Source organism: Thermobia domestica, chromosome 10 (assembly GCF_964235325.1).
Source record: "Thermobia domestica chromosome 10, izTheDome1.hap1.1, whole genome shotgun sequence".
Taxonomy (NCBI): Eukaryota; Metazoa; Arthropoda; class Insecta; order Zygentoma; family Lepismatidae; genus Thermobia; species Thermobia domestica.
The window spans coordinates 195,005,147-195,077,235 of NC_137463.1; the positions used below are offsets into that span (position 1 = coordinate 195,005,147).

Consider the following 72,089-nt stretch of genomic DNA (forward strand, 5'->3'; position numbering starts at 1 on the left):
ACCCGGAAGCTGTACGAACGGCATCTGGCAAAACAAAGGCGGATGCACGTCGTAATGCTTGATGAAGCATGGATTTATCTTTCCGACTGCGGCAAACCGAGAGCCATCATGTACCGAGAGAAAGGCGCCAAAAACTTCAGAAGGTGGGTCCGTGTGTGTAAAGAATCCTTCCCCAAAGGGTTCATGGTCGTTACTGGCTACTGTTACCGAGGTAACTGAAGATTCGTAGGGTGGCAAAGAACTGCAAAATAAATTCGCAGTATTTTCAGGGGCAGATCATGCGGCCGATCTACGAGCATGAGATTCCAACAATGTACGGAAATGACGCCAATCTGGTGCGCATTCACATGGAAAAGGCCTAATCACATACCTCACGATCATAACTCGCATTCTACAGAGAATGGAGGAGGCAAGTGATATACAGGTGATACCTTTCAATGAGGTACCTGTTAAATCTCCAGGTGCAATTCCTATGGAATATTGTGGATTTGGATTGCTGAAGCGGGATTTGGGAAAACGACGTGTGACAACTGTGGAAGGACTTTGGAAAGCTGTGCAAAGGGAATGGGATAAGATTCCCCTCCCTGTTCTTCAGAGAAGCCTATTACAGTGGAAATTACGCTGTCGGGCTATTGTTAGGAACCAAGGGAAATACATCGAGCACTTACGGACCTGGCGCCATGGATTCTTCTAAATTTTTAGGTAAGTCGAAATTGGCCAAATGTAGACTGAACAACCTCTGTAGACATTGATGGCCTGCTAAAACTACATTAGCATATTGGGGTACTGATTATAAAGGTAGCTTCAGTTCCACACATTCTTTGAAATCTACATCTTCTAAGTTATTGGACGTGTATTTATAAAATGTGCTAATCAGCTTAACAGCTGTTTTCCTGAATTTACATTAGACGTATCGTTTGACTTCTTGTTACGCGTCCTTTACCATTACCTACTTTTCATATTCTTTTCATAATGTATTCATACGGAGATACTGGTCATACCTTGAATCTCTTATTATGTGATACTGTTCCAAAGTGGATTTTATGTTTGGCATCATATGCTACCTATCACTATACCCTGCCATTTTACATCTTCCCACTTCTGTAGTAACATCAAACACAAGTGGTAAACTTTCTACGATAAAAGTAATGTATTTTGGTGTGTTGGAATCATTATCTTCGCATGACGAAACAAGACCTCCATTAAAAAAAAAAAATCTAGACTTAAAATATAAATCATGTCAAATTTTCGGCTTCAAAAGTAAGAATTTTTTCCATATGATAACGACGATTTGACCGTACACCGTATAGACATGAAATTTCTGTATGAATTCCTACAGTGATTGTATAGTTTCCATGCCTGTTCCTCCCCTCCTCAGTCCCTCGTCATAGACTTCCGAATCTAACTAGTGTACAACAACTCAAGCAAAGTAGGCGAACAGAACACGGCCATTTGGCAGCTAATTCGTCAATATTAAAAATAATTATATTTAGAGAAAACAGTATAAAATAAAAAAAAAGTGAAAACATACACAATGACATTATACTGAACAAAAAATCAGTACCTTTCACATTTGCCATCTCTTGCCTTGCAGTTATTTCTGAGGTAGGATGACCACGACAGAGTTTTGAAAAAGAACATCATTCTAACATTTCATAAAATATTGATATTACTCGAAAATATGTTAATGCCATTGCCAGATAACATAACGTACACAAGTAAAGTTTTCTTTCTGCACGCTTACGTGTACACTTGTAACCAGTGACGGCGATTGGACGTTAAAAGTGGGGGAGAAGACATGATCTGAATATTTGTATATCAATGTTAATATACAAATTTTCCTGGTTGAAACTACATACATTAATAGGCCATTTCAGAAAACTGGAGGGGGGACAACTGCCCCCTAATCACCGCCCATGTTTGTAACATTTGGGTATTTTATATTTCCTTGTGACATTTAACATTATAATAATATTAAAAATTATTTACATATTTATGTTATCTTCAAGTTGAATCAGAGGACATTTTCTCTCGTAAAATTTCATCTAGACCATTTTCAAAACGTGTCTGGATAAAAGAGGATGTAGATAGCTTCATTCTTAAGAGTTTAAATTCCGGACATATTTTGTGAGCAGCAGTAAATTGCAAGAAGGTGTAGCCCCGTAATTAAGTTAGTCCCTTAAAAAATACAACCGAATTCCAGGGGTGCAGACCCACTCAGTATACAAGTCAAACAGAGCATCAGCAACAACATTCAATGCATCAAATTTAGTATCTGTCTTCGGTATTGTTTACGTCCATTTTAAACAGGAATTGTTTAAAGGGTGGGTCACCAAAAAGATAAGAAAGAGAAAGAGTTACGAAATTTAGGTTAAGTGCTTTTACAAGAAGGAGGCAGTTCTTCAAATAAAAGTATTTACATGGGGCAGGTGCAGTGTGTTACAGAACTGTCATAAATACGAAAGGGAAATGAAAAATAATAACAAAACAGAAATTAAAGATAATTTCTTTTATGTAAAAGTAAGTTATAACAAATAGTCGGAGATTTCAAGGGCACTGTTAAATTGAGTATCCCGGAGTCCATTTGTCTCTTTTATCCTTGTATTTTTTCGAAGCTCTTAGTCGCTTTATATTTGTTCAAGATATGCTTTAATTGAGTATTTGCAGACTCACCAAGGAACTTTTCCAATGATTAATTTTAACGTGGAAATACTCTGTTGGACAATATGTATATATATATAAATATTTAAAAACTGTTGATTATTTTCTAAAGGATTTGTTATCATTGGAATATCAACAAGTATTTCAGTCTCTTTCTCACTGTCTCGCTTATTAGGATCAAGGCTTCAAGATTGTAATGCTAGTCCGTCCGTTCGTCCGTAACTCCACACGAATATTTGAACGAAACACAACTTTGGCATTTTCATTTTATCAATAAATACCTACAAAAATTCTTGGAAGACTTCCTTAATGGAGTTAATTCATTAAAACCGTTCACAGGTAACGCTGCCTTTAATGATGTCTATCCATATTCCATTTTCTGTTATTGAAAGAAGTATAGAAATATATAATTGTAGAATGCTTGGAGTCACACATATGTCTATTAAATGGCAGCAAAGGTTCTGCAGCTGTTGACATCTACCGGGAGAAGTTCGAAATTTGTGTGATCGTCTTTACTGTCTGTAGCAGAGTTTATTGTATTTTGTTTCTATTTCTCATTATCTTCTTTGGTGTTTCCTTCTAAATTACGGGTTTATAAACATACATGTTCCTTGTCCAGTTAATTGTAGAACAGAATTTTCAATCCGCTGTTTATCAGGAGCTTAACGCCCACGGTGATATTGTCTGCTTTACCATACTATTAAATACTAAATTAAACACCTAGATTAAATCCACTACGTAAATATTGTTGCTATGGCTGTACAAAGATATCTAGATACTAGTGTATATTGTTCAAAATTGTTATTGAAAACATTCAATGTGCATTAATAAAACCCAAATCTGACTGACTATTTTATTAACACGGGTAATAATTTGATTCAATGTGACATCGTTTTCCTTAGACACGTTAATGTGTTTGATACATGTCTGAAGAAAAGCATTATTACATTGCCGAAACGGTTACACATTAATACACTTTGCTTTGCTCAATTTTCTGTTTTATTAATACATGTACATGTAAAAGAGTGTAGAAAAGAGGGACAAACATAGACTATATACTTAATAATTCCAAATGCATATTCATTCACGTAACTAATTATTACAGATTGTATTTCTTTATTCATAGTACATGCAACGTAGCTAGAATATCCAATAAATACTATACATGAGATCGACATATTTGTATTCACAAAATTCTAACTGGTGTTTTATTACAATATCCAAACTGTTTCAATATTTGCACAGAATCTTATTCGAAACTTGCTACTTAGACTATGTAGAAGCTGGGATCAATATTTAAATTTGATGCCGACACACGGATGTTGTGGAAGCACCAACTACCATGAAAAAACATAATGCAAGAAGCATACTTAACAAAATGAAATGAAATGAAATGAAGTCTGAGTTTTACGTCCCACGGTTATGTCGGTTAGGCTAAAGGAGACGGTAATGATGAGAGATGAATGAAATGGTGGAATGAAGAAAGTGGGAGGAAACGGGAGGACCCCGAGAAAACCCACGAGCACGATGTTTGTCCACCACAAAGTCCACACGGCGCGAGCTGGGATCAAACCAGAGACCCCAAGCACCGGAGGTGAACGCTCCACCACTGAGCCACCGCCCCTTCCCCCCGCATACTTAACAAAAATACGAAGCAATGTTACATATACACCACATAAAGGTATTTAGTTTTTATGGCGTGGCATAGAGTAATATTGATACTGAATATCGAAACCAGAAGTTTTAGTATAATTATACCAGTTCCAATGTTAGTAGAGAGATAAAAGTAGAGATAGAATATATTCTTGGAATGCTAAATTGATTGCAGAAGAACACTTCTCGATATCTTTAACCGTTTTTACTCTATAGCGATCAACATTAAAACCGGAAGTGGTTAATGTTTGTCAGTCACTTCTGGTGTGAATAGAGCATTAAGAGAGAAGATGATGAGAACGCTAAATCGAATTTGAAAAACATTTTCTCGCTATCTCTGATTGTGCTTGCTTTATGTAGATCAATATTAAAACCGGAATTTGTAGACGATTTCTATTATTTCCGATTTTAGTAGAGAGCTAAGGACCTAGATGAAATGTATTCCTTGGTCACTTAATCGATTGCAGTAGAACCAGTCTGGCTATTTCTATAGTGAAAACATTAAAAATGGAAATGTTTGATTTCTACTACTTTTGGTGGATGGATCAGCTTCATTAGAGAACCTAATTTCTAATTATGGATCCTCTATTCCTCAAAGTTGATAACGAACCCTCAGGTAATTGTTGAGATGCACAGGCACAAACAAGGATAAACAAGGTAAATTTCTACATGATTATTACAAATTTAATATCTACATATTATATTCAAACACAAAATATCGCACCTATTATCCAGTTTGTAAACTCAGGACGCTATAGTAACACAACGTTCAAAATTTTGAAGATCTCTATATAGATAATAAAGCTAGTGAAACGGGCAGAGGAAACACATTTATAAAGTATCTTAATGTCGAGCGCTACGATCATAATAGAATGTATTTTGGATAAGTAGGAACAAAGTTACAAAGAATTGAAAATTTGATTTTTTTAAAGAAAATTTTTATGTCGGAAAAGTACTTGGAAAAAAATCGTACCTAATCAAGTAGATGGTTTTCAATAGACGTAAAGATTATAATGCCGTTTACAGCAATTTGATACTTCAAATCGTACTAGTCATATAACGAAAATACGACTAGATATTGAAATATCGCTTAAAATGGCGTATTTTGGGGAAATTTTAAAAATGACTAGCTGAACCTGCGCTCTCTACAAAGCGCATCATTCACATATGAACAGAATCTCCTTGTCATTCCTCATATCTGTACATGCTCCTTTATAGACACAATTGAAAGACGTCTTGATTTAAAAAAAAAAAAAAAAAAAAAAAAATCGGCAAGGAGTACCATAAGGGGGAGATATTTTCAATTATTTTTTCAAAATCTTGAACTGTTTGCAAGATTTGAGCCTACTTCCGCTTGGAGTTTCTAATTCATATATGATCAGTGTTTTCTCTCGTCTTGCATGCACTATGTAATAAGGAAACACATTACACACACACAATTAATTATAATGTCAGTGATATATGGTGTTCATTGGGCAAAACACTCTAAACAACAAAGACTCATCTTAGACTGGAGAAATGGTTATCCTTCGTTTTCATTATCATTTTGACATGAAATAAACTCCTGAGAGATATACAACCCCTATATACAACTATGTGATGTTGGAATGTATAACTCGTAAGATATGATGCTTTAAAAAACTCAACATTTCCAGTGTACCTCTAAAAATATAATAAAGTAATAACGGCTTTTAAATATTCAATTAGAACAGAACAATCTTTACCAAATTTGGAATCGACCAGTGAAAACGGCAAGTTTTTAGCACTTGTGGTTTTCGAGATCTCATTGTCGAGAGGGTTGGAGACAAATATATAAACCTTTCTTTGGAGACAAACATATACACCAAGCATTTTAATATATAGATTGTTGCTTTCATTTGTTTCTTTGGTATTACAGGAACAATCTTTAGAAGATAGTTACAAAAAAAATTTCCTAAATACGTGATTTTAAACAGTGTTGCTAACCTTATCAACGATAATCGTATCTCCGTAACGGTTTGAGATATCTAGGTCTAATTGCTGTAAACAGCATTATGATCTTCACGTATTTTGAAAGCCAACTACGTGCTTGGATGTGGTGTTCCTCTATTCACTTTTTCGAAATATTGCCTTTTGGAAAAAATCAAATCTATCTGTTGTAACTTTGTTCCTATTTATTCAAAATACCATATGTTATCATCATAGTGTGCAGCCACCATTTTTTAGCTCAAATAGCTCAGACAGTACGAGAATAAATTGAAACATTGAGGATGTCTGAACTAACAAGTCGCGCCCAGGATTTTGAAATAAATTCGATAGAGCTTAAGATAATGGGATCAGACCTGGGTTGCTTTTCAATGAAACTGAACACATGTAAAATTGAAACAGATTGTTGTGTTCAGGGAAAGAAAATGGTAAGAATGGTAATGAGAAAGGTCAATTTACTTGCACTTGTAGACTTCGTAGATCCTTCCTTCATTGTTCCATCGATGAGTTGTCTTTCCATTTGTGAATCTCCTCTCTCACTCTCTCTCTACGTAAGCAGATGGTGAAAAGGATGAGAATCGTGATCCAGTGCGGTTTGAGTAGCGGTACTGAATGTGTCTGCTGCAATGAATTTATCTGAAGGCTAAGTTTAAAATATTTTTCCAAACGATGAAACATACTCGTGAAGTGTTTAGCGACGTAAAAGATAGACAATGCTCCTTATAGACTAGAGCAAGTACGGATTTCTAGAACTCGAATCCGTGGCACCGCCCAAATAAATGTTTCTCATTCCAATCTCAAACTTCGGCTCTCCCTTCCAAGACTCGTCTGAAAGTTTTGTTTTATGTCCCTCAGGTCATTTCCTTGTAGTTAGATGATCTCTTGAGTTGACAAATAAAACTGCAGACATCATAGATTGAGCAAGAATAAATAAGCTGTAGACAAAGGAAACAAATTGCAGTTTTATTAAGAAATACACAGGTAGAAACAAATCGACAGAAAACAGATATACTTGCTTGTCCATAAAGTAAATGAACATAGATTTCGCGAAAGCGTTCGAAAGTGTAAATCATAATAGATCGCTCAGCAAGCTTAAGCAATTCAGCTTCAGCAGCAAACTTATCGATCTATTTAAATCTTACTTGGAAAACAGAAAACAATTCGTCGTGTACAAAGGTTGTAAGTCTCCAGAGTATGTACAACTATCAGGGGTGTCACAGGGGTCAAACTTAGGACCATTGTTGTTTCTACTATTTATCAATGATCTACCGCGAAGTATACGAAACTCTCACACTCTGATATTTGCATATGATGTTAAAATATACATGGCAATCAAGGGCGCCCATCAAGGGGGGCAGGGTGGGGCGCTTGCTCAATAGAAGAAATTGTACTGGGACAATCGAAAACCCAATAGTGTTTTTAGAATAGTTACAGCAAAATTTGAAACTATATTTGAAATGTCGCTTATTTTGCCCCCCCTTGGAAACCACAACATGGGCGCCCTTGATGGCAATAGAAACAGTAAAAGACTGTAAAATGCTTCAAAATGACTTGAAGAAACTAATGGTTTGGTGCAAGAGAACATCATGAACGTGAACATTAACAGATGCAATGTAATGTCCTTTGCCAATCGCAAAACCCCTCCGAAATTTTCATATAAGATGAATGACATTACTTAACATTTAACAATAATACAAACCACATGATTGACCAGGCGTACAGAATTCTTGGATTCATTATCAAGATTAGTAAAGAATTTACCACTATTGCCATGATTCAAAAGCTATATGAGCACTGCGTTCGTACCAAACTTGAATACGCAGCCCCTATATGGAACTTTCACACAAAAACAAACATAAATAATATAGAAAAAGTTTAGAATACATAGTTAAGATACTTGGCATATAGAAAGACACAAAATATATCCGAAGACCTACAATAGTTAATCATTAAATTTAAACTTCAATTCATTAAGTCTAGAACAGCGACGAATAATGCAAAGATATATTGCTCCCATATAAATTATTTAATAATAAAACCGACTGTTCCGATTTACTTCAAGAATTTAAAATATGCACTCCTACAAATTTAACTCGTTTTGAAAATTTCTTTGACTGCGACAGACTACACACGAAGAAAACAAGATGTCACCAGTATGGAGATTGAGTACAACATACAATTGGTTAACAAAATAGAGAATAGTTGTATATATTAATATTAACAGCATAAGTTATTTGAAGACAGTTCCTTATAATGTAATAATACATAATTGTAGATGAAAGAATATTAATGATGTTGCAACCGTATTATACTTATAAGTGTATTATAATATGAATATATGAACATGTGGTAATTGTTTAATACATGTAACGGACACTGCATTGGGTTATTTAGCCTGTTGTGGCTAGAAGTAACTAAATAAATAAAACATAGATTTGACGGTGATAATTTAGAGTTCATGATTTCAAGCGAATAAAGATTGTAATTTCCACTAACACCCAAATCAATATGAAATGTCCCAAATTTTGTAATAAAAATAATATATAATTTATCGTCAATACATGACATCTTCACAACCCTTCATAATAGTATTTGACCTACGATACTGTAAACATTTATTGTCCCCAGAATCTCACTTGCGTTATTACTATTATACAAGTCTCCAAACCTTGATTGTTTTTCGATGTTTGTGATAGTGTTGCGTCCTTAGTTTGCAACACTGAACAATAAATGTAATATTGCATGTTTTTGTTCAATATGTACTGTGGATTTAAAATATGTATTGCATTTTTACTGCTCTTTTTTAAAATACAACTTAATGTTGGGTTGTCAATACTGTAAGACCGATGATATTGGAAACTAGTTCAAACCATGTCCTCTGGTGGTATTTGTATAATACAAACATTAAGAGTTTTTTAATAAGGTTAATAGCTACAAGGGCGTTCACCCTATATATAAAGATCGAATTCTGATTTCAAATATATATATATATATATATATATATATATATATATATATATATATATATATATATATATATATATATATGGCAAGATTTAGGGGGTGCAAAGGTGCACGTGTACCCCTTTCATTGTAAATATACACTACCTAGAGTGAGAAACTAGTAATGAGTTTTGGAAAATCAATAGTTTAAGTCAATTTTCTGAAGGTTGAAGGAAAAGGATTCATCGAGTGCAGGCACTTGGGATGCGCCCGAGACGAGTCGAGACAGGATTTTCCTGACAAAATTCGAGTCGAAACACGGCTCTTCCAATAGAGAAATATACATTTTTCGAGTCGATACATCACTTTTACAGAACATTTTCGAGACGAGACAGCCACAAATCTTGTCTCGTGCCCATTCCTAACAGACACAGCATTTCCAGGGCATTTCCTTATTCACACTACAGATGCCTAAAGACATTGTAAAAAGTCAAGTTTAATTCAAGTGTACTGGAAGTTGTTGGTACACCGCCGTTTGAATATCGCAAATCCGGCCCCCTGTATATATATATACCTGATGTCCATAAAGTCCTTTGCCACCCCTAAAACTCGGAAACGGTGAAATATATGCCAAAACGAGAAAACACGTATTTCATCATTTCAAAAGTAACACGTATTGAGGGATACAAAGTTGCCCAAGTGTCCGTCGGAGGGTCCCAGAAGGGATCCAACTCAAAATTTTCTAATGGCAAGGGAGGGTCAAGTAGTATATCGTTTGAAAGCGATTGTTAAAAGAAGGAAGATGGAACAGAAATATTAGTACTTGTAATAGTAATATTAGTAATAGCGTCAGAAGTAGTAGTAGGCACACTTCTACTTGAAATAGTATTGTCTCAGTTATTAATGCAGACATGATACCCAGTTATTTAAACCTTTCAGTAGATGTGACTGTTTGCATATCTCTCAGCTCACCCAATCCTTGTTCTTTTATACACGGTTTGCATAGTCATTCCGAACTTGTATCATCTTTCTTCTTTCACCAATAACTTTCAAAGGATATGGTACTTGACTCTTTTCCTATTCGCAAATTTTAAGTTGAACCCCACTTAGGAACCTGCAGGGATTCTGGGACAAATATTTGCACATCGAAAAGCTCTACTTATTTTACAAATAAGGAAACACTCCTTTTGGCGTTTCGACATCTTATGTTTTACCGTTTCGGATCATTGAAATTGACATGGACTTTTCGATGAAAGCCGTGTTAACATTTCAATCCCCCGCCATTTCACGCAGGGTTGGTATTGAAACATAAGACCTGTTCCATCTTCCTTCTTATAACAATAGCTTTCAAACGATATACTACTTGACCTCCCTTGCCATTTGAAAATTTTAAGTTGGACCTCGTCTGGGACCCCCCGAGGGACCCTGGGGCAACTTTGTTGCCCTCAATACGTGTTAGTTTCGAAATGATGGCATACGTGTTTTTCAGTTTTTATATCAGTTGAGCCATTTCAGATTTCTAGGGGGTGGCCAAAGACTTTTCAATGCAAACTGCATTAACATTTTGACTTGCCGCCATTTTGTACAAGCTTACTATAGAGCACCAAAACTTATTCCATCGTCTTTCTTTTGAAAATAGCTTTCAAACGATACTCTACTTGACCCCCTTGCCATTTGAAAATTTTGAGTTGGACCCCGTCTGGGACTCCTGAGGGACCCTGGAGCAACTTTGTTTCCCTCAATATGTGGTACTTTTGGAAATGATGAATTACGTGTTTTCTCGTTTTGACATACTGTATAGGCCTATTTCACTGTTTCCGAGTTTTAGGGGTGGCAAAGTACTTTATGGACACCCTATATATAGAATATAATTCGAAGTAATATAGTACAAGAATATTTAACGTTGCAGAGATTGCAAGCGGGAGGAGATTAGCCAAAAGCAGCCGTATCAAAGAGTAACACAACCCTTATAATCATGCTGATGAAAGTAAACACGAAATAGGGGATGAAGTAAGGAATAGCATATGTCAAGCTCATCTCAAGTTTCGGAAATAGTCAAGATGTATTGACAGTCAACCAAATGTTACTAATGATGCAGTTCACGCAAGAAATGAAATTGAAAAGTTTTTTGACCTCGAAAAATAATGAAATCAAAACAAACGAAAATCATAAACTTTTTGAAAATAACAATAATTAAGATTGTTACTTGTTAGGTGGATATTGTGTGACAATTCAATGTATTTAGTAAGGTGCAGCTTAATCTCTATCCAAGTAAGTGTTCGTTTGTTTTCACGCAAATATGATGCTTTAAAGCAGCGTTTCCCAACCGGTGTGCCGCGGCACACTGGTGTGCCGTGAATGGGCCGCTGGTGTGCCGCGAGTAAATCGAAACAAAATTATTAATTCTATAGCAATTAAGTTGCAAGACATAGGGAAAAATGTATATTAGTATTTCACATTACTATGAACCTCTAATATAATTCTACAATTTTAAGTTTCATACCGCGTTACTTTTCTGTACATTTTTAATATTGAAAAAAAGTATTTGTTATCATTGTTATGACTATTATTCCTTCTTTATTGTTGCAGGCTATTTCGTAACTTGAAATTTTATAATATTCGATCCTTTTGGGAAAAAATACATACGAATTACCTACATTTGTGTTTTAAAAATAAAAGAAATTTGTTTGTTTGTTCGTTATTTAGTGATTTTCCTTCATAGTGAAAGTTTGGATACAGTTTTCGAAAAAGAAAGCGTATTTTTAAAAACCTAATTCCAATATTTCATTGCATTTTTTTTTCTATTTTTAAATTAGAATGAAAAATAAGCATAATGATTTACCACGGTGGAAAATCAGTGATCGAGCTTTCTACTCTGTGAGATCAGTAATCACAGAAAAAGACCACGGTATTTTTTATTTACATATAATAAAATCTATTAGTGTGCCGCGAGAATTCAAGTTACACCTGTAGTGTGCCGCAAGTTAAAAAAGGTTGGGAAACGCTGCTTTAAAGATAAGCCTAATACATATAGGTAAGCCTATTATTATTATTATTATTATTATTATTATTATTATTATTATTATTATTATTATTATTATTATTATTATTATTATTATTATTATTATTATTATGCCTATTATCATTCATGTAGATACAGTAGTTCAGTAGTTTTGCTATTTTGATTTTAAGTATTTATAAAATGCACATTTTTTTTTTTTTAGATATTTTGAGTTTTGGATGATTCAAACTTTTTTCATATTATTTTGATTTCGAATTAAAAATATTCCGATATATATATCTGGGTGAGACATTTAAAACTGTTTTTGGAAATATCTAGAAAATTACAAATCGGATTTTAAGAAAGTTGTAACAAAAGTTGTTCGTCTCGAAGGAGGACATCCAATGACACAAAACTCGATCACTGCCCCACCCCGGGGGAGGGAGTCAACTTTGAAATCTTAAATAGGAACCCCTATTTCTTATTGCAGGTTCGGATTCTCTGGGATAAAATACGTAACCTTTGTATTGAACATTGTGTTCGTTACGTGATAGATGGCGCCGTATTCGACAAAAATCATCATTTATATACAAGTCACCCTCATTTAATGATATAAAATATATGATAAGTGTGTGGGTTAAATAGGAGGCTCGTGCTTGGCTTGGTAACCCAGTCTCTGTATTCGTTTTTGAATAAATTGGTCCTTTTACAGTACAATAAATTACGAAATAATTAAGTTAGAAATACAGAAAAAAAAGTGAAAGTCTTAACAAGCTAATAATTAACACCGTTTAAACACAAATAAATCATTGTTTTTATTTATGTCAGCACGTGTTTTGTGTTTACTTAGCGTAATACAGAACCAATATGCATATTTAACTAACGCAAATTTATTTTCCAGAGAATTCCAACACAACTGTTAAAATATGATTTAACTATGTTAACTACGGTATCTGTATTTCACATATGACTCATAGAAACATAATTACGTAGAAGTGTATCTTTTTTCTTTCTTTCTATTTGACCGACTGTTATCTTGAAAAGAAATATGAAGTCACTCCGTTCATGGATTTTCCAAAGTATTACCACACCCTTACAAAACATTAACCATATTCACACCTCTATTAGTATCTTGTCTAACTAAGAACCTTGCGCCCGTCTCACAAGGCAATTTTCTAAGGAAGAAGAAAGAAATACATTGGAAATGTTGTCTGTGTTCTCTCTCTTTCCTTTTCTTCTTCTTTCCTTTCAAAACCCAAGATCCTGGCCTTTGAAATATGAAAATGAGATATGTTTACATAGGATCATTGTTTAAAACCTTCCCCACTCTGTTTTGTATATATACATACTATATAAGATGTGAATACTATGAGAGTTACTTAATAGTTTTGCTTGTGATTCAGTGCTTTATAGTTTGGTGTTTCCTTTCAGTTCTGAAAGATACAAAAATGGTTCCATTTTCTAAGGTAAGAGTAATAATTTAATAATTAGTTCATGTTTTTATTTTTATCAGTGTATTTTAGCAAGCATTACACTTCTGTGGTATTCAAAGTATTTTATTAATTTAATGGTACTCCATTTGTAAGTGTTGTATTTGCAAGATGAAATCCTGCTAGAAGTTCGAACCCCAATAAGAGTTTGGTCCCATGTTTTTTCTTTCAAATCATATTTAGAAAATTGGAAGCAATCAGTCGAAATTATAAGAAATACAGGCGATGCTCAAATAAAATACAAATCTTATCGAGAAATAAAATATGGAGTGCCACAAGGCTTGGTTTTAGGTCCACTCCTGTTCCTACTATTTATAAACGATCTACCTAGCAAATAGATATGGAAATTGTATTCTATGCTGACGATAGTTCAGTTATTATCAAAGGAAAACATACAAAAGATCTTGTTAACAATGTACAGGACATAACAAAAAAAAAAAAAAACTTTACTTTTTGTTTGATGTTAATCAGTTGGTTTTAAACAATACGAAAGCACAATATATATATATATATATATACTTTTCCACTCAACACATGCTAAAATATCAATAAGACCACAACAAATCTAAAGGATACGTCCATACAGTTAGTCAACGAAACAAATTTTTTAGGCATTTTAGATAGAGTAGTCATATCGAAGCAACTATACATAAACTAAATTCAATGCTATATGCTCTAAGAGTACTAAAAGACATATTCACTTTAAAAGACTTAATGCAAATCTACTGTGGGTCCATATACCGGTACCCTATCATAAAGTATGACATCCTATTTTGGGGTAACGGAACTGAAAGCAAATCCATATTTATTAAAGAAAAACAAGACATCTGTATCATTACAAATTTACACTACACAACACCCTGCAAATCGTATTTTAAAAAAGTTAATAATATTAACAGTTCCGTCTATTTACATATATGAAACATCAGTTTTAAGTCTAACGCAAAATTAAGATGGGATGAAAGATCATTATTACAATACTAGAGATAAAAACAAAAAGTTTTACTTTATTAGATTATCACTGGTACAATAGGACACCAGATATGTGACAAATAAAATATTCAATGCTTTGCCCAATCACATAAAAATGGAGAAAAACTTAAATAAATTTAAACAAAACTTAAAAATGTATCTAATAGATAAAGAATTTTATAGCTTAGAAGAATATCTAGAAATATATGTGATCATATTATGTTTGTTTTATAATCTTACATAAATACTATGTATTTGTGAACTGAACCCTCCAAATACTATGTATTGTTAGATGGAGTAAATAAATGAAATGAATCGTAGTAGTGAGCCTCATCTATTACAATCTCAGTATTACCTGAGAACAAAGTGACTTCTAAGAAACACTAATGGAACATTGGCGACTTAGGGTAAAACAATGAGTCATTGGAAATTTAAAATTTTCCGGAAGATTTAGTTACCTTTCCTCCTTATGTTGTGCAAAGCTCACTCAAATTTACATTACACCTAAGATTTTGTCAAAAAGAAGAAAGAGAAAAATGGTCATCATGATTTTAGTGTGTTGCTAGCTCATGGATAGTCAATTTGTTGCTATTTTTAAACAATACATCTCCTTACTGCATGTTATTTTATATTCATTCTTTATGGAAAGCAATTAAATATTATTCTGGATATTACTGGATGTTATTTTATATTCATTCTTTATGGAAAGCAATTAATTATTATTCTCTACCACAAAAAGGTACAGGTAAAGTTAAGGATGGCCCTCATTCGGGATATAATGAGGAGATCAATGTTGGATGTGGATGTAAGGTATCTAATTTTCTTTTACTTCCGTACTTAATAGAATAGCCAGCACCACGCTTTATTATCATCTAACTTTGCAGATGTTCTTAGGTACATATTTTTACAGACATTGGAGAACCCCGGAACAGGTTAGAAATGAGAAATAATTAAATCTTCTTATCGTACCGTAAGTCACGTATAATTAATTTGAAAAGTGAGTATCCTAAAACTGATCCCTGTGGGACTCTCTAGCTTATTTAAGCAATAAATAAATTTACCTCTATTAACGCCAATAATTTAAATAAGGGGTCCTAAATATCTTTTGAAACAGAAAGTTCAAGCCTCGAAATCCATAGCAAGCTAATTTATTCATTGAAATATCGTGATCTTCAGAATTATATGCTATTCATACAGCACAAAATTTGAGTTCATAAAATATTTCATAAACATTTACAATCACAATATCTATGACACACTTTGTGTATTTAATTGCTCTAAGATCAAATTACGACTGATTCAATGTATTACATTTGTTTACATATCTTCATCTTGTTGATGGAAACCATCCATTAGGAAGACCTTGGCGCAGATGAAAGGACAATATTAAGATGGATCTCGCAGAAATAGGAGTACAAAGTAGAAACTGAATCCAGTTGGCTAAGGATAGAAGTCAGTCAAGAGTTTTTGTAAACGCGGCATTGAATTTCCAGGTTCCATAGACAATAGAGTTAATTAGTTAATTAGTTGTCTTCATTGTGCGAATTAGACGATTTTTATTGCGGGGGGGGGGAATTATGCCAACAGGACGTAGATTCTGAAGGTGCAATAATTCAAAATGAAACAATAATGCCTTACTCTCCTATATATATATATATATATATATATATATATATATATATATATATATATATATATATATATATATATATATATTAGGGATGGCCAATTCCGGAATTTTTACTTTCCGGAATCCGGAAAGTAAAATCGGAAAATTCCGGAATTCGGAAAAATTCCGGATTTCGGAAAAAATCCGGAATTCGGAAAAATTCCGGAATTCGGAAAAATTCCGGATTTCGGAAAAAATCCGGAATTCAGAAAAATTCCGGATTTCGGAAAAATTCCGCAATTCAGAAAAATCCGGAATTCGGAAAAATTCCGGATTTCGGAAAAATTCCGGAATTCAGAAAAATCCGGAATTCGGAAAAATCCGGAATTCAGAAAAATTCCGGATTTCGGAAAAAATCCGGAATTCGGAAAAATTCCGGAATTCGGAAAAATTATTTTTTCTTTTTGTAATCCTAAGAATTTTGTTCAAATGCAAACGAACAAATTTCCTTTTTGTAATCCTAAGAATGTATGATGCAAGTTAAGCTGAAACTTACATCCTAAAGTATACACTACTCAATCTTCCCATGGTTAATGAGATGTAGTCCAAAACTACGATGTACTCCTAATATTTAATTTTTGTTTTACTGTGATATTGTCCAGAGGTAAGACATATATCACACTGAGATAAACAACTTGACATATTGAAGATGTTATCATACGTAGTTTTCCAGAAAATCGTGAGAAACGATTTTTTATGAAGTTAAAATATGCGTCGCTTGTTGCCAGTGTGATGCAATTGATAACTTTTATGCTGGAATAGTATTATTATTATTATTATTATTATTATTATTATTATTATTATTATTATTATTATTATTATTAATCGTTTATGTACTGTAAAAGAAAAATATGAACCGTTAAGTAGTAGATTTTATCTGTTGTTTTTTGATATCTTCTAACAGTAATAACAAATTGCTTGTAAATACGCAATGATTATCAAGGACAATGGCATATTAATGTAAGGACTACTCTGCAGACTAGCAATAAACAATAAACAATAACAGATAAACAATAGTCCCCCCCAAAAAAAGTAACTAACTTGGGCACGTCAGAATGTTCGCGAGAATATAGGGACGCATTGAGACTAGCAAAAAACGTGGTGTTATTATTACTCAAAGGGCCGTAGGATGGAGGCATTAACGTTAATGTTAATGGCACCAATGAGCACTTACTTGCTCTAACGGTTAACCTCATTTTTGAGATGATTCTTAGAAGTGGGCGTGTTGGCATGCAGTTGGAGTACTAACGATTTGCGTCACTATCGAACACTAACGTAGCACTAGCGACGTTTAAAGTCGAAATTGGAATCTGACATAAGTGGCTTGTCAACTTCACGGACATTATATTTTCCTTGAATGCGAGAATTTTGCGCCCGGGAAATTTGCGCCCTACCACAAAAATAGGAAAAAATGCGCTCGCAATATATTTGCACTGGGATGTTTGCGCCCTACCCCAAAAAGAGGGGAAAATGCGCCGGCTATATATTTGCACTGGGATGTTAGCGCCCTACAATTCAACTTATTATTGCATTGTGTAAAGTAACTTCACTCGCACTTGAACTAGGCTTGCCTCTCATCGTCTCAGTGAGTTACTCCATCCGTTATAATATTCCGAACAAATGAAAAAAATACAATTTTAGTTCACTAAAGGGCAATCCATACAAATACAATTTTTCATTATACTACAAAATTTACAATAAACGTATAAATGACTGATATATAATTAAAACTGAAAAAAGGGGCCGTTGCCATAGAAACCACCGTTTCCATAACAACGAATCCCGTCACGGCTCATCAATCTAAAACTGATTGAGGGAAGAAAGAATCTGCAACAAATGTGATGCACGGAATAAGTCGTGAGTGGGAACCCTTCACCCCTGGTGGGGATATTCATGAAGCTATCAGCTTATGTCTAATTATATTGGACTATAATATCCATTTCTTAATTTCGAACATACTAGGTTCGATCGAAATGAGAAAACTTTTTATCGGACTTCTAAAGGAAATAAAATAAAATAAATAAATACATGACCGTGTTTATTACATATAGAATTCCCAGTCACGACCCCCTTTTCAGTTTTATTAAAAAATAGAAGAAGAAGATGAAGAAAGGAAAAGGAAGATAGAAGAGGAAAGAGGTAAAGTAAGAAGGTGATAAAGAGGAAACTGTTACTGGATATTTTGAGAAATATGGTAAAGGGAAAGTGAATAATTATCAAATTGGGATCATTTCCAATAGCTATTGGGTGAATATTTGGTATTAAGGTAATCAAAGGTAGACACATGTTAACCCATACATCCCCGACCTAGATCCATTTAACCCCAACTACCGAATTATCCCAATCTAGCTCTGAGATAGATGAGAAAGTTCAATTTTACCGTTTATTCAATATTTCCAGAAGTTCTAGACTAATATCCAATATTTGAAAAATGAACGACGAAGTTGATGGTATGTTAGAATCGACCACAGAGAAAAAAAAAATCAGAGTATCACATATTTGTCGAAGATTTTGACTTTCGCAGTTCTCACATGATAATCATTCGTTCAGGCTACTTCGGTCCTTTTTACTTCCTTCATAGAGCCAACTTAAATTAAGTTAGTATTAACATTCAATGACTTTAATTGCCAACTACCATTAATTATAATAAGTCACACATATATGTCAAAATAATTGGTGCACTTAATACTAAACCTACATTTCACTCACACACACATTCATACAGGACAATGTATACTTCAGGTTGTATTTAGTTGAATTAAACTAACCTAACTACATTTCTATAGACATTTATTACATTTCAATAAAAGAAAACTTAGTTTGACATAACAGGAAGAATTTAATACAAGAAAAGAATGTTTCATAAGCATGCACAGAAATCCGCTACTTTCAACAAGATCAAATAACACATTTCTCTTTCTAGATATATTAAAAGTTGGATTACATGAAAAAAAAAATTCGACAAAAGACGAAAGACAAAAATAAAGAAAAAAAATTCAAAGGTCAATATATTTAAGATTCAGTGCAATGAATACATATCATTGCGGGCAAAAGAAAGAAAAAAAATATATAATTGGTTAATCATTCTTTAAAAAAAAAACACTTTAGTAGCATTTTATTGAGTCTCTGTCCCAAGAGGAGACATTTCGACAATTTTATGAGTCTTTGTTCTCACGTCGATAATAACTCCTTTTTTTTTTAACTCTCTTTACGCACTGTGATTTGTGTCCATGAGAGTATTTAATCGTTTTTGTTTTAACTATAGACAAATAGTTGCTTCATATCACATATATATTTATATTTCTCATTTCGTCACTTGACGCACTTGATATAAAATTTCAAAGTTTATCAAGATTAAAGAAAAATTATCGAATCCAGTCATAGACATTGGGAACATATTTCCATATTCCTGTATTCACACTACTAAATTATTAACCTAATTTCAGTTCGTTGAATTTAAGATCACTATTTTTTTTTCTAATATAGATCGTGTAGTCAAAAGATTTCTAGTCACTGAATAGTTAGGTTTCCGATCGTAGGGGAAAGATTCGTTTCATAGTTTACTGATAGAAGATTCGTTGGTGGGGCGCACTGTTTCGTAGCTTACTGATTTCACTATGATCTCGCAAATAAATTTGGATAAGGATTAGGGTTATTTTTACTTTTCTTACGACCTGCTACTTGTTTTATTTACATGCAGTATTTAACATGATATTCAACTTTAATAGTTACAAACATCAATAACAACTCAACAAAATGTCATTTATTACAATTTACGCGGTAATGCTGTATATCACAAATAGTTGGTCGATATCGGGTGTCAAAAGTCTATGGCAACCTAACAAAACCAGGGTAAATACCGAGCCCTTTACATACATACTCGCATATATATATATATATATATATATATATATATATATATATATATATATTCATATTACTCAATATAATAAATTTCACTTTAATATCCATCGTAGTATTTCGTCGACATTTAATATCTACATAACCTTTTTATATTCGACAAGTATTCATATTTTATTGGCTCAAAAACAAAACAAAAACCCTGACTATCAAAATTCACTTTTTTCCCTCATAAGGTTGCAACATTGTATTTTATATGTAAACCCGATAATCAATAATCATTCTCAATTTACTAAAGATCCGCGTATAAAGAAATAGTTGGTGTTATTTAGTAAGTTGACATAAGAGGTGGAAATACAACAAATAGAGCAGGCACGTAACTTTTAAAACTATGTAAGTACATATATAGAGGTATATACAGAAAAAAAAAAACAATGTTATTCGAAACTAGTGGGCCCAAACTACTAATACATACACACTATATGATCAATCAATAGAAAGAAAAACCAGAAATCAGTAATCAATGGATATAATTTGTACGATCAATGAATAACAAATGTTTCCAGAAATCTGAAAGCATAGTGTACCTTCTCGTCAATTTCTCTCGTGGTGGATTAAATATCGCGAAAATGGTCCTGAGATGTGCTGCAATACCTCCACGAATTGCATCCCTCGATGTCTTAGTTAGTACATACGATCGAAATAAGTGATATGAATATTGTACGTTTTCATGAGTTTCAGAAACCGGGGGGGGGGAGGTTGAAAAATTAAAAAAAAAATCTCGAAGTAATGAAGACAGAGAGAGAGATAGAGACGAAGGAAGACGAAGAATAGGGGCGCCAAAGACTTAAGTGGGAAATAACTAACGCTACAAAGATAAAAGTCGAATTTCGCTCTCAACAAAATCCATAGCCAAAATATTCTTAACATGCCAAAAGGGTGGTCTACTCAAATACGTAGACTCAAGGAGCGCCCTGCTGCCAAGGATGCAAGTTCTGTGTCCATCAGATCCCAATCCCACAAGAGTTTGGTTGTAAGATTGAAATCCGATCCCCGTATCCGGCCCAAACCAGCAGGGTCCCGAAAATCCTCCGGAAGGTTAGAGACGGCGTTAATTTAGAATTTCAAAAGAAAAAAAATCATCCGACCTCTTGGAAACTAGAAGATTCCAGAATAGTAATGAAATTAGAGTAATAGCTAAGATATCCCTAATTAGAGTTTGCCAAAATAAAAAAAAAAATTAAATAAACTGAATTTTGGATCGGTGATTTCAATAACCAAACATCACCGATGGCTACCCCGCGCAGACATGCCACAGTCTGGGACGTCGTTAATTTCCCTCATCTAATTAAACTAAGAAAAGACATGAAAATACTTAAGGGGACTAGGGGTCGACGTCCGGGTACGCTAATGACATGAATATTAATTTAGTAGCAGTTGATTTAATCGGATAGTCCGAACTGAGTTATATGAACACTGCACAATAAATAAATAAGGTAAGCAACGAAAAAAAAAATCTCGGAGAGGCAATGAATGTTAAAGGTACAAATGACCGAAACCTGTACTTTTCGATGATCACAGGATATAGCAGTTGGTTTTCTTAATTATCATTTCTGTCACCCTTTAGAAGTAATTCCCACATGATGCTACCCTATCTATTGAAAGGCTTAAGATCCGGGGCTGTTATTATGAGGTACTTAAATGCGAAGTAACACACAATTCCCAAACTACAATTTACTATCCAAGTAGCAAACTCGGTTGGATGAATGTACTGGTGTAGAAGTCAAAACGCGAGAGATTTTTTTTTTTAGTAAACATATTCATATTTTCACTACATAACATACACTAGGCCTATCCATTTAAATATAGGTGTCATCATCTCATTCATATTTTATATCATATTATTAATATATCATTACATTCATTCATTATCTACTAATTTTCGCGCGAAGTAATATTTTACAGACACCCTATTTCATACATTTTACACGCAGGCCATACACATATTTACATTACACAGTAATAAATATATATAATTATCACAATCTATCACGCTCAAACTACTACACGATAACATTCATCGAACCACGTACTCTTTGTTTCGAAGCACCCAAATTGTATTTACTTCGCAGGTTTAAAAAAAAATCATACGTGTATTCACTGAAAGTTAAATTGTCAACGATTAATCTATTTCCAATTTGCTGATAAAACTAAAGCAACAATGGAATTTTTCTACAGCCACGGGAAAAGAGAATTTAATACTACATTTTGAAACAAACAGTAACAGCATATGGGCTTTACTTCTATTAAGAAAATAGGTATTCTTTATTTCAGTAGATATTTCAATTACTACTGGACCTAGCAAGCTGAAATTTTCAGTACAGTAAGATCTCATGCTATCTTATATGAAGGTATACTCATCTGAACCGAAAACCATGTCCACGGGATGTAATTTGAGAATAAATGGCCAAAATCAAACAACTTAAATCACTAAGTCATGCGATGTCGTAATGTCAACAAACAACTGATTACCGAAAACGAGCACTATGGCGCTGTAGTGGAGGCATAATTTACCGTGTACTGAAATATATACTTGTACTCATTAATCAGAAATTTAATATTTACTCTGGTTTATTTATGTTAGAAAAATGGAAATTAACGCATATTTATACACTGTCCTAACCGAAAATTCACACACACACAAAACTACTAACTACATACACCACTGTTAGTACTATACATAAAAACAACTAACCAAACCAAACATGCACCATTTAATTACATGCATGTTGAAGAAAGTAACCTAACATATTAGATTTAAAATACATTACTCCCTCGTCGGTATATACAGTCGGCTCTATTAAACTTAAAGGGGGGCAAAATGAGAAAGGTAACCCTAGGTCCAATTGACCTGACCAATTGTTTACATAATTATTGCCAAAGATTGATGCCCTGGGGGCACCTTAACGAGGTTTATTAAGGGACCCTTCCCCTGAAAGGGGAAAAGGCCCTAAAACAAATAATAACTAACCCATCCCCCCGCTAGAATTGGTTCAATTTGGAAAAGGGGATAGGAGCCCTTTTACGCTAGCTTAAGCTGCCATTCTGAGAGTTAACATTGCAAAACCTACTACATACAGACACTTAATAAAAAAAAAATCACATTTAAAATATACACTATAGAATATACGAAAACAGGTCGTATTTCCCCTAATCCCTAACTGAATTTGGAAGAAAAAGAAATAAAGTCACTATTTCACTGTCTATTCTAGCTGGGCAGCAAACATGGCTTCCTAGTAAACAGAACTGGATGTTTCACTAACTTATTGTTTCTTTACGAAAAATGTAGATTTTTTTCCTTTTTTTGGGGCTCCTACACAGCCTTCAATGTTCAACTATGAAATTAAATCAGATTTTTACCTGAATTCTATTAAAATCCTAGTCCTTTTACCGCAGATATGTAGGCGAAATTATAAGCTGCGCCTCGTAAGGTGTCTTCGATTATTCTGATAACATTGCGCCGAAAAAGCCAGAGGTAGGAGAATTCCTCCAATCAGAACGAAAACTTTAGCCGCGGAAATTACAAAGCAAATAGAAATTTGGCAAATCCAGATATAACCGGATCTGAAAGTGACTATGGACTAGTGAGAGGGGGTGAGGGAAAGATTAGGTATCTGACTAAATTCTACATTGGTCTGAAATTAAGAAAATTTATATCCAATGACGGAACTATGTTTCGGTATGACGTCAGAATGGTAAACCTTGTAACTATCCGAAAATGGGATTTACACTTAATCAAAATATAAATAAAATATATTATTCAGTGGGAATATGGTTACTAATGAAACCTTTGGATTCATTATATTTAATTCGAAGTAAAGAGAGTAAATAAATTGTGTAACTAAACCGAAATTGAATTAAAAAAAAAAATTACTAGGTACAGGGTGCGTAAAAAAAATTGTCATTACTTTCAACTGTAATGGTACATTACATAATTATTTATTAATATAATCAAAGAGTATAATTTAATCTACAAAAGGCTGTTTGGCTCTACCCAGATATCTCTGTTCACAATCCTTGCGAGTTGTTTGGCTTTTCAGGACACAAAATATAGAAAAGAAAATGTAAAGTGAATGTAAAATCAGTTCAGTAATATTATCAAGAAAACTATGTACAGTGTGTTTACTTGCTGGAATTACACTTCAAACACACAATTGCGTTCAGTCGTTCTTTCAGGAAAAATGTTCCGGGGGGCACATTTAGTATTCCGGAGGGGGGTCACTGCTGGTACTATTCTATTTATTATTATATTATAGACGTATTATTTTGGTCTCCTCCGAGGGGGCCCTCTGAGAGCTCTGAGGAGGCCAGTGTTCCCCCAAAATCATCTCTGGAAGAAGCAGTGATTGCGTTGATCCGTTGTGTTCTTTTGGCTTATATTGAAGTTTATTCTCCCCTTATATAGCCACAATGAAAATAAATCACAAATGGCATGGTTGTGGGGGGAGGATTGTTTATGCTGTAATGTCAGCCCCTCTGAGCAAATGCGTAAGCTCCAATAGGTTCTTTTATTTCGCAGGGCTCAAACTTTCCGGTGGAGGTACATCGCAGGCGCAATTTTCCCTGTTTTTGAGGTAGGGCGCAAATTTCCCAGACGCAAAATTCTCGACACCGTTCGAATGACCTCGGAAGACGATATCTTTTTCAATACTTTTTTTTATATTCTTTTACTCGAGATTTCTTCATAGCTTCTTATTAAAATACTTACTAATATATCCTCATTTTATTGTTCTAACCAATCAATATGGGTATGTTGTCAGTAAAATATTTAGATTGATCGAGCCTCTGGTGTGTAACCACAGTATTTCATATCATGCCCCCATTAGAAATCTTGGCTAAACGAACCAATATATGTTGCCAATAAAATAGTTTAGAATGATTGAGCCCCTGGTAAATAATCACAGTATTTCGTGACATATCCCCCCCCCCTTCCTATTACCATATTCTAGCTACGTGCCTGACTCAGCTAATTCTCTACATTCTTTACCAAGCACACATTTTCTAAAGCGGAAAATGCTCTCTAAATACCTAAGCTCATTATTTTCAGCAGATGCACAAACTGGGTAACATTCTATCTACATGAATGTTATATATGTCGATTACTGGAAACCGCTTCTCGCTATCTATTACCATATTTACTATATAATGATTAACGTTAAAACCGGAAATGGTTGATTTGTACTGTTTCCGGTTTGAATATTACAGTCATCAGGGAACTCGATTCTTAACTATTGACTCTGTACATCATGGCCAAAATTGATTGGTAATCCATCAGATAGTTCTTGAGACTGTTTGTTTCACTGACGGACAGAATGAATATATGGCTATAGAGTTTTGATAAGCTAAATTCGTTAATGAGTGATGATGGAACAAATATAAGAAAGGGAACCAAGAGTACCACCGGGAAAATTTTCGAACACAAAATTAGCCATCGAAAACCCACATGTCCTGGGTTAGAATACCATAGATGAAAACTCTACCACTGAGTCATCAATCACCCGCTTATTAGTTTTGTTAATTATTATATTAATATAAATTAATGAATGCCTGCTTATGTTAATTATTGAACAATTACATTGTATACTTCGTAAAGTCAAAAATTATAAATTTGTATTTACTGTACATATAGTGAGCGCAGAAAGTGTTCGTACACCTATGCTATTGAAACGAGAATGCCTGCGAAAAAGAAACAGAAAATTTAAGAAGTGTAATAACACACACAATATGAATAATGAAAACTAAGCTTTATGAATATATCAATAAAGAACCACAAAGACAAGTTTAATGGTCAGAAAGTAAATAAATTCCGTAGAAAATGTAGAGTAGACGCAAAAAGTGATCGTACACCTGACGCACAACTGGGGATCACTAGTATTCACCTGAGTATACACCTCTGTATAGCATGACGAGTAACAGAATGAGTTTAGTTGTGAATAGGAGTGAAGAAAACTGCACGGTGGGCTGTCGAAATGGGAAGCAACCGAACAGAAACAAATGAGGAGACAAGAAAAGTAATTGTTAAAGTGCATAAGAAAAGTAAGTCTTTGAGAAAGATAGCAAACCTCAGGGGCAGATCCAGAGGGGGGCGATCGGGGCCATCGCTCCCCCCCACAAGAGGAAACTTTCTTATTTTATATATAAATAAACCCATCCATAACAAGTTTGGAGCTCTTAAAAGTAGCAGTATTACTGCCGACCGCCCCTTCCCCAGAAGTCCGTCCTGGATCCGCCCCTGTATAGAGTAGCCACAATCGAGTATTTTCCGCCGTATATTTGGAGTCGTTGTCTTGCTGAACAATAAATTGTTTTCAAGAACCATCTTCTGCGCACTAGTATGGAGATATTCCTTTAATATGTTAATATACACTTTATGGATCATCACTTCATCGATAAGGTGGAGGCGGCCCACTCCTGAGGCACTCATACAACCCCAGACGAGCACGGACCCTCCTCCGTGTCTTACTTTAGAGACGAGATTTTGAGGATTCATCTCTGTATTCACCTTGCGCCATACCATACGCCTCCCATTGGACTCGATAAAATTAAATTTACTTTCGTCCGAAAATATGACCCTATTCCATAAAGAAGCCTGATCCCTTATCTTTATACTCTTTTTCAAACTTTAGTCTTTTTATACGATTTGTCTTGTTCACCCAGAACATTTTCCTGGCTATCCGACCATGATACCCTGCAAATATTCCGCATTGTACTGGCTGATACTTTAACACCGCGTGTTTCCAGATCCGTTGCCAATTGCACACCACTACTTTTTGGAACCTTTCTTCTTTCCCTAATAATGTAACGTTTAACTTGTTCACTCAACAATCTTGGTCTTCCAGTTCTTTTTTTTTTATTATTATTTTTTTTATTATTTTTTTTTATGGTTTCGCACAGTGATAGAAACATTATACATCGCAATTATTGTTTGTACTGTTGAACGAGGCCTGTCTGCAAGGTTTGCCAGGGGCGGATCCAGGACGGACTTCTGGGGGGGGGGCGGTCGGCGGTAATACTGCTACTTTTAAGAGCTCCAAACTTGTTATGGATGGGTTTATTTATATATAAAATAAGAAAGTTTCCTCTTGTGGGGGGGGCGATCGCCCCGATCGCCCCCCTCTGGATCCGCCCCTGACTCTATAATACCTTAAAACAGCTTCGCACACCTCCCCAATCCCCAGACATGAACCCCATAGAACATCTATGATTTGTTCTGGAGATAAGAATCAGAAGGCACAGCTTGTCTACTAAAGAAGGCCTAAGAAAAGCTATTCAAGAAGAATGGGACATAATCAGTCCCGAAGCTACAGAACTACGAACTACTACAGGTGAAATCAATGCCACGAAGACTACAGACAATCATTAACGCACAGGGTAATCCCACAAAATATTAAATAACGTAATATACTTTATAAGCATTAATTCAAGAATAAGTGTACAGTGACTTTTTGCGTTTACAAAAAAGGAATTCTCTCTTTTCTTCTGAACAAAACAGTGATTGTGTTTGTTTGGCCTTTCTCTTATATATAGAAATAAAATGTATGAATGTGTAGTCTTAATTCTGGTTATATATGTATATTCCACCTCCCGTTCTCATGCTAGCTGTTTTCAATATAAAGTATGCACGGTGTACGAACACTTTCTGCGCTCACTGTAGGTACGTTGACAATAAGCGAATGTTGTTAGAATATTTGTTGAGATTTATTTTCCTTCACTGCCTTTCGCCTGGTTAAAACGTAGTTTGCAGTGCTTTGGAGCAGCTGCAGGTGGGAACGCGATAATGTTTGAGACATACCGGCGAATTTTTTGTGTGTGAAAATAAGACCTTTCTCAAAAAGTAGTAAATAACTGCAGTAGCAATTGTCTACGTAAATGATAAAGACATATCCAACTACAAGAAATTAATACAGTATATATAGCCTATTCATTATTGTGTTTCTCTTTTAACAGCTACTAGCTAAGGATGGCCAATTCCAGAATTTTTACCTTCCGGAATCCGGAAAGTAAAATCGGAAAAATTCCGGATCCCGGAAAAATTCCGATTTTTTCTAAATTCCGGATTTTTTCCGAATGTCGGAATTTTTCCGAAATCCGGAATTTTTCCGAATTCCGGATTTTTTCTGAATTCCGGAATTTTTCCGAAATCCGGAATTTTTCTGAATTCCGGAATTTTTCCGAATTCCGGAATTTTTCCGAAATCCGGAATTTTTCTGAATTCCGGAATTTTTCCGAAATCCGGAATTTTTCTGAATTCCGGAATTTTTCCGAATTCCGGAATTTTTCTGAATTCCGGAATTTTTCCGAATTCCGGAAAGTAAATTTTCCGATTCCGGAAAACAAAATTTCCGGAATCCGGATTCCGGAAAATTTTGGCCATCCCTAATATATATATATATATATATATATATATATATATATATATATATATATATATATATATATATATATATATATATGTATGTATATGTATATATGATATCTGTAGTAAATGAGAGCTTTATTAGCTCAATAAATCTACCAACAATAACTATGTGAATATTGTATGACATACACACACCACACCTAACGTTTCTTAACGTGTTTAAATGTTGTAATCAGTTGTCTCCATAGCTCTCTCAGGTTTATTTACTTAATAATTCGGCCCAAGCAATAGTCATGATAACAGTCATAATCTATGTTAATTTTTCCGCTCATACTGAAATCTTGTACTTTGCGTTATTACACACAGCCTTGCAGAGGAAAACCTACTTCAGTATTATGAACACCACTAAAATTTTAAGTTAAACCGGACTTATATTAAAAGAAAAATCTACGTATTGAACGTATCATACGAGAAATAGATTGTTGCTGGTCCCGATTTTTGGCATCAGGATAAAATAGAAGACCAAATATTTAAAAACTGTCAATTGATATTTCGAGCTTGCGCTTCTACCCGCTAATGCTGCGCTTTCCACGCTTTTTTTTTCTTTTTTTTAAGTATCGATTCCGTGACGGAGCTCAGGAAGTCAACACTTAACAATTAATTTACTGTTAGGTTACAGCTGAGTTGATTCATTATGTGCTACGTTATCAAATGAACTATAAACATTACACTGAAGTTTTCCAGATAGCATTATTGGCATGGATAGCTAACTGTACAGCGAAAAGAAAGATGGAAAAATGAAAGGTTAACTAAAAAGTCTACTCCAGCTGAAGCGCTTATACAGACACTAACAATGACACGGAGAACCAGTCGTATTACCAAATGCTGAAACAAATCTTTAATTATATGCTTCTTCACTTTCACTAACGTGTCTGCTCACTACGGACGCATCTCCAGCGTGTACATTAACATATAGCCACGAGATAATACGTAACTCAGATTTTGAATATAGTTTCAAAAGTTCATTTCGTAAACTGTAAAAGGCAGTGATGTCCAGGCAATAATAGTCCACTTATGTTCTATTAAGTCCACTTGTTCTATTTATTGGATATTATGCAAATTTCTAGTTAATCATAGCCGTTCATAAATAGTGCAATTCTTTACCTGACGGGGGCTCAGTGGTTCACCTCCGGTGCTTGGGGTCCCTGGTTCGATCCCAGCTCGCGCCGTGTGGACTTTATGGTGGACAAACACAGTGTTTGTGGGTTTTCTCGGGGTTCTCCCGTTTCCTTCCACTTTCTTCATTCCATCCTTTCATTCATGTCTCAAGATCACCATCTCCTTTAGCCTAACCGGCATAACCATGGGATGTAAAACTTAAAGATTTCGTTTCTTTACCAGGCGATGAACTCTTTTCTTAGAAATAGCTATTCACTAAATTTTTTAAACAAAGTAAAACATGGCACAGACATATAATTTCGAATTGAATGAACAAGATGACTGTGATATACGGGCACATTCCATATCAGTGTCCGAAAGATTTGTGTATTGGAACGCAATACAAATATTGCAGATAGCCATTAGAATTACTATGCCAATTACCACAAATTAAATGCAATTTTTGAGTTGCGTAAAAGCAAACCACTACGAAATGAGAACAATGCGCTAACAAATAATACCCTGGAAAATTAAATATCGATATAACAAAAATTAAAACAAGTTGATAATCGATATAAAAAATGTTGAGGATGAATATGACTGTCTGACCTTTGTCTTTGTTTCTTCCTGAGCAACTGCTAAGAGCATTTATAAATCCATATGTGACTTCGTTATGCATTCAAATTCACGAACGATGACGAACTGAACGGTACGAAAAGGATACGGTTGCAAGTAACAACTGTAATCATAATAACATTATTCAACTAAATAAGGGTGAAAATAATAAGAAAATTAGAAATGACAAAAACTGAATAGTTTGAATCGCTCATTTCGAAATACAGCTAAGGGATTAATTTTACAAAAAATGACAAATAGTGAAATTTCGCGTTATGTACTAAGCATGTTTTTTTCTGGGGGGGGGGGGGAAGCGAGCATCCCCGGTAGGGATATTTCAGTTGATTTCTTTGGGGGGGAACAAAGTGTGATTGGGAGGAAGAATCCCCCTCATCTCCCCGGTAATTGGCACTGTGGTTATCTTTTTTTCTTAACTCTGTTATTAACATTTCGATCCCAGCCCCCGCCAAGTGAACTTTGTGGTGGACAAACACCGTGTGCGTGGGTTTTCTCGGGGTTCTCCCGTTTCCTCCCACTTTCTTCATTCCACCATTTCATTCATTACTCATCATCACCGTCTCCTTTAGCCGAACCGGCATAATCGTGGGACGTAAAACTCACAGATTTCATTTTTTCTTTTAGTAACATTAGAAAATATAGATGACGATAGTGGAGATTCACATCAATACCATTTGAATACAAAACAATACTTCAATCAGAAATCTGAAGGGAAACGATATTTTTATCCTTTCATTAGAATTTATAGCATTTGACTACTACAATGTATTTTAATTTTATGGCTCCATGTATACATATTAACATTTGTTAATACCTGTATTTGTTTTTGTTACTTGAATCTAAACTGATAAACCATGATAAAAGCTATCTTGAAAATATGTTACATTTTGTTTTAGTATAAAACACAATGACAACATTTTCGCTTCTGTCGGTTCTGAAAATGAGAAGAATCAGTAAGACTATTAAAAATATAAAATTAATAGATAGAAAATTATTGAAGAAATATAAATAACAAAAGATGCTTATTTATATAAGTTTATAAATAACACATAGTAAGTATTATATATACAGACAATGTTTTTAATAGATTATAGCTATTTATACTTTCTCAAGAATCTAGGATACTTAATCCTATAATATTGAGTATATATTTCTCTAAGAATGAATAATTTCTATTTGCTATGAATTACTACCAATCAACACATGAGCTCAAAGTTAGAGTAATTTGAATATTGTGCAACACATTACAAAAATCTATAATTAATCTTATGGAACATGAAGGTTCAATGACCCATTCACAGAAGCTCTTCACTGACTTCTGTCCTTAGTCAACTGGATCAAGTTTCTACTTTGTATTAACATTTCTGTGAGATACATCATAATATTTTCCTTCCATCTACGTGTAGGTCTTCCTAATGGTCTTTTTGCGATTGGGTTTCCAGTTAAAATTTTGATAGCGTTCCTATTTATTTTTCTTTTCATTCTGGCTACATGACCTGTACTCCTGAGCCTCTTAGACTCAATGCCCCTAACAATGCTAGGAAAACGGTATAAATTATGCAATTCCTCGTTATGAAATTTCTGTAAATGATCCCATTCCCGTTCATCGCCTCAGGACTTTATTTTCAAATATTTTCAGTTTGCATTCTTCCCTCAAAGTAAGTAACCATGTTTCGAAACAATGCAGCACAGCAAGCATAGTCTTATATATATATATATATACGCTCGTTCGTCGTTAACTTTTTAAATTTTGTTCCGGTGACACAGCACTGCAAAACGAGGCTCGTGAGCACAGACCAACTTCATGTTCGGAAGAGATCTTCAGAAACACTGTAGAAGCAGACTCTTGGAAGGGTATTCGTGTTTTGAAGAGGAGTTCGCCATATACCATACTACTAACGATCATTGGTTTCGTGCATTCGACAAACGACAAGGCCAAAATGTTGGACTTCAGGGTGCTTCATAGATTAACATCGGTCAACAGGAATCACCGTCAGCAGTTCTCTAAGCCCAAAGATAAACCAGGAAACTTTCTTGCACCGTATCGTCACTTCAGATAGAAAAGAATGTCTACAGCGACAATCATAAATAGCCAGAAAAAATGTTGTATCGTGGTGAACGTGCAAGGCAGTGGCGTATTTACGATTTTGTTTCGGGGGAGGGGGGCTTTGCCTGAAAATGTAAAAATCTGCAAGACATTTCATAAGCTTTCCTATAGTAAGTAAGATTTCGGGGGGGGGGGGAGGCTTAAGCCCGAAAGCAACTCCCTAAATACGCCACTGGTGCAAGGTGATTTCCTAAATCTCATCTTCGACCATAGGTGTTATTGCTGATATGGAGTCTATGGTGGAGGCGATCTATTATGTTTTCCTTAGAAAAGGTAAAACAATCAATGGAAAAGTCATAGTACTGAACTTCAGAAAATATGCCGCAACTGGTCAATAGACGTGGTGTCCTCATGATAGACGACGATGTTCACCCACATGTCGCACGCAAGAAGGTGTATAGTCTGTCTTCATGACTTTCAATGTAATGCAAATCCTTTCCTTATCCATAGTATTCCTCTCCGACTAACTACAACTCTTCCGGAACCTCTATGAGTTCTTGGGACAGACCTTCAGTGATGATCGGATGGAACGATGGACAGTTGAACACTTCTTCACAACCCGAACTTAAGACTTCTTTCACTGCTGAATCCGATCATTGGGTCAGCACTGGCAAAAATGTGGCTACTGACGGGGAAAATTTGAATTACTCAGGAATTGCAGTTTCTATTTTTTGGTCAGTGATAATGCCGCTTCTTGGGTGAATGTTTCATTACCACAAACCTAATATTACAAAACTTATTTTATGCATGCCATATTAAGTGCGGGGTATAGAGTATGTATCAAATGACTATGAATGGAGTTATGAGACACTCTATATATTTCACAAAGAACAATGTATAATTTCAACGTTTAATGTAAAAATAATTAATGTCATTCTAAAACATTGCATTAAAAGAAACAAGCTTCTTTCTTTAATCTGAGAAATTATTGTTCACCCTTTAGAAGTAGGATACGAAAGTAGGCTTTATAAAAGATTGCTACCGTACTAATCTCCAGATTTATATATTTCTGCCATACTTTTATAATTTTACTACTGGCAATCATGAAAGGCACATATTAGAGCAAAGAATAAAATGTTGTCTTTTAAGTGTATTCGTTTGACTGACTCGGACAATAAGATTACATGGAATAATGCTTTCGACGGAGTCAAGATAATCATAGAAGTATTGAATAATAATTGAATAATAATTTGAATTTTATACCTATACATTTCTATCATATAAACGTCGAATGCTGCACTTTCACGACAAAATGGCTGACTAGTTTGGAATGAGGAGTGTCATTAAAGGTTACACGGGTATTGTCCCTTTTAAGTTTCGTTTTATGAAATACAAAACCTTAAGTAATACTTTTACTATACTTATGTAGAAGAGTACCTGAAAGAACTCTGGAAAAGGAAGTTCAGTATTCCCATGCAATTCAATGGAATGACACATACCAGACAAGCTTTCCTTACATCTGCAGGCACATTTTCTAAATTAAACTACCTATATACTTTTCTGTGGTTCAATCAGAACCCATTCCATTTAATAACTCAATTTCACCGAAAAAAAGAGCTTACCATTATGTTCGACCGAGTCACTCAAGACGTCTGACACTCCTTGTATATGTCGAGAAGTCTTCTATGAAATATAATGTCTGTAGTGGTGTAGACTGAGGACCTAACTTATTACAATGAATGTATCTATATTATCAAAAATGATCTAATCTTAGCGTTCCAAAGATAAAGCTGGATATGTTAACGTTTGAGATATATTTTATAACAGCCAATTGCTTTCTCTCTTTTTCATTTACAGGGTTCAGTTTGGATGCTTTTAATTGCCATCGTGGTGGTAAGCGGCGCTCCTCAGCAAACGGTACCTCCACAAACACAGCCTCCGCAACCATCATCTCCTGCGCCAGTTAAGGAAACCTTGGACACACAGCAGAGTGTTGGCTATGGGTACGGATTGTATAGTGGATATCCTGGTTATTCATCCGGCTATGGAGGTTACGGTGGCTATGGAGGTTATGGAGGCTACGGAGGTTATGGAGGTTATGGAGGATATTCTGCTGGCATAAAATCAGGCTTAGGAGGTATTTTCTTTTAATTGCGCTTAAAATAGTCCTTAAAAATAATGAAACATAATATAGTAGGGTTAAACATAAACGTAAAACCTGGGTAATAAATAATATTGTTAAATATAAACTTTTTCTTGTACTGTTTTCACTACAATTGCACTTCTTGATATCTAACAGGACTAGCGAACGAGTTCAATGTCAAATAAGTGTTTTAGAGATGGCAGCCTAAACATTTCGACTTATGTTTCCACGATTCAGCAGTATCTCAGGTATATATTGAATATGTTCTTACAAATGTTATGTTTTGCGTATATAAGCCACGTTTTTATTTTTTTTACTTACAATTTCAGAAAACAAATATTTGCTTGTAGGCTATAAGCTGCAATATTCCCAGGAAGTATTTTTAAATCTCAGTTACTTCAGAAACTGCTGAGAAGGTAAACATTAGTTCTACCGGATAACATAACTTTCTGTTGAGAAGATCAGCAAACCTTACTGATTACAGTATAATTCAATTATCGATTGTCCTGATCGATATAAAAAAAATAATGAATAAATAAATAACTTTTTGGAACGCAAACAACGTAAATTGCTTCCTAAAAATATAATTTACTTTAAATTTCTATTTATCCCTACGCTAAAACACATTTAATTATAATTATCTAAATCAAATGGTTTGTAATGAAAGTCTCTTTATTTCCAACACACCTTAGACTTATCTCTTTATTAAACAAAATTTACCTTCATTAATATTTTTATGCCATATTATAAACCTTTTTGGTGATTTCCGCAATTATCCAAATTCTTATGTATCCAGATTAGGGATGGCCAATTCCGGAATTTTTACTTTCCGGAATCCAGATAGTAAAATCAAAAAATTCCGGAATTCGGTACAATTCTAGGATTTTTAAATTCCTGATTATTTCCGAATTCCGGAATTTATCTGAATTCCAAATTTTTCCGAATTCCGGATTTTTCCGAAATCCGAAAATTGAAATATCCGATTCCGGAATATAAATTTTCCGGAATTCCGAATACCAGAAAATTTTGTTCATTCCTAATCCGAATTATACCCAGAAGTCATTAATACAAATATTTGTATTTACAATGTACTTCCTTTAGTTAGAATAGAATACGTGTCTCAACTTTAACACAGCAACAGTAATGATTCCTTCTGCAAATATACATGTACGAGTACTACTGTTTTACGGTTTTACCAAATACACGCTGGTATTTCCTGTCATTTGCATGTATAATCCGTAAGTTTAATTTGATTACTATTATTATTCGAAAAGTACAGCTTATGAAAAGTTGGAGTGCAGGATTTGCGTTCTTGAGTTGAGTTGAGTTGATGTTGAGTTTAACGTCCCGTTCAGCAGCGAGGCTATATGAGCGGGCCTACTGATTAACGTGGAATCCGAACCATATGAGCTCCCGCCGGGAATCGAACCTGGGTCTCCCACGCCAAAGGCGCGTAGTATTTGCGTTCTTTACAGCACGAAATTCCGCATCAAAGCCTCTAATATAGTTCCTTGTGCCTCTTAATTTGATTCTACTTGAATACCCTCAAACAGGTATGATTTCAGACGATTTCGCCCGGGGGAAATTTCAATATAACAAAGCGTGAAAGGAGTACTGAAATATAATATTGTTGTGCACGATTCAAAATTTGTTCCGGGGGGAGAATTTCGTAGCTCAGTGTGGATTCCCCCCTCTAGAAACCCCCTGAAATCGTAACTGCCCACGAAACATAACAATTCTCTTTTTGCTTCTTTACAAATATGAGTTAGTACATTAGGATAGAAATTGCTTTCTAAGACAAAGTCGAATAAAATAACATTGTCAGGTGCCATGGTAAAAATTTAAGATAGTAATATACGGTATCTATAACATCCGTTCTGCACTGTGTCATAATCTGACCTTAAGGAGTATTTTTAACGCCCCACAGCTATTCTCTTTAGGCTAAAAAAGAGGGATGGTTGATGAAAGTGAAATTAACTTCTTTATGCTCTTCTCGCGGGCATCGAACTGCTCTTATCAGATTAGTATAATGAGTATTTCTTTGGAGTTGGTTAAAATTTATTTTTGTTTAAGTTCTACGTAGTTCGAAAGTTTGTATGAATAGCATTCCTAGATAAAGTGATGAATTCACAGATTAAAAATTATCCAAGTTCATTAAACATGGAGTGTGTTTTGTTAGAAGCTTTCCAATCTTTGCTTTGTCCATTGCTTTGGATGCAAATTAGTCATGTGTGAAGTGATGAGTTCACCCATGAATTCATGAAAAGTTTTAGGATAAATCTATCTTTAGTTGAAAATGAAATGAAATGAAAAGTTTGAGTATTACGTCCCACGGATATGCCGGCTAGGCTAAAGGAGACGGTGAAGATGAGAAATGAATATATATATAGTGTGTGTGTGTGTTTTCCAGCATAACTCTGGAACGGCTGAAGTAATTTCAACCAACGTTGGTGTACATATGACTTAAAGAAGATACTTTGGTAGTAAGGTATACCTATCACCCCTAGAGGAGAGGTGAGAAGGGGTTACGTTTTATTATATCCATAACAGATAGGGATGGTATCAAGACGAGGGGAGATTTCATACGATCTCGTCTCGATTCACAAATACCAGTTTCCTCTACAGTCGAAAATTATAGTCTCGTTCTCGATCTACAGATGCTTATCTCGATCTCGTTCTAATCTTGTGTCGATTGTTTCAAAATAAATTAAAAATGTATAAATAGTATAATCTTATATCCCGCCAGTATAATCTGTTGATGGATTCACTGCTCAGTCGGTAGGCCCCTATATCAAGCCTTGGATAAAATCTGAATGGTGATCTACATCTGACGTTAAACAATTGCTCTTGCTTCATGCAATCCCAGTATACAATTAAATTACGCAATTAAACACTAATAATCAATTTCAGTACAATAATTTATTACCATCCTTGAATCAGTGTTATTCAGCCCTATAACATATAACACCTGAATCTGTAATTTCAATATACAACTATTGGACTTGCAGTATATTGAAAATTCAGTTTTCATAGATATAAAGAGAGAGAGAAAAATGTTTGCACGTCTCGCATGCTGTTTGAGATTACTACTGTAATATAAATTTAACTTATTAATGTATATTAAAGATTTTTTAAAATTAAAAATAAAGAAAAAACTTTTTGAGATTCCGTAAATGCACTTTTAAGGAAGTGAAATTTAAAAATGAAAGTGAAAATGTTAAAATACAAAAACAAAATAAGGAACTTAACAGGTGAAAAGCCAAAAACAGGGCATTTAAACTAAACAAATGGTCAAATGGTAAACAAAGGGTCAGTTATTTGGTCAGTCATTTTGGCAGTCAGTCGGTCAGTCATTGGATTAGTCAATTGATCAGTCAGTGTTTCAAATATTTTCATAAACTTATTCTACCGGTAAGAACAAGTATTTGAGAGAAAGGTATCTCTGAAGGAGTTGTTCGTCTTTATTTATTTTATTCAAATAGTCAGTTCTTGATTTTCAAATATTTCGCTTAAACATTATTCTTCTGGTGTGAACAACGAACATAACCTAATTACTTAGATATACAAATACATATTCTCAATTTTTGGATCAAAAGATCCAATATATTTCAGGCAAAAAATTTCTTGTAGACCTTATATCTCGAGAACTATATATAGTGTAGCCAAACCCAAACTATCACTTAACTCAATATGATGTGCTTATTCCGTAAAAACTCGATTTCGGGGCCGTTCAAAAATGTTGTGCTTCTGATCTAAAAAACTAATTATTGACCAAGATCTCAATCTTTTGATGCGTTATTTTGGATCGTTCCTAAAATTTTTGGACAGGAACGCAATCTTTTGATACATTTTTGGATCATTCCTAAAATTCTTGTTATTATGTATGTCATGTGTTCAAACTCATGTATCATCAAGATTTATTTGGGATTTAAATTTGGTGGGTTACTGATTAGTTTTCTTTAATTTCATTTATACTAACTAGCAAAAAATAAAATCCAAATACTATAAAATCTACTCGAAAGGAAAGATTTAATAGCCCATTGGTTGGCTTTACATCTGACTACGAATTCAGTATTCCCACCTGTTTTTATTGATCAGCTCTCAGTTCCATATACTTAAAAGAAAGCGGACAAGGAAAAGGAAACACCTTTTGTTACGTCGAAACTGTTTTCTATTTGATTGAAATAATTATAAGTGAGAAAGTCACATGTATCCTGTCGAGAAGTTGAATTACTGAATGTATTGGTATTATTTGGATGAAATTATTTTTTCAAAAACAATTTTGATATCCAATTTGGAACTCTTTACTGGCTAAACCGGACTCATGGTTAGTAATAGAATTGTTTAATAGACAACAGGAATAAGCAAAACTTTTGTAATGAAATTTTGACATCTTTGTTCTATATTCGTAGGTTATGGCGGTTATGGAGGTCTTGGTGGTTATGGAGGTCTTGGTAGTTATGGGGGCCTTGGTGGTTATGGAGGCCTAGGTGGTTATGGAGGTTACGGTGGAAATCTCGGTTATGGTGGCTATGGAGGCTATGGAGGTTATGGAAACCTTGGTTATGGAGGCTATGGTGGCCATGGTGGCTATGGAGGTTACTATTAAACCACCACTCCTCTCTATTTATAACACATACCTCAATTTTTACCCCATTGTATGTACAATACGTTCTAATGACAAGATGATTTATTTTGTTTAACTTATACACAGGTGTTCAATTTCTTATACTTTTATATGTCTGAAGTGAACTCAGTTATCTATAATTTGTTCACAAGTAACTGAGTTCTAATTTTTTAAAACTGAATAACAAAATTTACAAGAACAATTAAGACGTTTTAGCTTTTTGATACAGAAGAATCATGTTACTTATATTATCATTATAAGTTGATTAAAATTACTTAAACATTTATATAAACTTTGAAATAACGGTTATACTTTCGTCCTCTATAAGTTTGAAAAAAAAAACATTAGTTATTACTATAAATTTAGGTTCAATATTTAAAGATAGGTATGTTCTTGTTCACCTCAACCATGGGTTCGTGGGCAATATGGAAATTTTAAAACTTTTCTCTCCCTTGGGAAAGCTGTTTTATAATTTGATAAGGTCTCTTCTTCGTAGCTGCATCTAAATATTCTATCGTTGGTATTCCTCTTTTTGTTTTTTCTTTCCTCTATCAATACAGTGATCCGAATAAGATGGCCAAGCATACTGTTTCTTCTTTTTCCTATTATCTTCATGATCTGTCGTCCTTCATTAGCTTCCTTTAATACGTCTTCATTCCTTTTTCTCACGGTCCGTGATATGCGCAGCATTCTGTGCTAACACTACATTTCAAATGCTTCCAGCTTGGATATTTCGGCTTTTCTCAATGTCCACGTCTTTGATCCGTAAAGCGCCACGCTCTATACCAGGGTCTTAATAAATTGTTTACGAGCGTCCAACGACACATTTCTTGATGTTAGCAGTCCTTTTTTTCCTATTGAATGCTTGTTTAGCCTGTGATATTCTAGAAATTACGTCTTTTTCACTTTTTCCACCCGAGGATATTTGACTTCCTAAATAGGGGAACGTCTTAACGTCTTCGATTTTCTCTCCATGTAGCCATACGTTTGCCCCTTCCTGTCCTGCTCTTGTGCACTTTATCACTTTAATTTTTTTATTTATCTTCATTTTGCATGTTTTTTTCTCAGTTCGTCTTTCAAATTTGAAAGTGCTTCCTGCAAGTCCTTTTCATTCTCCGCTATCAATGCTATATCATCAGCAAACCTTATTGTTCTGAATATCTGACTATTTACTTTCACGCCTTTCTCTCTCTCTCTCTCTTTTTTTTTTTAATCAAAGAATTCTTCCATAGCCTCTTCTATTATAGACGTTGAACAGGAGAGGTGAAAGTCCATATCCTTGTATTACTTCTTTACTTATTCTTGTTTCCTTCTGTTCTCTTCCTATAACAGCCGTCTGGTTCCTGGAAAGTAAATAGTTTATTTATCCTACTTTTAGAAAATGTGGGCCCAGTTAATCGCGAACCTATAAATGAGTACAGATAACTGTTTCGAAAACATATTCATGGTACTAGTAATGAGGTCTTTTCTATTTCTGCAGATCTTTGTTGAAAGAAAACGTTATAGGTATTTTACATACCTACTTTAATGCTGTACAATATGAACAAGATGACCATAAAAATTTAAACATTTTCTGAGTGTTCAATGTTGATCATTGATATTCAATAGTAATTATTTCAAGCTGAGATTATAAATTGTCATACAGTACTTTAACCAAGAAACCAAGGAAAAGGTATATTTTTAAGTGATACACAGTCAGGATATTAATTCAAATTGTCAAATATATTTTAAAGCATCAATACTGTACAGTTGGTTTCGAAAGGGCATTTAATCTTGTAACATGTCTTCAATTATTATAATTTATGAATAAATTTACAAATTACACTAAACTGTTTAATGTTCTGATGTAAATTTCCTTCCTTTCTTATCTCATGAGAAAGTGTTAACAAGTTACAACGTCCATTCGGATGCTTTTAGGATTAGAGTAATTTATCTTAAGAACCTATTTCTGAAGGAGAATATTTGTCCAATCTTTTTCTGATTTGGTTTCGAATCTTTTGCGTAATTTAATACGAATATCTATTTTAAATGCAAATCTATGTTTCATAGTTCAGTTATAAAATGGATTAAGATTTGCAAAACTATGCAAACAAGCGTGAAACGTAAAGCGATATTTGTACCTTAGTTTCTTGCTTTAACTATTTATTTAGACCTCTCTCGCCGAAGAAAACAACATAAGAAACGGCCATGAATATAACCAAGGAATGTTGTTCAATTAATGTCAATATAAGAGAACTGTTTACATTTTTGGAGATAAATACTTTTATATTTCATAAGATAAATGTTATTATACTTTAAAATTTATACTTGATAAACTAGTCTTCTCCAACTTTAAGTAAGTAGAAATCAAGAAAATTATTGTAATGTAAATAATTAAAAAAAGGAAATAAAATGAGCTGTAAAACAGCTAACGAGAATGATATATTTGTAAATAAAGAATAAGCTTTCAATAAATGTGTTTTTAAAAATGTATATGTCCTTGTCTTTTATTTCTGACAAAAAGTAAATAATACTGAATAAATTATCTTATAAAACAGGTTGAAGAGTTTTTAATATTACACTGATTTTACACTAAAATATTTTCAGAAATTGGCCATTTTCAATTACCTTTCATTTTTTAATCCGCGCACGATTTGTTTCACCGGTCCTCGGGCAATTTTATGTCGATTAGATATAAGATATTAATATTTTCTGTGAAATATAAACTGTCTGCAATAGAACTATCGTAGCTATGCCACGATTATTCTCCAGGTATTAACTTGCTACGATAAGTTTGTAAAAGCGAAAGTTAATTTTGATTAAAAAATGTATATTTATCGTTGAAAACGTAAAAGCAGCTCATTTGTGTTAATACAGTTCACGTCCATTTGGATACAGTAAATGTCATATATAGAGATAGATAACTAGAAGGAGAGACGGAGGGTTCTTATTAGTGCATTATGTTAGTTTAAGATTTTCGAGGTTTAGTTCATATTTGGATACCAGCATGAAATTTTGCACAAGATATCTATAACTTGTTCTTGGTCAAAAACCGTACCACCCCTCTGAACAGAAGGTGGAAGGGGAAGAAATAGCCTTAGGCTTGCAAAGAATCTTCGGACGACATAATTAACCAAAGCTAACATCTGGTATACATTTTATCCCCTCGAATGCCCCAAGAAGGGAGAGGGGAGGAAGGAGTTGGAATTTTAAAAATTTCGTCTTCGTCCGCTGTAAGGGAAAGGATAAAATCCCCAAAGAGGTTTTCTAACCTAGTTAGGAACTCAAATTCTAGATAATCAGTGAAATAACCGATATTGTAATTATCTTAACCAGTGTGGGAACTACCAGAGATATAAGGACGAAATCTGTAGAACTTAATGTCTCCCATAAGTTGTGAATTTTCCAATATTAATTTTTTCGTATTTTCACTTCATTTTCCCTGTAAAATGTCCTTTAATTCGCACATTCTATATCGCATCCTTAATTTACAATTGACTTTCCCATGAGGTATTATTCATTTGTCTGTGATAATTAGTATATAAACATAGAATTTATAATAGTCTTGTTTCCTCTACATATTTTTATATATACATATACGTGAGGCAAACTTTGTTAATTATAAAACAATTCTTGGGAAGCTTTGTCCATGGATGTTTGCATTAGACCATTTGAACTATGCAAGATGGCTACCAGTTTTTGTAAAAGCATTGAATGAGCTAGAAAATAGCAATGCAAACATTCATGATTAATTCGTGAAAGTTTGTAAGTCAGAAAACAAGTAGAAAATTTTGTGCACTATCCGATGACCAACTACACGAGCAATCATCATCATCATCATATGTCCTTGTCTCGCCCAAAATAACAAAGAAATAAAGGGATTAGCAGGTGCAGTAGATGTTCTTGAATCTCTATCTGCACTTTTGAAATGGATGGTTGCTGGACCATCTGTAAACCAGACACTAAAGCACTTTGAATACCTGTACTCACAGGATACCAGGATATGCAAAATGAACTGGATGATAGACGCAGAGAGAACACAAGCTCCTTTGAAAAAAGTTCCAGAAGCATGTAATTGATTTTGTTAATTCATTTGAACAGCATGACAATACTTTTGAAGAAAATGTGCTCTCTACAGCTGTGAAAATTCAAATGTTCAGAAGCTGAGAAGTTTGTTCGGGAGGCAAAAAAAAAAAAAAAAAAAGTCACGTTTTACGATATGTACTAAAGAAATACTTATTGAAGAGGCATTCTGTAATAAAAAGATACAATTTACCATTGTTTAAAGTGAAAAGTGGAACAATCAAGTCAGCGAAAGCACTTCAAGTGAAGGACTTACGAAAGGATGTAAATGTATTTTGCAAACTGTATGTAGCTACTCAAGAACGGGATGGTGATATTGTTACACTACTTGCACATGAAAACCAATCCTATCCACCATGAATTAGTGAGTGGAAAGGTTCGTAAATCGTCCAATAAATCTGATATTTTGAATTGCATCAAATCTGGATTTGTTTAAAGTAATCGTGATTGCCTGACAGATTGTATAGCTTATGTTGTAGACGGAACAGTCTTTGTAGATTGGTTGTATTCTGGTACATCGAGGATATTTGAAGAATTCATAGACAAGACTTTTCTTCGAGCTTCAAAAGATTGACTTTAGAATACTGAAAGACTTGACATTATTTTCAATCGATACTTAAAAGATATTCTTAAATCAGACACCAGATCAAAAATAGGCAGTTGACAGAAAATGCTTGTGAAGCCTACAAACACCTTTCCCAAAGATGTACAATAAATTTCTCCTCGATTATTGCTCCGCTAGAACATTCAACAACTGATAGTAGACTTCTGTTGCATGTAAAAACTGTGTTCAGTTAGGTAACAAGAATATCGTCCTTGTTACAATCGACATTGATGTATAAAGGTAACTAAGAAAGTTCTACAGTTTTGTGGAGGTCTGTGTTCAATTGGCCCTCACACCATGAGTTGAATGCGAATGGAGATAAGGCGAAGGTCAGTTGTTGGTGTGGGTATATCGAACATACTACCTGATTGTGGTACTTCAGTTACACCGTGAACTTGCGTAAGGACAGAGTGAACATGGGATCTCTACAGACCGTTATGAGAATGCTGCACGAGTTCAAGATTAGGTCAAACGCTGCAGCAGCTGGGCGTAAGATATGCCAGATCTTTGACGAGGGTGTCATGACTACGCGGATAATGCAAAAGTATTTTAACAAGTAGTTTAACAAGGATGGTGATGAAGCACTCGAAGATGCACCACGTGCCCGAAGAGCAACACATGAACAAAATGAAGATCTTCAGACAGCAATTGGGGCGAACGTGGCCAAACATGTGAGGAAATGGGACTACAATTCAGTGTGAGTGGAGAAATCATTCGGCAGCTCCTTCATCAACTTGGGAAGCACTACAAATTGGGTCGATGGGTTCCACATGATTTGACTCCAGGCCACAAGGTAAGGTAAGCAGACACCTGTGTTTCTTTTCTGTCTTGTCTGAAGCAGGAGTCATGTATGGACAGGGTGTTGACACGTGATGAGAAGTGGTTCCTCTACAAAGCTCCACGGCGCCGTCATCATTGATTAGCATTCCATAAACTGGTACCAAAACAACCGAAACCAACACTGCACCAGAAGAAGGTCATCATGTGTGTTTGATGGACTGGTCGCGGCATCGTGCATTGGGAATTGCTATCAGTTGGTCAGAGCATTAATGCAACTGTATGCTGTCAGCAGTTAAGCCGTGTTCAACAAAAACACGAAACTCTAGAGCCAGTACTTCTGAATGGCAAAGTAGTCCTTCTTTTACAGGACAACGCTAAACCCAACTTGACTAGGATGACCCGGTGTACCATTCTACGCCTTGAATGGGAAACACTATTGCATCCGTCCACGGATATTACACCGTTCGAGTATCACCTGTTCCATTCCTTGGACAATCACCTTAAAGGACGCCAGTTCAAATCCCAGGTAGAGGTGCAAAATGCAATTAATACCTTCTCCTCTTCAAGGCCCACCAAGTTCTACCGCGATGGAATCCATGGCTTTCCAGAACGTTGGCACAAATTTGTCGATGTTGATGAGTACTATTTTTGATCTCCAGGTATGTCTTAGGGACATATCGATATTCGGAGGTAGTGGGTGAAAAGAGACAGAACTTTCTTGGTTCTCTTATGGTAGTTCTCTTATGGTAGTTCTCTTATGGTAGTTCTCTTATGGTGGTGGTAGTTCTTGCTGCCGCTGCTCTTCTGCAGTTAAAGTCCCAGGGCTTGTAGGATCTCTGATTTAAAATTGACACTGGCAAGAATAAGAAAATTTTTTCATTGAGCATATTCTTCGAAAATCTTTCAGATGACACTCCTAATGTATTGCCATTTATTCATGCACTTTTAGGGCGTGATACTATGTCAGCACTTTACGAAATTGGAAAGACCAGGTTTTGGAATGTTTGGTTGAAACTGCCAGATATCACCCAAATCTTCAATAGCTTGTCAAATACTATAGAAATACAGGATGAAGATTTTCAAATTATTGAGTGGTTTACGGTCCTTATGTATGACGCACAAGGACCACCAAAAGTGTAAATGAATGCCGCAGAATTTTGCTCACGAAAAGAAACAGATCAATCGAAAATATCCCACCAACACCAGATGCATTAAAACTACATGTGAAGTGTGTGATTCTGCAGACAATTATTTAGAAACTATTCAACTGAAATGGAAATTCCACAATTTACTTCCTTTGGATGGAAGAGGAGTTTCTCTAGTGGACATGAACCACTCTGGACAACGATTCCAGAGGTTTCGAAAGCTTGTTCTGAACTGATCTACTGTCACTGCAAAAACAAGTATGTAAGAAACTGTAAGTGCGAGAGAAACAACCGTTCTTGCACTTAATTGTGTGATTGCGAAGGACAATTCACTGAATAAACGCATATACTTGTACAGTTCGGTTTCCTTTTGAAATGTTTCTACAGCCAGCAGTGATAGCTGTGAATGTTACCTCTAGTGTAAAATTTCTTTTGTTTGGGGGTCTAAAATATTATTTTAGATTATTAAAGGCATACCCTGATGGAAATAGCAGCAATAACCTTTTCCTGATGTGTAAAGTGAGTAGTTAGTTCTATTTTGAGTTTGTTTTTAAAATGTTTTATTTTTTCAATTATCCAAATATATTTGGTGATAAAATATCGGCATAATAGAAGTTTAAAAGATTGATTGATTGAGAGTTTAACCTCCCTTTCAGCAGCGAGGCTATATGAGACGTAGACTTACTGATTAACGTGGAATCCGAACCACATGAACTCCAGCGGGAATCGAATCCTGGTCTCCCACGCCGCAGGCGCGTACTCTAACCGCGTAGCCACGGAGAATCTCACAAGTTAAAAGGAAAAAATAGTGCATGTTGTAAGGCAAGTAATTCTTTGAAATGAATGCTAATATTAAATCTAAGAACATTTGAAATCTCTGAAGCGGAGATAAGCAAGCAAGACTATTTTCTTTCATATTTTAAGTTACAGTAAATCTGTTCTCTTAACTTTATAACGGTAAATATGTTAAAAATATTTCTAATTACTGTCAATAATTTTAATTACAACCTATAAATAGAGAACAGTAGGGTCTACACTGCAAATACGTTTTTATTGTGAAATAAGTTACATGTGAAAACTTCATCAACAAAAATGCTCCAAAAGCTATTTTTCCCAAATGTGGCGTGTAGAAATAAATGTTGCCACACCCCTTCTATACTGGCGGGAGTGCTAAGATAATTGCAATATTGGTTATTTGACTGATTATCTCGAATTTACACAGTTGAAAGAAATACTTAAACAAATCCAGGTATTCGCAAAATTTCAACATGCAAAGCGCGCGATCTGTTTTCAATTCTTTTACATAATATTTCTGAAGAAATATGTCAACAACGAGAAACCACACCGTATTACTGTGTCACTTCTATATTGCACTAGAGCTCACTAGTCAACAGCGGGGACTGTATTTCAAATATGGCGGAAAACAAGTAAAAACACGATTGAGAGGCAAACATACTATAAGGATATAGGTAAGAGTTTCTATCATTCTTGAACAAGGTATTGGTGAAGGTTGAGTTTCGCACCATTAAGAAATACTTCACAATAAATATTTGGGAGGACGACATAAAAGTTCATGAAGGTTCTCTAAATAAAGTGTTCTGTAGTTTACTATTCTTATTCTAAAATTAGAATCTTCACTAATCATAAGCATGCACACCACAAGCTTTTCCAACACAAAAATGGTTACGTCAACACTTCACACGGAGTTATTTCAACTCCGACATATTCAACAGTTAGGTGTCATAGTAACATAGAAATAGAGTCGAACTAATACCAAAAACGGTGTTAATCTGGTGGTTCGACATTGAATTTTAACACAGGGAGTGTTGAATTAACACCAAAATGGTGTTACTTATACGGCTTTGACCTTGAATTATGACACAGATTGTGTGTTGAAATAATACGAAAATGATGCTGAAATAACACAGGGACTGTGTTAATTGATACTTGACGTTGTGCAATATTAACACAAAATAATTAACACACTACACATTGAGTTACTTTCTTTGTGTTGGTGCAACACCATCGGAACTAACACTCAACACTTTTTCCCACACTACCGACCCTGATATGGTGTCGAATCAACACCGAAAATACTACCACAGATCCGAATTTAACACCTCTCAACACAGATTGTGTGCTAAAAATGTAACACACCCCCTGTGTTAATCGCCAACACCGCGGGGTCTGTGCTGAATTAACACCGCCTAGTGGTAGTTACGCTGGAACCACTGCCCTGTGTTAAATTTGAGTTGAATTAACACAACCATTTTTTACTGTGTAGAATTACACTTAGGCAGGGGCGTCGCGTGGGCGCCCGCCGGGATGACAAATCAACAAAATTCAAGAAATTCAGATTATAATGATAAATGAAATTTTTTTAAAAAATTATGTTAATTTAGATATTTTAATAATGATCAGGCCACGACTAGGTAAAATTTATTTTTTTCATAAGAGCAACAGACTTAATGCACAGTTATAGTGTCGCGTACATAATTATCTAACATACACTATTATACGTACATTATTATACATATATAAATATAAATCTTTTAATTATGCAGAAGTTATTGCCTGACAATTGTTTTGAACTTATTTTGGGACATATTAAATACATCTACTACATGAAATCTGATCATTTCGTTATATGAAGCAGACATTTTCCACAGAGGAGACTTACGTAATATTTTAGTTCTTTCTTTTCTACAATATAATGTCCCAGTGTTTACTGTTCTAGTCTTACCTATTGGGACACGTAAAAATACTTCTGAAACTAATTCTGGAAAGTCAATTTTACTGTTTAATAATTTATGTAAGAACAGCAGATCAAACATCGATATCCTTTTTTCCTAATGTTTGAAAGCTAAAATTCGTTACTAAGTCTACATAGGGGACATACTTTGGGTAGAAATAGGTTTTCTTGTATGCAGCCATTAAAAAAAAAAAAACTGTATATTTTCTATTGCATCAGAGTATTTAGTGACATTTGGGTTTCTAATGACAGCTAATACACGTAAGATTCATGAAGGATGTGTGAAGTATGTACTTTGGAATAAAATGGGTTCAAGAAATAAAGAAGCTATAAGGATTTGGTGTCCAAACAGTACAACAGTATTCTAATTTTGACCTCACATACGAAAAATATAACCTTATAAATGTTGATTCTTTGTAGAAATCCTGCCCTATCCTATAAATTAAAGCCATATTTCTATATGCACTACTCGTTATTGCGTCAACGTGTTGAGCAAAGATTAATTTGTTATCAAATATAACTCCTAGATCTCTGATAGTGTTTGGAATAGACAAGGAAGTACCACTTATTGTATAGGTAAAGTTAATTGGATTTTCTTTCCTCGTGAAAGATATAGATTTACATTTGGACACACTTAAGATTAATTTATTAGTATGGCACCATATTTGAACCCTCTGTAGATCCTGTTAAAATTTTACGCACTCATCAATTGAACTTACTTTGAAGTATAGTTTGAGATTGTCGGCAAAATGAAAAACTTGACAAGGTTTAGTGCACAGAGAAATATCATTAATAAGAAGAACAAGCAACAAAGAGACCTAGATTAGATCCTTGAGGGACTCCTGATAGAGAATTGAACTTGAAAATTACCCGTAATTGAAACATCTAGGCTTAGGATTATTCAACTGAAACTCTCTCCAGTCCTCTCTGAGAAGATTTTTTTTTTAAATCTTGAAATTGAATTGTATATTTTATGCTAATACTATGTTAATGTATATCAAGCTCAAAATAAACAAGAATATCACTCGATTTCAAGAATTTAAAACCTGCTTTCATTAAGTTTTATGTTTTAACTACAAAAGCCATTCATTGAAAAAAAATTGACATAATATCAACTTCTGTTATCTTACATTATATATTTAAATAGAATAAACTCTGGTTGTTTGTCATAACACACTGAGGGAGGGACGCCTGGAAATTCTCGCCCCGGGCGCTTAAAACCCACGCGACGGTCCTGAACTTAACGTTAGTTTTAACAGCTAAAACACAGTAGGTGTAGTTCATAATTACGACATACCATGCAAGTGGTGCATTATTCACACGGAGTGCGTTGCAAGCAGAAGGAAAACATTTAATTGCCTTGAATACACTCCTCAAAGACATGCCCAAAGTCCCTAAAAAATCATAATTGCATTCTCAATTCCAGGATGTTAGAAACACTTTGTCAATCCACAGTATCATCACATGATTATCTCTTTCAGATTGATTTCGAAAGGAAAGGTCCTGCCTCGCCATCTCAATTTATTAAAAAACTTTAATAAGTCCGATATCACAAATCATTTCCAGGAGATATCTTCCCTGATGAAGCATGGACAACCAAATTTGGACATATAACTGATATCTTTATTTTCTCTCTCTCTCTCTCTATCTCTCTCTCTCTCTCTCTCTCTATATATATATATATATATATATATATATATATATATATATATATATATATATATATAGTTATTGAGAATAATAATTATATATAATTAGATTGGTCGTAGGGCAAACTAACAAGTATGAGTTAGGAATAGTAGGGGAGAGAAGAGCAAATTGGACTTAATTAAAATGAGTACTAATAAAAAAAAAATCAATTCAGAACTTTTAGGATTTTTTTTCTCTTTTTTGAGCAGAAATTGTATTTAAAATAACACGTTAGAAGTTTTAATATAAGGAGAAAGAGGGAGGGAGAAGAAACTACAATTAATAGCCGGTATTTTATAGTGTATTATTCTTACAATAAGACGAAAAATTAAGCGAGGACCGTAGTATTTGGAGGTTTCTTTATTTCCTGAATATGAACTCCCATACTAACAAAAATAATTAAGAGAGTATGATACGTAGAGCTTGAAATTTAGGCGCGAATGTTTTGTTACAAAAGATGGAAGTAAGTTTTGGGGAAAAGGTGCAAATTTCAAATGTAAATAATAGTATAATGCAAATAATGCCAAAACTAATCACATCATATATAAGAACTAAAAATTCACTAATGTATTAAAAAGTCTGCCACAAACAAGTTTAAAACACAAAATTATTAAAGTCACAAGTCCACTAAAATGTCAAAACAGGTAACATTTAGCGTTGAAATTAAATTCACAAAATCGGAAAATAGTTGAAACACATAATATCTAACATTTCATTTTTCTCACTGAGGGTGCATTTCCAATCATTATGTAAGAACGTACACCTATATATACATTAGCGCACGTGCCTTATGCTTGGGATACCTGGGATCGGTTCCCAATGTGAGCTCATGTGACTCGAATCCCACTTAAGCCATAGGCCCATGTCTCATATAGACTCTGGTTTAACCGGAATAGGAAAGTATAAATTTACTATTCAATCAACCCATCCAGTCACTAAGTAAATATTAGTATTTACAGTATACAAAAGATATCAACAATACCGCTTGGTAATAGCTGTAATTGGTCAATTTCATGTTGCTATCTCCCTTCACTTTGTACACTATTAAAAAATACTTTCTTAAATCTGAGAAACCGTTTCTCATCTGTGCACCGAGAATATCTTTTCTTAGATACAAGAATTTTAAACTCTCATTAATGAGAAGTGAATAAAAGTAGATGAGGTTGTAAAAAGCGAAACGAGAAAATATACTGTTACTTTCCTTATGAATGAGAATTGCCGAATGTCATTTCTAAGAAAATATTGTCTCAGTGCACAGATAAGAAACGGTTTCCCAAATTTAAGAAATTATTTTTAACAGTGTATTCAATAGCTTTTTAAGTACAGCATTATGAGAATGAAATATAGAAATGGAGTAAAAAAATTGCAAAAAAAGTGACGATATTGAGGAAACGTTCGAAAAGACCGAAAATCCCGTCGAAAAGAAAGTGCAAAAAGGTGCTACGAAAACGCAGTTACGGATGTTTATTTAATATTTTCTTTGGAAGAAAAGTTAGTATGGATATTTTAATAGCAAAAATAAGTAAATAACACTTTAAGCGCTCTGTGCTCATAATTCATGCATACTTTTTCTTCTACTGCTGGCCATGTGTATACATTTTACTAGCTGAAATACTCATTCTTCGCATGGGGGCTGTATTTGGAAGTCAACGCCTGTGGGAGTATCATCATTGATCTCAGCGACCGCGAAAACTATGAATTTGACACTAATATCAGTCATTTTGGATTATTTTTACATGTCTTGGTATCCCCCCCTTCGGTGACCCCGGCCCACAGCCGAATGGGATGAATTTGGAAGTTAATGCGATCGGAGTTTCACCATTGATCACAGCGACCGCGAAAACTATGAATTTACACAAATATTAGTAGTAGTCATTTTCTACTCCTTTTACATGTCCCCGTAAACGCCATTCCTGAGACCACCCTGGTCGAAATAATAATAATAATAATAAAAACGATTCGTCTTGGCCTGAGGCCTGGACCAAGGTACCCATGACCCAAATTTGTTAACTCTTGGTTCACTCACTTGGTCCCCAGGCGCACACAGACTGGCAGACAGACACACTGAAAAACAAACTCTTTATTTTATTTATGTTAGATGAACAGTTGACGTGTTATTGGATAGACCAGTGCACGCTTCTGATCCCCGAATAAAGCATCGGATTTTGGAGCTTGGCGCTTAAGGTCTAAATAAATAAAATAGCGTAAATAAATAAATAATGAAAATAAAATAAATAAATAAAATTAAGATGCAGTATCTAGAATTCTTAGCTCTAACAGTGCTTTATTTTTTAACTCTTACGCAGATTTGGAGAAAAAGGAAAATGGAAATACAGTATTTTCGTTTACGCGCGAATTTCTAAACGTTGTTGACATCAATGGAGAAAATCCACTAAATACCACGTATCAATATATAAGCCCTTTATTTGAAAACATATAAAAAACAACATATTTTTGAACAGAAGGAGAACCATCGTTAAGCAGAATCATTGTATAGTTGATCTTTCTTCAAAAGATAAGGCTTATTACTAATCTTTTCCACCAAAAGAAACTTTGGTTTCAAATTCTTCTAGTGTAACTTTGAAACTTGTTAAACGAATCTGCTTATCTGTGGATGGAAAGTACTCACTTATTACTAGAAAAAGAACTTTAAGATTATTACTGGCCTTTTGGATTACATATAGCTCGCTCAGTGCTCAAGCGGATCAAGTCCACTTTTTGGTAATTTTGGACTTTCACTTTTACGGTCTGTACCTGAATCTTCTTTCAGAGTTTAAAAGGTTTATGCTCAGATATTATAAATAACTTATGATGTAATAAATATAAGTCTACTTTCCTCACAACTTCGTTAATTAAACTTGATTTCCTTGTGCTTTGAGCGTCTCATATAAATGTGAATAGCCCATTTTAGAAACTAAGACAAAATATAAAAAGTAAGACAATTTTGTGGCGCACAAAGGTAGAACATTTTTGTTGTTTTCTTTAAAATTTCCTTCAATTGTCTCATCATTGTGACAAAAGATAATTAATTTTAAGCAAACCACAGGATTTCCTTTCTTTTTTGCTCTTCATATTTTGTAATGACTAAGGAACCACTTCCAGCAATGTGTGCGTCGATGATGTAATGATTCAACCAGCCTCTGTCTAACAGGTCTTTCAACAGGACGTAGTTTCTAGTAATCATTGAAGAAGAAGTTCTTGTTGATTGATTGAATTTTAATTTGGACGTCAGCATGGAGGCTATTTGTCTCTGTCACGAAAGAGATTTCTGTGTGAATTATCATAGCATAAAATATATTCCTTTGGCATCTACGAGATTGTATGACCATACACACTCCATTCAATTCAGAAGCCATAATGGATAGGTGTAATAGGCAATATTGAGTTACAGCTTTATTGAGTTTAGTTGATTTTGAGTTTAACGTCCCGTTCAGTAGCGAGGGTATATGAGACATGGCCCTACTCATTAAAGTGGAATCCGAACTGCATGAGCTTCCACCGGGAATCGAACCCGGCTTTCCCACACCAAAAGCGCGTACGCTAACCGCTTAGCAACAAAGGAGCTAGTTATAATTTTATATTATCGACGAAAGCATAGGGATAAAGAATATGGGATAAATAATAAGTTTATAAGTAGTGTGTGTTGAAAATTCGTCGGGTAATGTACGTTGTTGTTCCTTTGTTTGAATTAAGACAAAATCATTTTTGTTTTATTGAAACGAAAGAAAAGAAAGAACAATAAGAATAGCTTTTTTCTTTTGAAACCGGGCACATGAGCTCTGTCTGTGGTAGAGCGCTACTTCTGGTGCACGAGTTCCCTGGTCCGATTCCCGGTAAAATAGATTTCTGGTTGACAACATCGTGTCCCGTAGATTTTCTCGAGGAACTTCCGTTTCCTTCCACTTTATCATTTCACCAATTATTCCATCATCATTCGCTTCGTTAATCATCGTCTCTCTTAGACTAAAGGGCTTAAAACTGGGACATTAAACTGAAAGAATTCATTTCATTCATTTTCTTCTTTCGAAATGGATGAAAGAATGTTCTTTCGTTATTACCGATAAATTATTCTTTGATTTTGTCCACACATGGAGAAATTCCTTTTGGAGTTTGAGCTGCATATATTATTACTAAAACAATTTTTATCTTTTCTCGTATATAAGGAAAAAAGGACTTTCCGTTAAATTAAAGTAACACTTCAGTGTTCAAATATGGATAAGTTTGAAGATAGAAGCTATCCTTCAAATGGTGAATACATGACACAAACTCATTTGTCGAAGTGTTTTACGTATCGTTTTGCTACAATGAAAGACATGTTCTGTGAGACATCACATACTTATGTGAGGGGTAATTTAAACACTTAACAATTATAATTAGGACAACCCAGAAGCATAAAAAGCATAACAGCAATTTACACATGTGGTTGGTACCTTGAACATGGTTGTGGTTGTCTAAGGGTCCAGAAGAAACTAATTTTAAAAGCATAATAAAGCATAATTTTAGAAAATAAAACAAAGCATAATTTAAAATATACCTAGTACCGGTAATTTTAGCACAACTCGTGGAAAATTCTGTTTGATGCAAGTTTAACATACTATATCAATATTTTTAAAACTAATATTTACAATGCAAAATCATTGAGAACATAACAATGCAGCAATGAAAAGCTTATATTTATTCTTTTTTTCGGTGTAATTCTTTGATGTGGAGAAAAGAAAAAGGAAAAGAAGAAGAAAACTTTCCGCCAAAAATGTATAGTACACAAGAACTCCACACTACATTGTTATGTATCTCTTGAACTTGAGCAATTTCTGTACTTTTTGGTGGCATCTTTTCTGTATATATGCACCTCTAAGCTCAGACAAGTGATAGAAAAAACTAACTCGAGTAAAGCATATCTCTCTATAGTTTATTAGGTAGTAGAGTGGACAGAAGGCAATGATTAAAAAGCCGGACTGGATAAATTTATAAACCTTTTCCACTAATTTGTAAACTTTTACAGCATGAATACTAAAATAATCATACACTTTTAGAACAACCGTTTCCACGTCAACGTTGAGTTTTGGCGTTGCAAAACGAAAAGCATTATGCAAAACGTAAGCGTAACAATTAGCTGCCACTATGTTTGGATTTATTTCTTTGAATTTTTGGTAGACGCTGTTTCGGATTCCGTAGTTTACACTAGCATTTTCAACTGTGTACGCAGATAGATTCTCTAGATTTAAGGCAGAACCAGTTACTCTGTCTATAATGTTGCAATCGCGGCAAACGTGTCATGCGAATCTTCATAAAAATCTAGCAGACAATATTGGATTTCTTTTTCAAAATGAAAATATTGCAAAACTAATGGGACACACAAATTGGTTTTCCTATCAAATTTTGGAACTCCAAACTTTTCTTACTTTACAACTTACGAAAATGTACTGAGAATAATTTGCAAACTCAGAAATTTCTGACACGAGCCATCAGAATAATGGAAAGGTTAACATATGTAATAAGACAACTGAAAAGCGGGACAAATGGGCGTCCGGCTCGACTATTAAGCCGGACACGGGACAGGACCTCCAAAAGCCGGATTGTCCGGCCGAAAGCAGGACATTTGGCCAGTCTATTAAGTAGAAAGTTCATTAAATATGAAAGAAATTGGTTGCATAAAATATTAAAATATAGATCAAGATATTTAGAGTATTTAATGTATAGTAAATATTATAGATTATACACGATTAATGTAAAACAATAGTTGAAATTAACAATAAAGCATAATTTGGAAAAATAAATCATAATTAAACAAAAAATAGAGCATAATGTGGGTTGCTCCAATTATAATATTTAACGAAACGAAAGAGAGATAAAGTAATAAAAATAACAATAATAATGATAATAATAATAATAGAAAGAGACGAATTAGGCTGTTAGTTTGTTAGTTCGTCTCTTTACTTATCCAAAATTTAATATTTCTGTTCTTTTTTTAAAAAATAATGATACCTATAAAATGAGAAATAAAAAGGAAAACAAATTTTTAAAAACAGTAATTCAATAATAAAGTGGAAAATCTGAGATAAATGATGGTTTAGAGTATTAATATTGTCCATGAACTTGGTTGAAACGATAATTATAAGTTTCCTGAACAAACGACTGATGTTTTTCGTTTCTTTCCCTCATCCTCTGCTTGTACGAGAGTAATCTTCGTGGCAAGGTCGTCTTTAAACAAGGTCGTCAACATTGAGGATGACCTTCAGAAGCCACCGAGGCAGACAATTCACACACAAACACAAACACATACCCAGCTTCGTCGTTTCTAAAATCTACCTCAGGAATGTCACTAGCAAGGGGAAAAACAACTATTATTAATTATTTAAACAACATAATTAACCAGCAAGTATAAAAATATCAATAGTAATTCTACTGGTTAGAATCTTAAGTAGATATCCACATGTTCTTATATCTGTTGTTTCTTTTTCAGCACCAATATTCAATAACGACACTGGAACCTGCAGCATAACGTGGGATCTGAACCACATGGGTTTTCAACAGAAGTCAAAACCGGGTCTCCTGTACCGAATAAATTAAATTGTAGTTTAACTCTACTTTCAGGGCCAATGAATGCTATATGAGATGTTGACTTATAGCTTAACGTGGAATTAAAACCAGGTTAGCTTCCACCGGAAAACGAATCGGAATATCCCACAAAAAAAAAAAAAAAAAGTGTGTACGTTAACTTAAACCACGAGAGAGATCTATTTCCAGCACTGAATGCGATGTAGGGTATATATATCCAGAAATGGGGAATTAGGATTTTCTGAGAGAAAAAATGTTTGAACAATCAAACATTTCTCTATTTGAAGCATATAATATAGTAAGTATATTTTAGCGGTCACCAGAGCTCAAACCTCATCTTATTTTTTACTGTTTGGTATTTAGTACAAGCCACGGAGCTTATTAGGATTTAAATTTCTGGGCTTTCGGCATCTATAGCCAACTTAGCCCATCACGCATGAGGGATGGCCTCCCTCGGTGATCACACTATCCGAGGAAAGGGAAGGAAGGCAGCGGCCTGAAACCTGTACGGAAGGAACCATTCCGACATTTGCTTGATGTGAATGAGAAAAACTCAGAAAAATCTCACCACTAAGGATAGCTGGACTGAGAAAAGCTTTTTACACTTTTTCGACTGAGTGTCCCCATCGGGAATCGAATCCAGAATTGCAAAGATGATTATACCTTTGCATGAGGTTGACAATCAATCACATGGAGCAGAGTTAATCCTCTATATAGGACAATAAAGTTTGGGTACACATTTATTATCAGAATACTTACAAAAGTTAATAAAGTAAATTATACATGAAAAGTGATTAGCAATTAGTTGGAAGCAGGATAACCTATTTGAAAGGACAAGAAATATGAATCACATTTAATTTTTAGGCTGTACAGTTTTTTTCATAACATTAACATACAAAATGTGAGTCTTTTGCTTGAAATAAATAAATTAGTGAAAAGTAGCTAATAGAGAGAGAGAGAGAGAGAGAGAGAGAGAGGGAGGGAGGGAGAGAGAGAAAACCTCTCTTAACGAACACCTCTATAATAGGGACAGATTTTTTTTTTTTTTTTGTCCCGGCAAAAATATGTTGTCTTACGGAATAAAACCCTCCTTTTCCCCAAAAAGATTTCAATGATCTCTTCATAATGCCTAGGAATTTTCTCGGTTCTGCGATATATTACAGTAGACAAGTCTTTTCCTCACAAGTGTATTTATCATGAGATATCTAGATGTGGTGAAGCATCAAACAGAACAACTTCAAGCTGAACTTGAAATTCTTCTCGTTTTCTGCAAGCAATAAACTACTTTCTGGTGGAAATTCTAGAAAATCTTCAATAAGCAATATCACTCATGTAGGGTCCAGTCGTATGGCTAAGAATTCTATCCAAAAGACCTTCCCTTACAAATTTAGTCCTTTTTCCTCTGAGCCTTTCAGCTTTCCCGATAGTTTCAGAGATAACAAAACAAATTTTGTTTGTTTTACAATAACGTTTTCAACGAGCAATGTTTCCTCTCTTACTTTTTTTGGAAAAGCAACATTTTTCTTTTACTTATGATACTGGAACTAGTCTGGGTTGGAGTTTTCCCGGTTTCCTTTTTTCACTTTCTCAAAGAGGATATTCTTTGTGATTGGTTCTTGGTTAATAAACATATGCACCCCCCAATAACTTGATTTTTCATCCATTCCGCTAACAAAGATACCGAGCCAGTATATACACACAAAACAAACACATCTACTTGCTACACTGAGAAAAAAAGGACTAGGATTTCCGTGTGGATACATCGTAATTACGCGCGTTCGCTCCTTAAGTAATGTAATTTCATGCATAAAAGTACAGCAGGTGGGAACACCATGCCAAGTCTGGAGTTCGGCTAACGCATCTTTTGAGACGGTTCTGAGAATTTGAAATGAATCAAAATGCTTTCCCTAATTAATTATTCTCTAATTAATATTATTTAACAGAAATTAATTTCTCCTTCATCCCTCCCAGTAATTCAAATACGTACTAAATAGAGTATTTTCATATTGAATTTTACTTATTTAAGCTCACTGCATACAATTACCGTTGTGAGAAATTAAATTTCTGTAACCTCTCTGTAACGGACACCTCTCAATAATGGACAAAAATTCATGCTCTCATGTCCCATTGGTGTCCATTATTCAGAGGTTTCACTGTATATATATATATATGTGGGGCCGCGGTGGCTCAGTGGTAGAGTTTACCTCTGGTGCATGGGGTCCTAGGTTCAAACCCTGCTCCCGCCAAGTGAACTTTGTGGTGGACAAATATCGTGTGCGTGGGTTTTCTCGGGGTTTTCCCGTTTCCTCCCACTTTCTTCATTCCACCATTTCATTCATTTTTCATAATCGCCCTCTCCTTTAGCCTAACCGGCATAATTGTGGGACGTAAAACTCAAAGATTTTCTATCTATCTATCTATATAATTATATAATAAAGAGTTTGTTTGCCTGTGTGTGTGCGGCCTGGGGACCAGACGACTGGACCAGAGCTACCAAATTTGGTCACGGGTACCTTGGTCCAGGCCCAAGACCAAGACGAAGCGCTTTTTAAGTTCGAATCAGGGGGTCGTTTGCTCGGACATGAAAAAGTAGTAGAAAGTGACCGATATTTGTGTCAAATTCATAGTTTCCGCAGTTGCTGAGATCAATGGTGAAACTCCGATCGCATTAACTTTTAAATTCACCCCATTCGGTTGCGGACCGGGAGTTACCGGGAGGGATACCGAGACATGTAAAAATAATCCAAAATGACTGATATTAGTGTCAAATCCATAGTTTTCGCGGTCACTGAGATCAATCGTAACACTTCCATTAACGATGGCTTTGAAATTCAAATACTATTGTATGCGGACCGGTTGCTGTTACCGAGACATGTAAAAATAATCCAAAATGAGCGATTTAGTGTCAAGTCCATAGTTTTCGCAGTCGCTGAGATGAATGGAGATACTCCCACAGGCATTGACTTCCAAATATAGCCCCCATGCAAAGAATGGGTATTTTCAGCTAGTGTATATATATATATATATATATATCAGTGACGTGTATTGAAATTTTACTTTGAGTAAGGAATTCAATAACGAAGCTTATCTGTTTTCTGTAAATTTTAAAAGCGCTTATCGTTTGAATTAAAGCCAGTGCTACAAATAATACCTAAAACACTCGCTTCTACTGTTAGAAGTCTTAATATTACTCTACTCGTACAGTATTAATATTACTACTACTGATAGAGTAATAATAATACCAGAAAAGAGTTGTTTGGGACTAGAATTGCTTGAAGTTAGGCTGGATTCTTCTGTCTTTCTTGCCAAAATAATTAAAGATCTGGTTGTAGAAGTTTTGTTCTTTTCGTAGCTCCGAAAGTAGATCTCTTACAATAGAGATGAGTGCTGAATTTTTAACTCTGTCCTGACCTTGTGAATTGGTGCTTATGAGACATCTTAATGTCAAAATGATCGTGGATTCTGAACTCTTTTACGCTTGGACCTTGTTTCATTTCTTCCTATTACTCCTGAAATATACTACAAGTTTTTTCTCGTTTTTCTTGAAATCACTAAAATGTAACATATATCGGGGGTGCTTCAATAATTGTACGCAGACTACTTCTTCATATCCAAGTTACTAACAATCGTGATTTCTGTGCATGTGTATGCTGGTTCAATCCCCATCAAGTGTATCAATCCTTGGATGCAACTCCAATAATGATTTAGTGCGAAGATTTTGCATAATTTATTATGAGTATCCCAAAGTGACATAAAGTCGAATTAATTAACTTGAGTATGTTATAGTGGCTTCGCGTAGCCTTATGTATAACGGTGTGAGCGGTCCCAGGTTCGATTCTCGGTGGTGGCACTCGGTCGAAAAAGTGTAAAAAGTTTTTTAAGATCAGCCATCCTGAATGAGGTTTTCTTGGGTTTTCCTCATTCGCAACCAGGCAAATGCCGGGGTGGTACCTCACTTGTAGGTCCGAAGTCGCTTTCTTCCTTCCCCAATCCTTTCTTCCTTTCCTTTTCCCGGATAGTGTGTTCGCCGAGGAACCTCACCCTTCATACGTGACGGGCTAAATGACCACAGATCCCGAAAACCCAGAAAACCAAATCCTAAATCCTAAATCGAGTACTTTATATTACTTCATAGTCTAGTGGTGAGCACACGCACTTTGGAGCACAAGGTTCCGGGCTCGTGAGAGAAAATTGAAAACTTTGAGCACATTACGGAATTCGGATTCTATCTTAAACTGTAAATCCAAGTTTCTTACAACCCTTACGCTGAAAGGGACGGTAAATTCTAATACAATCAACCAATTTACTTTACTACTTCATCTCAATAGTTCTAATTAATTCACTGGTTTAGTCGGATCATTTTCCTCTTTCCAAGATCTTACCTTTTACTATTATGGAATTACTGGCCTTACTCTCTTCCAATCCCAAGTCATCAGTTTCTGAACAAAATTCATATATACTATTATGTATATACAGGAGCAAATGCAATAAAACAACAAAAATGTTTTAAACATGTCTTTCCGATGAGAAATCCTAAGCTATTTCAAAAATTATTGTTAGGAAGTTGAAAGCATATGCACTAGGCGGTCCATTCGCGTGGTATATACAATTCGTAAGTAGATGACCAACCATACTAATGTGAAAAAGCAGTTCTCTAACTCTACGGCGTACCCAGGTTCCGAATAATATCAAAAGTAATTGAAACTTTGTATAGTTGAAATTATTTATTCCTTTTGAGTCTACTGCTGTATGATGTTCATAGATTGTACTAGTAGTGGTAATCAGCAGTAAGTTACTTCATTTCTGACGAGATGGCTGGTGTTGCTGGTGCTTTTACGTGAAGCATATACGGACATGAGTCTTACCTACGGCAGGGGTGCCCACAGAGGGGGGGTATGACGCACACTGCGTCATTGAAATATTTGGGGGGGGGGTTAAAAGTCTATATAAATATGTTTGAGGGGATGTAAAAATTAATCGAAAAGATTTTTTTTATGGAAGAACACCTACGGATAGACAATTGAGGGGTGCGTCATGGACATAAGGGGGGGGGGTGAGCACCACTGCGTGAAGCGAGGCGAAATGCGTCCGAGGCTCGGATGTTATATGAGAAACTATCCCCAATGCGACAATGCGACAATGGTACACTGAGAAAAATCCGTTCTCCGGACAGCGGTATATTGTACAAATATACGGAATGCTCTTGCTTACTACAGAAATCAGTATGAAGCATATGTTATCCATATGTTACATACACACTGTTTTTAGATGTTACATCATGCCATTGCAGGATTGTCTGACATATAACATTTTTCCGTATATCACATGCATATACTTATGTTACATTCCTCAGCTATATGTTATATATGTTCATATGTATGTGAGATCCTGACCGCCTATATAGTTTCATACGGAAAGCAAGTATAGTTGGAAAGAAAGTATTATAAACATGTGTTTTCAGTTATACGTCTGCCGTACGTTAAGTCCAAAAGCTACATGAATTACGCACGTAATCTACCTTTTAAGTACGCCACCTACATTTTTTTCTCAGTGTATATATACTTTTAGACACAAACACAAAACTTAGAATATACGGCTCATACAAGATGCAGACAAGAAGACACAGACCAGTACGTGACAGAGAGAATAATGTAGAAAGAGTGATAGGATATTTTCAAGTACATCCGACACATAGTATGTGCGTAATGATGTTTATTTCGACATGCTTCTTATATTTCTTGGTATTTAAGGCGCAGCACTTAAACTATAATAAACTGCTGCGAGTTGATAGTTTTGCTTAAATACAATCCATGAATGTCAAGCTGCGCTTCGGAGCTCCTAGAGGTGTCGCGGCCCAATATGGACGTCATAAAATGTGTCAAATTGAATTTAAAATTCCTTATTACCTTACATTAAACAACAACACATGTCATCACGTGGCACAATTATCTCAGCATGGATAGTGCTCATCCGTTTGTGTGAACAGTGCGAGAACGGCCATGACGAGTTAACACGAACACATTCAGGAAAATTCAATCTTACAGGTATTTTCGAGAAAGTATCCTCCCTATCGAACCCTCACTCAAAGGCTGTTAAAGTATATTGCGTATGTTCTTTTCCGATGTTGCCCAGCACAATTGGATCTATCTTGTTCCGTATTCTCGTGTGATATTATCCCTCCGCCCACAAAAAAATTGAAAACGGACTTCGGGATTGCAGATGTCGAGTAACTCGGAAAATATTATTCGTAAATTTACTTTCCCACAACTTCGCTGCTGTGGAGGCTGAGCAACTAGCGTTTCCAACTGGAAAAATAAGAAGATGCGTATGCACTTGCAAAATAAAAAAAGTAACCTACCATATGAATATGTCTTCTTGGTGTCTTTTGTATCAAAATATTTGATCTTCTCCTTCTGGGAGGAACACATAAAGGAAAACATGGGAAGTTCTTGGAGATTACACCGTTGCTGGACTTGGACAACATATGGAAAACGATTATCGCACTCATGAAAAGTAAGGCTTAATGGTAAAGCAACTATCCAACATGTAGGAGACTTGTCGTCAGGTCAGTGCTCAGTGTTCAGTATCCATTTATTTACACGAAGACAAAGTTGTTTAGTAAGAATTTTACCCCTTGGATGCAGGCAATACTGGTTACTTCTCTGTATGGTTGGTTATCCAACTTCACTAATTGTACGGCGCAAATGACCACCTGGCGCATATATATATATATATATATATATATATATATATATATATATATATATATATATATATATATATATATATATATATATATATATATATATGTGTGTGTGTGTGTGTGTGTGTGTGTGTGTGTTTGCTTTAAAAAAATAAGTTTCGGAACATTTTTGTAGCATAGTCTTTGAGTCATTTAGTGTACTTGAATAAATATATGGAACTCGAACTCAAAATTATGTACCAGTGACTAGAATATATGTTACTATGTATTATTTGAAGCTTAAAATAGAGCCTATATAAAACGATAATCATGCCTGTTGTTCTGTATGGTTGCTTACTCTGAGGGAAGAACATAGACTGAAAGTATTTGAGAACAGGATCCTGAGAAGAATATTCGGACCAAGAGGAACGGGAATGGGGAATGACGGAAACTTCATGACGAGGAACTACATAATTTATACGGTTTATCCAACACTGTTAGGGTCGTCAAGTCTAGGAGGCTTAGGTGGGCGGGTCATGTAGCTAGAATGGAAGAAAGTAGAAACGCTTTCAAAATCTTGACTGGAAGACCCATCGGAAAACGACCATTAGGTAGACCTAGGCGCAGATGGGAGGATAATATTAAGATGGATCTCGCAGAGATAGGAATACAAAGTAGAAACTGAATGCAATTAGCTAAGGATAGAAGTCAGTGGAGAACTTTTGTGAACTCAGCATTGAACCTCCGGGTTCCATAGGCCTTAGAGTTAGTTAGTTAGTTATGTATTAAAGAACCCAAATAACCACATAAAAGTATTTTTTGCTTGGTGGAAGTAGTCCACGTTTCTGGCTTCAGTTTAGCCAGGGGTGGATCCAGGATGGACAGGGAATTGTAATACTGGGGGGGGGGGGGGCAGGGAATTGTAATACTGCTACTTAGCTACTTTTAAGAGCTCCAAACTCTGGGATGGGTTTTATTTATATATAGAATAAGAAAGTTTCCTCTTCTAGTGGAGGCGATCGCCCTCCCCTCCTGTACCCGCCCCTGAGTTTAGCACCTAACAATTTGTTTTCTAGTTATTTTAACTGCCTCGTACGGAGCTCCTGGAAATCACTGGGCCATAGTTTAGTACCGACAGGGATAGGGGGATTACCTTCAATGTACGAACGATGGTTTTATATAGTGATTTTTACCTTCCCCCAATGTTTTTGAATCATTTATTTCGTTTAATATCTTAGAGAGGGCAAGACTCTTTCAAAATTACAAATTTAAGTATTTTGTAAATTTTATCTGATTTTGCAATAGTAATAAGAGCAGACAAATAATAAAAGTGTTAAGGATATAGCTTAGAAGACGCAAGTGGGTTTGACCAGAAAAATAATAATGCAAATATCTCTAATTCTCAATGACAGTCATACTTCTACTTCCTACTTCAAGCTGATAAAGTTACATGAAAGAATGAAAGACTTTGAAAAATAAAAATACAGTACGTATTAAATTTCTGAATTTTGGAAAAGTCCAAATCAGTGCTGCCAGATCTACTGATTTTGCAGGAGATCTGCTTTTTCTACGTTCTACTGATCTACTGCGAAAGAAAATGAAAAGTAAACAATCTACTTACTGCTTTTTCCTTACTTCGAGAAGTTGAAGAAATATATTATTATTAATATTGAATTTTCAATGTTTTCTCACATAAAAAGATTAAATTTCTCTGTTATAATACACAAAGCTCTGTAGAGCATATAGCTATAGAGCGTTACTGTATATAATATGAATCCAAAGAATACAGCTGTACGTCATCTTCTACATGCATTATGGTTTGCGTTTTACAAGTAAGTATTGTTTAGATTGGGACTTGGGTTGGAAGAGTGGGTTAGATCATTTCTCCACGATCGTCAGCAAGAAATCGTCTTACGCAGCGATCACGTGTGACTGTACCATATAGCTACGTTATCGCTACGTGCATGAAAAACTTTTTACCACTCCACTTTGCTCTTTCACTACGTTTTACTTCACACACGTGTGTATCAAATAATAATATAATTTGGGACTTTCCCTTTCATTTGTTCAACGTAGTTCATCGGAAGTGAATTCTGGACTGCTTGTTTTGACTACTTCCCCCCTAATAATGGCAAAATTTATTGCTCCCCGGATTTCCATTCAAACGCCACCACTGTATGTGTCTACTGATTTCTCCTGGTTTTTATCTTCGAATCTCCTGATTTTCCAACTGACTGATCTGGAAACACTGGTCCAAATTGTCTAATGATTTCATCGAAACTCTAGCTGTGTGTATATATACATATATTCGATGGAAAAGTTTGAAAATATGTCTTTGGTGCATGCTCATAAGGACTTTAGTCAAAAATTATATTTTGTCATGTGAGCCAAATGAACTTCAAGGTTTTTTTTTTTCAAAAATCAAAACAGTATACTTAAAAGTACCGTAGTAACTATATCTATATAATTAACGCTGAATAGTACCAAGCAGATGATAAAATTTTTGTCTCGTAAGAGGATCTTCTACTAGCAACAATTATCCGCTTTGCATTGTTAAATTAAAAAAAAATAGTAATATTTTCCATTAGTCAGTCACTTGTTACTCTTACTGAAGCGCTAGCTGATATCGGCCATGTTTGATCATTTTTATATTTCTTCCCTTCTACCCCATGTTGCGTGGTTGAATTTGGATTTAATCGGCGTCTTAAGTGTTACTGTTCATCACAATGATCCTGAAAACTATGGATTCGGCACTTATATCAGTAATTTCCAACGACTTTATATATCCCTCCCTCACGTTCCTGGGCTGAATTTGGATTTAAGCAGCATTGGAAGTGTCACTGTTCATCTCAGCGATCCGGAAAACTATGGATTCAACACCGATATTGGTCATTTTCAATCATTTTTAGATATCGCCTCTCCCATCCCGAAGTTACAGGGCTGAATTTATATTTAAAAGGGGTCGGAGCGGTCATTGATCTTCTCAGTGACTCCGAAAATATGGATTCGGCATTAATATCGGCCATTTTCCGTGATTTTATTTATCTCCTCCGCCTCCTCATATTGCAGGTCACGGCTTCGCAAGTGTCACTGTTCAACACAGTGACCCCGAAAACTATTAATTCAACACTAATATTGGTTATTTTTAATCAATATATATATCATTATATTATATATCATTTTATATCATTATATCAATATATCATTATATATCATTATATTTCAATCATTATATTATATATATATATATATCCCCACCCCTCCCCCAAGTTGCGGGACTGATTTGGATTTAAACAGCATCTGAAGTGTAACTGTTCATCTCAGCGACCCCCAAATGTACGTGTTTTTATTGTCCAAAAACCTATCTTCAGCATGTCAGAACTGTTATTTAATGTAAAACCATAGAAATGACCACGTAATTTAATATAAGGGTGTCAGTTGAGGAGAGCAAGGGTTGCAATTGATCACCATACGTTTAAGAAATAGATGCATTTTAATCAGTAATATAATAGTATAGTAATAAAACACATGAAACCTATATCGGTAAAAAATGCCCATCCCTAGCAAAATCTGAAATTGCACTGCTGTGTAATGTTAAAACAACAACAATAATAAACTTATCTGTTAGAATATTGATTTTAAATTGATTATAAATTCTAGATCAAGTACCGAATAAAAGTAAATGTGGGCGAGACAAAACTATTATTGGGTAACATGAGAGTAACGACAAAGAATATTGTCAGATGAATCTGGTTTCTGTTATATTTTAATGATGAGCGTTCATGATAATGCCGAAGGTAGAAGTCCTTAAATGCAAAGCGTGTGTGCTTAAAGTTATAGAGGATCAATTCATGTAGCGGATACACATTTAAAGTGATTGGCTGGATCACTTAATTAATATATACAATCCTTAAAATTAGTATATTAAGCGCAATTTTGGATAACAAGATGTTGTCATATGTCAAGGTCCTCCGAGATAGCGCCATTTTGGATCCACATAATCAAGACGACAACTGTGCTCTTCACAGAGATGTAATTGTCTAGGATTGATTTGTAGAACATGAGGTGGACATGTTACATCTCATACCTGGCCCATCAATTCACCAGATCTCAATATTATTGAAATATGGAGATGAAGCGAATCACTCAGCAGAGATACTATCACTTACTCTGATTTTTGAGCAAGAACAGTTGTTCAGGAAAGGGACGAAACTAGACTTGAATACCACCTTATCCGACATTAATAGAATGTTAAATCAAATATATGATTTGAATTTGTGATTATCTAACCCACGTATTGACTAATGAAGTGGGTATTCCATAATATTTTCTCTGATGAACTTATTTTTAGCTAAAGGGTGGGTGCTTTTGTGAGGTAGTTCCATTGGCAGATCTTTGGGAGATTTTTATGTTTTCAGTAGTCACATTCATGGTGTTTTGGAAATGCGGTTATATGATGTGTGCGTTTCATTGTCTCATCCTTTCTTTTTGTCCCATAGACGGTTACACCGATGTGGAAACTTGATATGCGACACTATGTTTTCATTGATCCAATAAAATTTTATATTATCTTAACAGGGAGAAATAATTTATAACCACTCAAAAATTAATGGGTAATATGTGCATCCAATAAATAAGTTGGAATACTAAATTTAAGTAGCATTCAAGTCATTAATAAAAGTACTTGTCAGTACTTACCCACCTGTATGATTATTTGTCACGTCCGACAAATGATGCGCCTTAATTTTAATAAGAGTACCTTAGTCTGATTTTCAAGTAGCTGTACCTAAAAATTTTAATGGACTTAAAATCTTGATTACTATCTAGTTTTTCTAATTTTAAGATGTTATTTAATTATTTTTTTTAGGTAAGCTAGATCTAAAAGACAGCAAAGTGGTCGAGAAGATAATTTATCGTGAAAGCAGAAAATTGTTTTATTGAAAAGTAATGGATAAGTCCGCTTGATTTTGTTAACACTTGTAATTAACGCAGTATTAAACAAACGCTAGCTAGAAAAGGAATGTAGACTTTAATATCGATTTCTTAACATAAGGTGAATAGAGGCTCCTGGTAAATGGAAGAAATGGATTTTTATTTAATATTTCTTTTTATTAAATCCCTTCATTTAACATAAACCTAGTATTTTATTCAATCTTATATGCTATTACCTATAGTGGTTCTATTTGCTTTCGACATATCTATATGTGTACAATCAATATTGCAAAATCTTGTTATTTCAATCCATGTAGCCATCTACCTTGAGAGAGTACAATCTAGATTACACTTGCTCAGACACCCCTGACAACATACTTAGCATTGGTACGTACATTTACTACTTAAAATTATTTCATTTAAGTGAAAGCGAAATAATATATGTCAAGTTAAAAGAGTTGCGATACTTGATCTATAAACAAAAACGTTCTCAAGATAGATTGTGTAAAGTGTGTGACAGAAAAAAAAAATACTAATTTCCATTTCACACTGAAATTATGTGAAATATGATCAGGGCCGGCGCTAGCAGTTTTGCCGCCCTGGGCGGTACTTTCACATGCCGCCCCTTTAACCCGCAACCTTATTTTGGCAGAAAACGTTCGAGTGTCACGAAAAAGTATGATGCCCCGTTTAAAAACATGTATGAAATGTAAAAGTAAACAAAAAATTGAACTACCTCTCTCGAATGATTACGTAATATTTAAATGACTCCATATATAACACAATATTCAGTATGTTCGATTTCGCTGTATACCTGTGATATACAGTAGCGCATACAGAAAATACAATTTAAAAATAATGCTTTAGTCACAACTAAGAATTTTAATTTTTAAACTTATTTTATATCAAAAGGTGTTTCCAATAGAGTTGGTTGATTGAGTTGATTTTTAGTTTAGCTCCCTTTCGCCAGCGAGGCTATAACCGCTATATGAGACGTGGACCTACTGATTAACGTGGAATCCGAACCACATGAGCTCCCGCCGGGAATCGAACCCGGGTCTTCCACGCCAAAGGTGTTTCCAATAGAGTATGGAGCATGAAAATAATAGTGAATCAGCTATTACGGCAAAATTAAATGATTAGCCTAAGCCTTATGATGTACTAGAACACAATAGTGATACATGAATTTAACATACCTTAATTGAAAGAAACTTTTCTTGCTTAGATATTATGAGCAAATTTCTGTATAACATTCGCGTAGTCCAATGTTTCAGCCAATTCGTGTTGTATTGATATCATCGCTAGGCCACTCAAGTGTGTTTCAGACATGGAAGACGTAGATAGTTTTTAATAAGCTTAAGTTTCGAAAACCTTTCTCCACTTGCCACGGTTACCGGTAACGTTAACAAAAACCTAAGTGCAACACTAACATTGGGAGTAAAGTCATGTTCCTTAAAGTTTCTTTTGTTGAACTTTTACGCTTAACTATAGCGGATATCACTTTTAGTTCGTCTTTCAAATCACTGGAGTTAATATCTTTCGATTCTTCGTGTGCTAAACTGCCGGCAAGTTCAGTACCTTTTTAGACAAAAGTTCAGGTGACATATCTTTAAGATTACTTATATCGTAATGAAAATATAAATACTCGATGTGATGTTTAAGTTGCTCAAGCTTTTCTCTTAAAGCTAACACAATCACGTCTAGAACTTTGTAATAAAAATCGCTCTTGTAACTTGTTTGTGGATCTTCAATAGCTTCATCCTCTGCCTCGTACTGAAATTGTCTCTTCCTCTTTCGACTTCGAGCTTGCACTGTATTACCTATCCGTGGGTCATCCATGTCTAATGCTGATGACAACTCCATCATATCAACTAAGTAAGATTGAAACTTTGCATCATTTCTGCTCCTCTCAAAGTATTCAGATATATTGTCAAGAAACCCCAACTGCATCCAACACACGAATATCAATGCTTTGGAGACTTTTAATTACTATGTTTATGTGGAGTAAAAAATCATACCAAATAACTAGTGAGTAAAGGAAAGGAAAGTTATGCAGCTGGTTTGCTATACACAGAACATCGACGGCGACCATTCTATCTGTTATATTGCCATTACTTATTTGAAGTAAAGCATCATAAACTATCCCTGTTTGATACGAGGGACTCGTATCTCAATGGAGTCGGAGCATCAATTCGGCTCTCGCATTTTGTGGTGCTCAATGGTTTTAAAGTGAGACTGCTAATATGTTCCTTTAGTATAGCCCAATGTAGAACCGATGCAGAAAGAAAATCTAACTTTTTTAGCTATACAAAAAATGGAACGGCGTACTGAAATGTTTTGGCTGCATCATTAACGACAAGGTTTAGTGAATGACTATTGCAAAGAACATAGAAGACTCGGGAATTTATTTCTAAAATTTTCTTCTGAATACCTGAATGTTTGCTTTTCATATTGGAAACATTGTCATATCCTTGGCCCCTTATGTCTTCGATAGGAATGTTAATTTCCTTTATATGTTTAATTATTACTTCTGTTAGTCCTAGACTAGGTGTCTGTTACCGCTACAAAACCAAGAAAGTGCTCTCAAATTTTTACAGGGCATTCTCCATTACTGTATGTAATTTGTACATGAACGATTATTATCATCTGCTCGGTACCAGAAATATCTGGCGTACAGTCTAGTATTATACTATAATATTTTGCAACTCTCAACAAAGACAGTATTTTACTTTTTATTTGTTCACTAAGAATCTAAATGATTCCAGTTTGGACATCTTTTCCTAAGTAATGGTGGTATTTATTTGGTCCTCCTATGGCTCTCAAGTGGGAGCGTACCTTTTGCATACTTGGAGTGGAGCGTTAGAACATTGTTGAATAGAAAAACATATAAAATATACCTTGATAATCTTATCCACCCTAGCTGAAAATCTTATCTACGTCGCTGCAAGGGAAATATTGAACGATACCTGTTTGATAATTGAAAATGAGGAAAAATGCTCCGAATTTCCTGAGTGAGTATTTTCCTAAATGTGAGTGAAATAAGTTCAATTATATTCTCAGATGAACACAGTTTTATTTTTCCATGTGGGCCCATTACGAAGCATTATATTTTGATGGTATTCTTTTCCTTTTCAATTTTTGCCGCCTATTAGACTTGCCGCCCTGGGCGGTGGCACGGCTCGACCCCCCCTCGCGCCGGCCCTGAATATGATCTAACTTCTATAGCTTGTTGATATTCTACGGAATACTCTATGAATATGTGGCATTGAAGATGTTAGATCATTTCAGTAAAAAAATCCGATACATAAGTGTGAATTCGATAAACGAAGTCTGTGTCTGTAATTCTAGCTTGACGCTAGGGAATGCCTATTGGACTTCGTGCGTCGTAGTTGTATAATGAATGGGTATTGGATGGATGGATAATAGTCGGATAATTGATGAAACGGGTAGTCGATTCTCAGAATTACCGCTCATATTGGTCGTAACATGTTAGTGGTTTATCGGTAGTGTACACGTTGGGATCCAAAGGGATCATATAGCAAAAATGATCCCCATTGGCCATTGGTGCACGAGAGAACGCCTGAAAAGAAGGATTGTTTGGGTTTACCTAACTTATAGAATAGCAACCGGCAATGCTATACGT

The 72,089-nt window shown here is 34.8% G+C and overlaps 1 protein-coding gene across 1 annotated transcript; it reads left to right on the top strand.

Annotated features, from left to right (window-relative positions):
• The first annotated feature begins 13,497 nt into the window (after nt 1-13,497).
• On the top strand, nt 13,498-41,714 carry LOC145662922 (uncharacterized). The gene is made up of 3 exons (XM_081728929.1): nt 13,498-13,689; nt 34,330-34,609; nt 39,028-41,714. The coding sequence occupies exons 1-3, from the start codon at nt 13,501-13,503 to the stop codon at nt 39,222-39,224; spliced, it is 666 nt and encodes a 221-aa protein (XP_081585055.1). The 5' UTR covers nt 13,498-13,500; the 3' UTR covers nt 39,225-41,714.
• The last annotated feature ends 30,375 nt before the right edge of the window (nt 41,715-72,089 follow it).

Coding starts and splice junctions, on each gene's coding strand:
- LOC145662922 (XM_081728929.1), top strand. CDS start 13,501: ATGAAAATGAGATATGTTTACATAGGATCATTGTTTAAAACCTTCCCC. Junction 13,690..34,329: donor AAATGGTTCCATTTTCTAAG/GTAAGAGTAATA, acceptor TTTCATTTACAG/GGTTCAGTTTGGATGCTTTT. Junction 34,610..39,027: donor CATAAAATCAGGCTTAGGAG/GTATTTTCTTTT, acceptor CTATATTCGTAG/GTTATGGCGGTTATGGAGGT.